Source organism: Carcharodon carcharias, chromosome 36 (genome assembly GCF_017639515.1).
Source record: "Carcharodon carcharias isolate sCarCar2 chromosome 36, sCarCar2.pri, whole genome shotgun sequence".
Taxonomy (NCBI): Eukaryota; Metazoa; Chordata; class Chondrichthyes; order Lamniformes; family Lamnidae; genus Carcharodon; species Carcharodon carcharias.
Window position 1 is genome coordinate 6,470,094 of NC_054502.1, and position 60,948 is coordinate 6,531,041.

Below are 60,948 nucleotides of genomic sequence, written 5' to 3' on the forward strand. Positions count from 1 at the left end.
GACAAGCTGAACTTTTTGTACTTGAGTCCTCAGTTCAGAGGAGCAATTGGAAATGACACTAGAAAATGGTGAATATTCCTCTTTCCACTATGTTCCTATTCCTTGCTGGAGTGCGAAGAAGTGTCTCATAATTAAAATGGGATTAGATAAAGTCAACATGGATTTATGAAAGGAAAGTCATGTTTGACAAACCTACTGGAGTTTTTTGAGAGGATGCATCTAACAGAATAGATAAGGGAGAACCAGTGGATGTGGTGTATTTGCATTTTCAGAAAGCTTTTGATAAAGTCCTACATAAGAGGTTAGTGTGCACAATTAAAGCACACGGGATTACGGGTAATATATTGGCATGGATTGAGAATTGGTTAGCGGACAGGAAGCAGAGAATAGGAATAAATGGGTCTTTTTCGAAGTGGCAGGCAATGACTGCGTGGGGTACCGCAGGGATCAGTGCTTGGGCCCCAGCTATTCACAATATATATCAATGATTTGGACGAGAGAACCAAATGTAATATTTCCAAGTTTGCAGACGACACAAAACTAGGTGGGAATGTGAGCGATGAAGAGGGTGTTAAGAGGCTTCAAGGCGATTTAGACAAGTTGGCTGAGTGGGAAAAGTACATGGCAGATGGAATATAACGTGGATGAGTGAAGTTATCCACTTCAATAGGAAAAACAGAATGACAGAGTATTATTTAAATGGTGATAGATTGGGAAATGCTGAAGTACAAAGGGACCTGGGTGTCCTTGTACACCAATCACTGAAAGCAAGCATGCAGATGCAGCAAGCAGTTAAGAAGACAAATGGTATGTTGGCCTTCATTTGTGAGAGGACTTGAGTACAGGAGCAAGGATGTCTTACTGCAGCTGTACAGGGCCTTGGTGAGACCACACCTGGAATTTGGTGTGCAGTTTTGGTCTCCTTACCTAAGAAAGGATATACTTGCCATAGAGGGAGTGCAGCGAAGGTTTACCAGACTGATTCCTGGGATGGCAGGATTGTAGTATGAGGAGAGATTGGGCTGACTGGGCCTGTATTCACTGGAGTTTAGAAGAATGAGAGCAGATCTCATTGAAACGTATAAAATTCTGACAGGGTTGGACAGACTGGATGCAGGGATGATGTTTCCTCTGGCTGGGGGGGGGTCAAGAACAAGAGGTCACAGTCTCAGGATACAGGGTAGGCCATTTAGGACTGAGATGAGGAGAAGCTTCTTCACTCAAGGGGACAGGGAGAGAGCGGGAGTACGGTGTTGAGATAGAGGATCAGCCATGATCATATTGAATGGCGGAGCAGGCTCGAAGGGCTGAATGACCTACTCTTGCTTCTATTTTCTATGTGGATTCTATTTTCTTTATTTGACAAAAAAAGGTCTTATCTTTGTGTCCAGTTGTTATCCTCTTGTGACACGACCTATTCATAGAAGGGTCAAAGGTCAAGGATACTTCGAATAAATCTTCTCCATAGATATGGCTTAGCATTTTTGGCTTATTTTGTCCCCCAACCCCCCCACCCCAGCCATTTCTTGTGTCCTTCTCTGGTTACCATACCCCAACCAACGAGCAAGTTACTGGACCCGTGTTCAGGCTTCTGTCCCAGAGACCCAAGGCTCTAACTCTCCTGGAGAGGCAGTGAAAGCAGGACCTTGACAGCAAGTGTAAGTTAGTGAGGTCAAGGGTGATGGCTGGGTAATAATGGCTTGTGATTATATAGCACCTGAGCCTCAGGATGTTTCAAAGCCATTGGAGTGTGGTCACTGTGGGAACATAGGAAATGTGGCAGCCAATTTGCGCACAGCAAGATCTCGGATCTCCCAAACAGCAATGTGATCATGCATGTTCAAATCTCGTTAATCTCTCACTAACCATTAATCAAACAGACTAGTAGAAAGGTTGAAAATGGTTAAGAAAAGAGCAGATTACAAAGAGGGAGAGAGGGAAAGAGAGGGAGGCTAGTGAGTGAGTGACAGAGACACAGAAAGGGGCACAGAGGGAGACAGAAAACAAGGTGAGACAGGGAGAGAGAGAGAGAGAAAGAGAGAGAGAGAGAGAAGGAGAGAAAGAGAGAGAGAAAGAGAGAGAAAGAGAGAGAAAGAGAGAGAGAGAAAGAGAGAGAGAGAAAGAGAGAGAGAGAAAGAGAGAGAGAGAAAGGGAGAAAGAGAAAGAGAGAGAGAGAAAGAAAGAGAGAAAGAAAGAGAGAAAGAAAGAGAGAAAGAAAGAGAGAAAGAAAGAGAGAAAGAAAGAGAGAAAGAAAGAGAGAAAGAAAGAGAGAGAGAGAAAGAGAGAGAGAGAAAGAGAGAGAGAGAAAGAGAGAGAGAGAGAGAAAGAGAAAGAGAGAAGGAGAGAGAGAGAAAGAGAAAGAGAGGAGAGAAAGAGAGAGAGAGAAAGAGAGAGAAAGAGAGAGAAAGAGAGAGAAAGAGAGAGAAGGAGAGAGAAGGAGAGAGAGAAAGAAAGAGAGAAAGAGAGAGAAAGAGAGAAGGAGAGAGAGAAAGAGAGAGAGAGTAAGAGAAAGGGAGAGAGAGAAAGAGAGAAGGAGAGAGAGAAAGAGAAAGAGAAGGAGAGAGAGAAAGAGAAAGAGAGAAGGAGAGAGAAAGAGAAAGAGAGAAGGAGAGAGAGAGAGAAAGAGAGAAGGAGAGAGAGAGAGAAAGAGAAAGAGAGAGAGAGAGAAAGAGAAAGAGAGAAGGAGAGAGAGAGAGAAAGAGAGAAGGAGAGAGAGAGAGAAAGAGAAAGAGAGAGAGAGAGAGAAAGAGAAAGAGAGAGAGAGAGAAAGAGAGAGAAAGAGGAGGCAGTGGCTGAGCAACAGGGACACAGATAGGGATTTTCCAGGCCTGTCATGAGAGAGAGGTGGGGGATGTGACGGGCCAGCCAAAAGTCCATTTTGGATTTCTGCTGGATTGGGAGATCCCAGTGGCCGGTGAGGTCAGAAAATCCCGGCCACATAAACGGGTATAGAGAGGGAGACAGGAAATGAGAGACAAAGGGAGAGAGAGGAGACAGGCAGAGAGAGAGGGAGTCCAGTGAGTGAGTGACAGGGGCAGAGAAAGGGGCACAGATAGGGAGACAGTAAACAGGGGGATAGAGAGAGGGAGGAGGAGGGAGAGAGAGAGAGAGAGAGGAGGAAAGAGGGTGAGGGAGAGAGAGAGAGACAAAGGGGGAGATAGGAGACAGAAAGAGAGAGAGAGAGAGAGAGGCCAGTGAGTGAGTGACAGGGGCAGAGAAAGGGGGAGATAGGATACCAGGAGTCAGAAAGAGAGAGAGAGAGATCGGAGGCAGAGAAAGAGAGAGGCAGCTGGACAGGATTCATTGACAGATTCACATTTCTGTTTTTAATATGAATTAATAGATAGGAGCCAGTTATAAAGTCACGAGTCTCTGAGCAACACACACAGAGTCACAACGGACGGACGAAGATGGCGAGGGTGACCGAGACAGAATCAAGCGTAAGATTCTCCCCTCCTCCCGCTCTGGGGCAGCACCAGCAGGATCCGGAACGCCGCGCTCTTCCACAGTCTGGAGAAAGACTCCCCTTTATCCCGGAGGTCGAGAGATGGCCCCTTCCGATCACACAGGAGGGGGAAGGAATGGGGTTGTGTGAGGGCAGTGGAGGCAGTGGGGAGGACGGGTGAGGTCACGGCGGGAGGTCAGCCGTGACTGCTGACAGAGCGCTCACCCAGCAGCCAGTACGTCCTCATCTTCCCTTTCCCCTGAAAGACAAGAGGGCGCAGTATCAGATACCCCCAACACCCTGCTGGGTTACGCTCTCAAACACAACAGGCCAGGCCCAGCGAGGCAAAGGGCCCTCGGTTCAATTTGCAGCCTGCATTTGCCCCTTAGTTAATTCCTTTGTTGGCGTGTGAGTGCTGCTGGTCAGGCCAGTGTTCGCTATTCAGCCCGAGCTGTACTCGAGAAGGTGACAAAAACTAAAATAGCTGGAAAAACTCAGCAGGTCCGACAGCATCTGCGGGGAGGAGCACAGTTAACATTTCGAGTCTGAATGACTCTTCAACAGAACTGAGGAAAGCTAGAAAAGAGGTGAAATATAAGCTGGTTTAAGGGGGGGTGGGACAGGTAGAGCTGGATAGAGGGCCAGTGATAAGTGGAGATAACCAAAAGGTGTCACAGACAAAAGGACAAAGAGGTGTTGAAGGTGGTGATATTATCTAAGGAATGTGCTAATTAAGGGTAGAAAGCAGGACGAGCAAGGTACAGATAGTCCTAGTGGGGGTGGGGTGAAGGGAAGGGATCGAAATAGGCTAAAAGGTAGAGATAAAAGAGTGGATGGAAATACATTTAAAAATAATAATGGAAATAGGTGGGAAAAGAAAAAATTATTAAAAATACATATAAATTATTAGAAAAAAGGGGGGATCGGAAAGTGGGTGGGTATGGAGGAGAGGGTTCTTGGTCTGAAGTTGTTGAACTCAATATTCAGTCCGGAAGGCTGTAAAGTGCCTAGTCGGAAGATGAGGTGCTGTTCCTCTAGTTTGTGTTGACCTTCACTGGAACAATGCAGCAGGCCAAGCATGGACATGTGGGCATGAGAGCAGGTGGTGTGTTGAAATGGCAAATGACAGGGAGGTCTGTGATGGGGACAGTGTAGAGGGAGTTTTACTCTGTACCTAACAATGTGCTGTACCTGTCCTGGGAGTGTTTGATGGGGACAGTGTAGAGGAAGCTTTACTCTGTATCTAACCCCGTGCTGTACCTGTCCTGGGAGTGTTTGATGGGGACAGTGTAGAGGGAGCTTTACTCTGTATCTAACCCCGTGCTGTACCTGTCCTGGGAGTGTTTGATGGGGACGGTGTAGAGGGAGCTTTACTCTGTATCTAACCCCGTGCTGTACCTGTCCTGGGAGTGTTTGATGGGGACAGTGTAGATTGAGATTTACACTGTATCTAACCCCGTGCTGTACCTGTCCTGGGAGTGTTTGATGGGGACAGTGTAGAGGGAGCTTTACTCTGTATCTAACCCCGTGCTGTACCTGTCCTGGGAGTGTTTGATGGGGACAGTGTAGAGGGAGATTTACTCTGTATCTAACCCCGTGCTGTACCTGTCCTGGGAGTGTTTGATGGGGATAGTGTAGAGGGAGTTTACTCTGTATCTAACCCCGTGCTGTACCTGTCCTGGGAGTGTTTGATGGGGACAGTGTAGAGCGAGCTTTACTCTGTATCTAACCCCGTGCTGTACCTGTCCTGGGAGTGTTTGATGGGGACAGTGTAGAGCGAGCTTTACTCTGTATCTAACCCCGTGCTGTACCTGTCCTGGGAGTGTTTGATGGGGACAGTGTAGAGGGAGCTTTACGCTGTATCTAACCCCGTGCTGTACCTGTCCTGGGAGTGTTTGATGGGGACAGTGTAGAGCGAGCTTTACTCTGTACCTATCCCCGTGCTGTACCTGTCCTGGGAGTGTTTGATGGGGACAGTGTAGAGCGAGCTTTACTCTGTATCTAACCCGGGCTGTATCTGTCCTGGGAGTGTTTGATGGGGACAGTGTAGACAGAGCTTTACTCTGTATCTAACCCCGTGCTGTACCTGTCCTGGGAGTGTTTGATGGGGACAGTGTAGAGGGAGCTTTACTCTGTATCTAACCCCGTGCTGTACCTGTCCTGGGAGTGTTTGATGGGGACAGTGTAGAGGGAGCTTTACTCTCTATCTAACCCCGTGCTGTACCTCTCCTGGGAGTATTTGATGGGGACAGTGTAGAGGGAGTTTTACTCTGTATCTAACCCCGTGCTGTACCTGTCCTGGGAGTGTTTGATGGGGACAGTGTAGAGAGAGTTTTACTCTGTATCTAACCCCGTGCTGTACCTGTCCTGGGAGTGTTTGATGAGGACAGTGTAGAGGGAGTTTACTCTGTATCTAACCCCGTGCTGTACCTGTCCTGGGAGTGTTTGATGGGGACAGTGTAGAGGGAGATTTACTCTGTATCTAACCCTGTGCTGTACCTGTCCTGGGAGTGTTTGATGGGGACAGTGTAGAGGGAGATTTACTCTGTATCTAACCCCGTGCTGTACCTGTCCTGGGAGAGTTTGATGGGGACGGTGTAGAAGGAGCTTTACTCTATGTCTAACCCCGTGCTGTACCTGTCCTGGGAGTGTTTGATGGGGACGGTGTAGAAGGAGCTTTACTCTGTATCTAACCCCGTGCTGTACCTGCCCTGGGAGTGTTTGATGGGGACGGTGTAGAGGGAGATGTACTCTATGTCTAACCCCGTGCTGTACCTGTCTATGCATGTATTAGGTACTGACACTGGTTGTGCATCGAGAAAAATGAACTACTCTCTAATGGGAAGGTGTAATAGGAGAGTGTAATGGAGAAGAGTGTAATGGAGAGAGCCTAATGGGGAGAGTGTATTGGGGAGAGTCTAACAGGGACAGTGTAATGAGGAGAGTGTAATGTAAAGCTATAATGGGGAGATGTAACAGGATAGGATAATGGGGAAACTGTCATGAGTGGTGTAATTGGCTGGTGTAACAATGAGTGTGTAAGTGAAAGAGTGTAACGGGGAAGTGTAACAGGGAGGGTGTAACGCGGAGAATGTAACATTATGTAATAGGGAGAGTGTAATGGGGTGGTGTAACGGGGAGAGTGTAATGGGGTGGTGTAATGAGGAGAGTGTAACGTTGTGGTGTAACAGGGAGGGTGTAATGGGGAGAGTGTAACGTTGTGGTGTAACTGCAAGGGTGTAACAGGGAGGGTGTAACGGGGAGAGTGTAACATTGTGGTGTAATGGAGAGTGTAATGGGGTGGTGTAACGGGGAGAGTGTAATTCCTGCTTGTCGATAATACCAGCCTGAGGCCGGTGTATTACCATGGAGAGGTCCTACAATGGTTTACCTTCATTTCAATATCTCCTCGCAAATCAAGCTCGAAGCATCTGAACTCCTCCAGCACAGTCTTCGTGGCTGATGACATGTGGATCTTCAGGGCTGGAGAGGAGGAAACAAGACAGTGTTAAAGGAGCTGCCTCCTTCTGGCGCTGCCCTCTCTGGCATTGCCCTCCTCGAGCACTGGTCCTGCCCATAACAGCCACTCCATCAAGGGTCCTTGCTTCACCCCAATCAGACGATGACCCAAACTCCTCTCTTTCCCTGGGTGGAATTTTACGCCAGCAGGATTTTACCTTCCTGCCGAAGCCAGTGAGGTTTAGAATGTCTCGCTGCATTTTACGGCCCCATCCCCATCCCCATCCCCACCAAAATGGGGCCGTAAAACTCTGCCCCCTGTCTCTGATCCATACTTACCTTCTGCCATACGCCCAGTTCTAACATCTCATCTTTCGGAGCGTCAGTGCTGAGGGAGCGCCACACTATTGGAGGGTCAGTACTGAGGGAGTGCTGCACAGTCGGAGGGTCAGTACTGAGGGAGTGCCGCACTATCGGAGGGTCAGTACTGAGGGAGTGCCGCACTGTCGGAGGGTCAGTACTGAGGGAGTGCGGCACTGTTGGAGGGTCAGTGCTGAGGGAGCGCCGCACTGTCGGAGGGTCAGTACTGAGGGTGTGCCGCACTGTCGGAGGGTCAGTACTGAGGGAGTGCCGCACTGTCGGAGGGTCAGTATTGAGGGAGCGCCGCACTATCGGAGGGTCAGTACTGAGGGAGCGCCGCACTTTCAGAGGGTCAGTACTGAGGGAGTGCGGCACTGTCAGAGGGTCAGTACTGAGGGAGTGCGGCACTGTCGGAGGGTCAGTGCTGAGGGAGCGCCGCACTGTCGGAGGGTCAGTACTGAGGGAGCACCGCACTGTCGGAGGGTCAGTACTGAGGGAGCGCCGCACTGTCAGAGGGTCAGTACTGAGGGAGCGCCGCACTGTCAGAGGGTCAGTACTGAGGGAGTGCTGCACTGTCGGAGGGTCAGTACTGAGGGAGCGCCGCACTGTCACAGGGTCAGTACTGAGGGAGTGCTGCACTGTCGGAGGGTCAGTACTGAGGGAGTGCAGCACTGTCGGAGGGTCAGTACTGAGGGAGCGCCGCACTGTCACAGGGTCAGTACTGAGGGAATGCTGCACTGTCAGAGGGTCAGTACTGAGGGAGTGCCGCACTGTCGGAGGGTCAGTACTGAGGGAGCGCCGCACTGTCGGAGGGTCAGTACTGAGGGAGCGCCGCACTGTCGGAGGGTCAGTACTGAGGGAGCGCCGCACTGTCGGAGGGTCAGTACTGAGGGAGCGCCGCACTGTCGGAGGGTCAGTACTGAGGGAGTGCGGCACTGTTGGAGGGTCAGCACTGAGGGAGCGCCGCACTGTCGGAGGGTCAGTACTGAGAGAGTGCCGCACTGTCGGAGGGTCAGTGCTGAGGGAGCACCGCACTGTCGGAGGGTCAGTACTGAGGGAGCACCGCACTGTCGGGAGTGCTGTGTTTTGGATGAGAACTCAATCTGAGACCCCCCTGGCCTCTTTGGTGGACATTAAAGATTTCCACAGCCACCATGTTGGAGAGCAAAGTGACGACCTGCCCTTTATCCCGGAGCTGCTATTTATCCCTGAACCATCAACACAAAAGTCGGTTACCTGGTCTTTACACCGGGGACCACACTTCACAAAGTGTTTCATTGCCTGCAAAGCGCTTTGGGACATGCTGGGGCGCTATGGAAATTCTGGTTGTCTTTCCCAGGAAACCAAACAATGGCAGCAGACGGGCTGGACAGTGGGAGTGGGCGGCGGGTGTTGGGGTGGGGGGGTGGGGGGTGGGGGTGGTGGGTGTTTGGTGTGTTCAACCCGTGTGCCGTACCTTCACCGTTGGACTCCATGCGAGAGGCCGTGTTCACCGTGTCCCCGAACAGGCAGTAACGGGGCATCTTTAAGCCGACCACGCCAGCACACACCGGCCCTGGGAACAGAAAGGAGGGGTTTGAGACTCGCCATCCTGGTCAGACACCCCCCCACCCCATAAAACCAATAGACAGGACTGTAAGGGGTCTCCACCTGCTCCCACGCCCTCCCACGGTGATACTGAGCCCCACACACCTGGGGGGGGGGGCGGGGGTGGAGATGACCAGAGCACTGCTCTGTCGCAGATCCAGTGTCCGTTCGCACTCATCGGAGTGAAGGGAAAGCTGCATGGTATGGGGCAAAGAGGCGCAGGAGCACTCCAAATCATAGAATGATCCTGCACTGAAGGAGGCCATTCAGCCCATCGTGCCTCTGCCAGCTCTTTGAAAGATCTATCCAATTAGTCCCACTGCCCCTCCCCTCCTCTGCTCTTTCCCCCCCTATCACCCTGCAAATGTTTCCCCCCTTCCAGTATTTATCCAATTCCCCTCCCCTTTTGAAAGTTCCTATTGAATCTGCTCCCACCGCCCTTTCAGGCAGCGCCTTCCAGATCACAACAACTCGCTGTGTCAAAAAAAACAAATCCTCCTCATCTCCCCCTCTGGTTCTTTCCCCGATTCTCTTCGATCTGTGTCCCCCTCTGGTTACTGACCCTCCTGCCCAGTGGAAACCGTTTCTCCTTATTTACTCTGTCTGAACCCCTCTGGGCTTCCCCAGAGTCGGGCTCCTCACCCGTGTGGATTCCAATTCTCAGCCTCAGTTGTTGGTCTGGCCGATGACGTGTTTTGAACGTTTTGACTGCTTCGAGCAGAGCCAAAGACATCCGGGCCACCTCTCGCGCGTGGAGTTTCCCATTACGCTCGGGTAAGCCTGAGACCACCATGTAGGCATCACCAATCGTCTCAACCTAGCAGCGGCAGAGAGAGAGAGAGCGAGATAGAGAGGGACTCACCATAGAGAGGGAGAGAGGGGAGAAAGAGGCTCATTGTAGAGAGAGACAGAAACTCACTGTATATAGAGAGAGAGAGAGAGAGAGACAGAAACTAACTGTATAGAGAGAGAAATAGACAGAAACTAACTGTATAGAGAGAGAGAGAGACAGAAACTCACCGTATAGAGAGAGAGAGATAGACAGAAACTCACCATATAGAGAGAGAGAGAGACAGAAACTCACTGTAGAGAGGGAGAGAGAGAGAGAGGGAGACAGAGACAGAAACTCACTGTAGAGAGACAGACAGACAGACAGAAACTTACTATAGAGAGGGAGAGAGAGAGACAGAAAGACATACAGAAACTCACCATAGAGAGACAGACAGACAGAAACTCACCATAGAGAGAGTGGGAGCGAGATAGAGAGGGACTCACAGTAGAGAGGGAGAGGGGGGAGAAAGAGGCTCATTGTAGAGAGAGATAGAGATACAGAAACTCACGGTAGAGAGGGAGGGAGAGAGAGAGGGAGAGAGACAGAAACTCACCGTAGAGAGGGGGAGAGAGAGACGGAGAGAGAGACAGAAAGACAGACAGAAACTAACCATAGTGAGAGATTCAGACACAAACTCACTGTAGAGAGGGAGAGAGAGACAGAAACTCACCGTAGAGAGGTAGAGAGAGACAGAAAGACAGACAGAAACTCACCGTAGAGAGGGAGAGAGAGACAGACAGGCAGACAGAAACTCACCGTAGAGAGGGAGAGGGGAGAGAGAAACTCACCATAGAGAAAGAGAGAGAGAGAGGGGGGAGAGAGAGACTCACTGTAGAGAGGGAGAGAGAGAAAAAAACTCACCCTAGAGAGAGAAAGAGAAAGCGAGAGACTCACTGTGGAGAGGAAGGGGAAGAGAGAGGGATGGAGAGAAGGGGTGGCAGCAAAAGGGAGGAAGAAAGGAGGGGAGCGAAGAGGAGAGAGGAAGGGGGAGAGAGTGAGTGGGAAAGAGAATGAGGGGGAAAGAGAGTAAGGGAAAGAGAGCGAGGGCGACAGAGTGAGGGGAGAGCAGGAAGGAGGACATTGAGGGAGCAAGGAGAGTGAAGGGAGAGGGAGTGAGGGGAGAGAGTGAAGGGAGAGAGAGTGAAGGGAGAGAGAGTGAAGGGAGAGAGAGTGAGGGGAGAGAGAGTGACACTGAGTGATTGAAGAGGAGAGAGCAAGGGAGGAGGATATTGAGGGAGCAAGGAGAGTGAGGGGAGAGAGAATGAGGGGAGAGAGCAAGGGAGAGAGAGAGAGTGAGACTGCGTGAGTGAAGAGGAGAGAGCAAGGGAGGGGGACAGTGAGGCAATGAGGAGAGCAAGGGAGAGAGTGAGGAAGAGACAGTGAGAGAGGGAGACAGAAAGAAGGGGTGAGACAGGGAGAGCAAGAGAGAGAAACGATGTAAAAAGGGATGGAGGAAAGGTTGGAGAGGAAATGGGAGGTGGGGCTGGAAGGGGGTTGGTCTCGTGATGAGGGGGTTTACCTTGTAAACATCAAAGTTGTCAATAATGGCATCAAAACAGGTATAGAGATCATTGAGCAATGTCACGACCTGCAGCAAATCAGAGGAAAGGTTACTGGCAGGTTAGCAGCTGATCTCCAAAACATCCAAAATGGTACAAGCAGGACTGCGGGTCACATTGTCAACAAGGGCCAAGGATCTGGGGGGTGGGGGTCGGAGACTGGGAGCTGGGGGCATGAAGGGGCACAGCCCAGAAGCTGGTCAGGGCACGGTCTGGGAATGGGGGTCCCGGCAGGAACAGGAGCTGGGATGGGGCCTCGGGCCACGACTGAGTGTTGCCAATTCCGATTAGGCACATCCCTGGAAGTCTCATCACAGGACCTCCCATCTCCAACTGCGCTGCCCCCATGCTCCCACCGTTGGTCGCCCTGCATTCCCATGTCCAATCAGAAAACAAACTGACTCTTCATGACCCCAGTTGGATGATTCTTGGCTGTCAGTCAAGCAGCCTTTCCGCCTCCCCCCACCCCCCCCCAATCCCCCACCACCCGCCACCACCCACTGCCCATCCCCTGGCCATGTCCAATAATGTCCAGAATGGTGCAGAGAGAATGAAAAGAAGCATTTCGATCGCTCCGATGATTTGTCCTTGCATCATGTTCTGGAAATTAATCTTACATCCCTGAAGACTCCAGGCCACTCTTAACCTCACCCACCGTTAATAGGGACAATTCACATGGACTGTTCTGGGGGTAAAAACCCAACTGGATTCCCTATCGCTCGAGTTCCAACCCCCATGTGCTTGACTCTTAGCTGCCCTCTGAAGTGGCCCTTGTGAGAGACAGCGTTGGAACAAATGGAGGAGCCAGAGGTTCAGGATGGCAGCCCCATCACCACTCTCAGGGGCAACGAGGAGTGGACAATCAATGAGGGGTGATCTTATTGAAACATACAAGATCCTGAGGGGACGTGACAGGGTAGATGTCGAGAAGATGTTTCCACTAGTGGGGGAATCTCGAACTGAGGACATAGTTACAGAATAAGGGGGCACTCATTTAGAACTGAGGTGCGAAGGAGCTTGTTCTCTCAGAGAGTAGTGAATGTCTGGAATTCTCTACCTCAGAGAGTTGTGGAGACTGGATCACTGGAAGTATTAAAAGAGGAGGTAGATAGATTTTTGAAATATCGGGGAGTTGAGGGCTATGAGGAGCTGGCGCAAAAGAGGAGCTGAGGCCTGGGGCAGATCAGCCATGATCTTATTGAATGGCGGGGGCAGGCTTGAGGGGCCGAATGGCCTACTCCCTCCCCCTGTTTCTTATGTTTTTACACCAGCCTCGGCAGTCAGCGCTCCCACGTCCTGGGAATGACAAGGACGGTTTGCTGGCCCCCCCCACCGATTTGGCGACTTGCTGGTTACCTGCATTGGGGTACTCTCTGCAGACATGGCTGTGAAGCCCACAATGTCGCTGAAGTAGATCGTGACGCTGTCGAAGGCCTCAGCTTGGACCGTCTCCCCTCTCTTCAGCTGCTCAGCCACAGAGCTGGGAAGAACAGAGGGTCAGGTTATCAGGTCATCATCCCACCAATGGCAGCCGTGCCTTAAGCCCTGGGATTCCCTCTGGAAACCTTTCCGCCCCTTTCTCTCTCTCTCTCTCTCTCTCTCTCCTCGAAGACTCTCCTTAAAACTGACCTCTTTGACTGAGCTTTGATCCTTGTATCTCCCTATGTGGCTGGTTCAATATTCATCCATTTTCCATTCCCGCATCGTCATCACCTCATCCAAAGCTGCCTGTGTCCTGCCTTGTGCCAAGTCCTGCCTACTCATCACCCACCCTGCGCTCGCTGACCTACACTGGCTCCTAGTCTTCGTTTTAAAATTCTCACACTGTTTCCAAATCCCTCCGTAGCCTCGCCCCCACCACCTACCACCACCCCCCACTCATCCTCCAGTCCTACGACCCTCCGAGATCTCTGCCCTCCTCCAACCCCGCCCTCTGTTGCGTCCCCCCTTTTTATTCGCCTGCCCATTGGCAGCTGTATCTTCGACGATGTGAGCCTGGCAGCGCCTGCTGTCCTCAGCTGCTCCGCAAGTGACGCTGGAATCTCCGGCAGCCTGACACACCCAACGCAGAGCGGCCACCAGGAACAATGCCGGGGGCGATGGAGGAGAACAGCCAAAATGTGACAAGTCTCCCCCGCTCAAGGGCTGCAAGCTGAGAAGAGGCCCGAATGTCCAGAATATCATTCTCGGTTTGATGGGCACCCCACGCAACTCCTTAAACATTCACTCCCTCCACCACACTCACACAGTGGCAGCAGTGCATACCATCTACAAGATGCACTGCAGCAACTCACACCTTCCCAGCCCGCGATCTCTACCATCTAGAAGGACGGGGGGCAGCAGACACATGGGGAACACCCACCACCTGGAAGTTCCCCTCCTAGCCCCTCACCATCCCGACTTGGAAATATATCGGCCGTTCCTTCACTGTCGCTGGGTCAAAATCCTGGAACTCCCTCCCTAACAGCATGGTGGGTGTACCTACACCACACGGACTGCAGCGGCTCAAGAAGGCAGCTCGCCCACCACCTCCTCAAGGGCAACTAGGGATGGGCAATAAATGCTGGGCCCAGCCAGCGAAGCCCATATCCTGAGAATGGTTAACAGGAGCCAAGCTGGTTGCTCAAGTCAAAGCCAAGACCCAGAGCTTTCGTTTGCTGAGGGAGTTTACTTGACTTTGTTCAGTCTCATAACTCCACTCCAACACCCAGTGTCCCAGCTGTCACCGATTTATATTAATTGAATTCAAATTCCACGTGCGGCTGTGGTGGAACTTGAACCTGTGCCCCCACAGCATTGGCCTGGACCTCTAGATTACTTGCCCAGTGACATTACCATCTCCCTCTGGATTGTCTCTTACTTTATGTGTTCAAAGAGCTTTGTTAAACAGTGCCCTTCACCTGCATATCAACGTACCGTTGACAGGAATGAATAAATGGGGAGGGGAGGGGGAGGTGCAGGGTACGTACTGTGGCAGGATCTGGTAGAGCAACGCCTCAGCTTTCCGTTTCTCGTCCAGGTAAGCCTGTGTCCGGTCCTCCACCAGCTCCTCCAGGTTGTTGGCGTACTGTTCCATTCTCGACAGGAGGTTGTCCAGAATGTTGGAGCTGTTCTCCCTGAGGCATCAGACGGAGGGACAGTCAGAGACAAACACGGGAAGGCAGGGGAGAGTCAGTCTGACCGGCGGTATGGCCGGAGCCATTATCCTCCGAGCCAAAGTTCTGTCCTGGAGCCACCGCTCTTCACTAGATCAAGCAATGTATTGGATGGCGGGACGTGATGGAGGGTTGCAGAGACAAAGTGAGGAAACGGTGCGATGGGGGCAGGAAATTAGACAGGGGATACAGAGAGACGGAAGCGGACACAACTGTGGCTGATCGAAGACAATGTGACAAGAGTGAGATTCTATGCTTAGGGGTCGAGGAAGACAAGTGGGAATATTTTCCAAATGGTGAAAACTAGGAGCCATGGAGGAGCGAGGAGGTTCATGAGTCCAGGAACACAGGTCATTTAAAAAGTCCAGTGGACAGGTGCAAAAACAACATGAAAAGGGGGAACGGATCAGTGTCCTTTATCACAGGGGCCTGGGATACAAAGGGTGGGGGGAAGCGATGCTTCAGACACACACAGCCTTGGTCAGTGCCCATCTGGAGTAACTGTGGGGTCTGCAAGCCCCTCCTCAGGGTAGAGTGGCTTTGAAGGAGGTGCTGCACAGATTCACCAGAACACGGCGGCTTAAAGGGTTAAACTATGAGGGCAGGTCAAACAGGCCCAGCCTTGTATTCCCTCGAGGGGTGATCTAATCGAGGGGTTTAATATGATTAAAGGATTCAATAGGGTCGATAGAGAGAAACTATTTCCTCCGGTGGGGGCGAGGAGTCCAGAACAAGGGGGCAGAACCTGCAAATGAGAGCCAGGCCAAGGAGACCCTCAGCACTGACCCTCCGACAGTGCAGCACTCCCTCAATACTGACCCTCCAACAGTGCGGTACTCCCTCAGTACTGACCCTCCGACAGTGCGGCGCTCCCTCAGTACTGACCCTCCGACAGTGCGGTACTCCCTCAGTACTGACCCTCCGACAGCGCGGCACTCCCTCAGTACTGACCCTCCGACAGTGCGGCACTCCCTCAGTACTGACCCTCCGACAGTGCGGCACTCCCTCAGTACTGACCCTCCGACAGTGCGGCGCTCCCTCAGTACTGACCCTCCGACAGTGCGGTGCTCCCTCAGTGCTGACCCTCCGACAGTGCGGCGCTCCCTCAGTGCTGACCCTCCGACAGTGCGGCGCTCCCTCAGTACTGACGCTCTGACAGTGCGGCCCTCCCTCAGTAAAGACCCTCCGACAGCGCGGCACTCCCTCAGCACCGACCCTCCGACAGTGCGGTGCTCCCTCAGCACTGACCCTCCGACAGTGCGGTACAGCCGCACTGGTATTGCCAGTGTCATCCACAAACCACTATTGAAAGTAAAGGTTGTTGGATTGAATTTGGCAATGGCCATCTCGGCGATTCCACAAACTGATTCAGGGTAAGACAGCCGGCTCTGCGAATTGCCCAGCCTCGTGGATCTGAAATGAAGGATGAATATCCAGGAGTGAGGGGCTTTGATACCCATGGAACGGTGCCTAAGGGCGGGACAGCAGGTAAGGGGATTGCAGCCAAGGAGACAGGGGAGCCGGTTAAGTGAGCCTCCTTTGCTTCCAGTTCCCGGACCCACCTGTTCAACTTGCGGAGGAGGATCTTGATCTGGTTGAAGTCGGGCCTCTCGAGGGTATCTTCAGCCCAGCATCGTTGCATGAGCAGGCTCACCTCCTCCACTTGACAGCTCAGGCCCGTGCTGGGGCGAAAGTGCGGCCACTGATCACTCTTCACCTTTTCAATAATTTCTGATGGAGTGGGCAACAGACCAAACAGCGTCACCGAGTGAGGCTGGAGCTCAAGTGTTCATCATTGCAAAGTACAGCCTTAACCCGTGGGTAAATCATTGCTCAGTATCTACCTCCATCGCCTCAAGTGATCAATTGGAGGCAGCCGTGGTCCAATGGGTTGCTCTCCCTCCCTCACCTCTTCAGCAGGAGCTCATGAGTTCAAGTCTGACTCCTGAGTCTTGACTTAATCCAGACTGACCATCATTCCCTAGGGAGTATCAGTGTGTGTGGGACCCGTACCCCAGAGAAGGTCAGTGTGTGTGGGACCCGTACCCCAGTGAGAGTCAGTGTGTGTGGAACCCGTACCCCAGTGAGAGTCAGTGTGTGTGGGATCCGTACCCCTGTGAGAGTCAGTGTGTGTGGGACCCATACCACAGTGAGAGTCAGTGTGCGTGGAACCCACACCCCAGTGAGAGTCAGTGTGTGTGGGACCTGTACCCCAGTGAGAGTCAGTGTGTGTGGGACCTGTACCCCAGTGAGAGTCAGTGTGTGTGGGACCTGTACCCCAGTGAGAGTCAGTGTGTGTGGGACCCATACCCCAGTGAGAGTCAGTGTGTGTGTGACCCATACCCCAGTGAGAGTCAGTGTGTGTGGAACACACACCCCAATAAGAGTCAGTGTGTGTGAGATCTGTACCCCAACAAAAGCCATTGTGTGTGGAACCCGTACCCCAGTGAGAGTCAGTGTGTGAGGGACCCGTACCCCAGTGAGAGTCAGTGTGTGTGGGACCCGTACCCCAGTGAGAGTCAATGTTTGTGGGACCCGCACCCCAGTGAGAGTCAGTGTGTGTGGGACCCGTACCCCAGTGAGTGTCAGTGTGTGTGAGACCTGTACCCCAACAAGAGTCAGTGTGTGTGGGACCCGTACCCCAGTGAGAGTCAATGTGTGTGGGACCCGTACCCCAGTGAGAGTCAGTGTGTGTGGGACCCGTACCCCAGTGAGAGTCAGTGTGTGTGGGACCCATTCCCCAGTGAGAGTCAGTGTGTGTGGGACCCATTCCCCAGTGAGAGTCAGTGTGTGTGGGACCCGTACCCCAGTGAGAGTCAGTGTGTGTGGGACGTGTACCGCAGTGAGAGTCAGTGTGTGTGGGACCCGTACCATCTCCGGGATTGTTGTTCACCAAGGGCTGTGAAGGGCCGATGTGCCGAGTACAGGAACATAACCGTAAAATAGGAAGAAAAGTAATTCCCAACTCAGCTCATTTCCAATCCCATTTTATACAACAATTTAAGAGCCATTTCAATTGCTTTGATAGGGTTGCATTCCCCCCGGTGAAACTCTATCTTCATCTCAACGGCTGCTGCTATCATTTCTAATTGAGCTGCAAAATGGGTTTTTCTATTTTAAATTGCTACTGCTTCTTGCTCTTCAAAGGGCAATGCGCCCTCTCCATCAAAGTGAAATGGCTGGTTTCCCAAGCAGCGCCCAGTGATGTTTATAAACCAGGGGAGTTAACGGCAGAAACAGCCCTGGGGATGAATATTAAACAAAAATGTTGTGACTCAAAATTTTGAGTTATAATTTCTGTGACTGTGGCTTCTCAGGCGTGGCCTAATTCGCCAGTCTGGAGTTGGCTGCCGCTTTGGGTGAGATTCTGAAGATACAGCACCTGGTGAAAGTGCTGTTGCCTCAGGTAGAGGGTAAGCAGGAGTTGCTGGCAATGGCAGAATCACAACAGCTGCTTCCCTCAGCCAGTCCCCTGTAAAGGAGATGGAAATGGGGAGGATTCCCCTTTTCTAAAGCATCTTTCGTTAGCTCAGGCCTCGCCTTTACAGCGAACGATGTGCCACCCCTGGGAGTGCGGCAGCCCATGTGGCGCACAGCAAGCTCCCACAAGCAGCCGTGAGATAATCCGTTGAAGTGATTGCTGGTTAACGGGGTGAATATTGGCTCCACTATATCGCATTCCTAAGCTTCGTTTCAATGCTAAGGGAGATTCTCGGTCACCACACAGTTAACACAGCCTTACCTTTGGGGCTGAGATCTTGGCCCTCAATGTAGAAGGGTCCATTCCGCAGTCCTATCTCTTGCAGGATGATCCCGAAGCTGTACACGTCCCCTTTCTGAGTCCCTGTCGAGGGATTCTCCACCCTCAGGATCTCTGGGGCTGTCCATAGTTTCTCTGTCACAGGAAACATGCAATGAGCTGACGAACAAAATCCCCTGAGATGGCTCCGTGCACGCTGAGCTGAGTGCGCTGGGAGGGACGGGTTAATCTAGACCGAGGGTTCACAAAGCTCTCCACCGCTGGGTGTTTCATTCACCTCATGTCTGGGTCTGTTGTAGACTCATCGGTTGCTGGGATTAATCAGCAACTTCAGAAGGTTGGATCCTGTGACTCGAGGATGGTAGAAGATTAGGGTTAGGGTAGAATCACACACACACTGACTCTCACTGGGGTACGGGTCCCACACACACTGACTCTCACTGGGGTATGGGTTCCACACACACTGAATCTCACTGGGGTACATGGCCCACACACACTGACTCTCACTGGGGTACGGGTCCCACACACACTGACTCTCACTGGGGTATGGGTTCCACACACACTGAATCTCACTGGGTTACGTGGCCCACACACACTGACTCTCACTGGGGTACGGGTCCCACACACACTGACTCTCACTGGGGTACAGGTCCCACTAACACTGACTCTCACTGGGGTACAGGTCCTACACAAACTGACACTCACTGGGGTACGGGTCCCACATACACTGACTCTCAGTGGGGTACAGGTCCCACATACACTGTCTCTCACTGGGATACGAGTCCCACACACACTGACTCTCACTGGGGTACGGGTCCCACACAAACTGACACTCACTGGGGTACGGGTCCTACACACACTGACTCTCACTGGGGTACGGGTCCCACACACACTGACTCTCACTGGGGTACAGGTTCCACACGCACTGACTCTCACTGGGGTACAGGTCCCACATACACTGACTCTCACTGGCGTACGGGTCCCACACACACTGACACTCACTGGGGTACGGGTCCTACACACACTGACTCTCACTGGGGTACAGGTCCCACATACACTGACTCTCACTGGGGTACAGGTTCCACACGCACTGACTCTCACTGGGGTACAGGTCCCACTAACACTGACTCTCACTGGGGTACGGGTCCCACACACACTGACACTCACTGGGGTACGGGTCCTACACACACTGACTCTCACTGGGGTACAGGTCCCACATACACTGACTCTCACTGGGGTACAGGTTCCACACACACTGACTCTCACTGGGGTACGGGTCCCACACACACTGACTCTCACTGGGGTACGAGTCCCACACACACTGACTCTCACTGGGGTACGGGTCCCACACAAACTGACACTCACTGGGATACAGGTTCCATACACACTGACTCTCACTGGGGTACGGGTTCCACACACACAGACTCTCACTGGGGTACAGGTTCCATACACACTGACTCTCACTGGGGTACAGGTTCCATACACACTGACACTCACTGGGGTACAGGTTCCATACTCACTGACTCTCAATGGCGTACGGATCCCATGCATACTGGCTCTCAATGGGGTATGGGTCCCACACACACTGACTCTCTCTGGGGTACAGGTTCCATACACACTGACACTCACTGGGGTACGGATCCCATACACACTGACTCTCTCTGGAGTACGTCTTCCACACACACTGATTCTCACTGGGGTGCGTGTCCCACACAGTGAATCTCTGGGTTATGGAGGATGGTTTATCATCTACACGTCCCTATGTTTTATCAGCACTCATCCCTTGCTAAAGGTGCTGACTCCTGCTGCGGGTTAACCTGACTGTGGTCAGTATTACAGCCCATTCCGACTCTGCCCTCAGCTGACCCACAGGGAACTCACCAGCCAGACTCACTGGACAGTGTTCAGCAGTGAGAATGTTGCCCTGCCTTCCCTCTAAGCAAAAGGGCTGAGGGCAATTAAAGAGCCAAACAACTTAATGCTGACTGAGGCTTGACACTGGAAAAGCTACTGGTCTGAATGGCTCAGTATCACACCCGACGAGAGTCTTTAATAACTCAGGCAGGAGGAGGCACATCAAGTGTGGAGCACTGAAGCAGACCATTTGGCCCAACTGCTTTATCCTGGCCCTTCATCTCATCCCATCACCACATCTTTCTAAATTTTCTCCCTCATATCTTTATCCAGGTTTGCCCCCTTCAATGCATCTCTGCTATTCATCTCGACCACTCCCTGTGGGACTGAGTCCCACATTACCCCTACTCCCTGTGGGAGCGAGTCCCACATTACCCCTACTCCCTGTGGGAGCGAGTCCCACATTCTCGCCACTCCCTGTGGGAGCGAGTCCCACATTCTCGCCACTCCCCATGGGAGCGAGTCCCACATTCTCCCGCAGTCCCCATGGGAGCGAGTCCCACATTCTCCCCACTCCCTGTGGGAGCGAGTCCCACATTCTCGCCACTCCCTGTGGGAGCGATTCCCACATTCTCCCCACTCCCCGCGGGAGCGAGTCCCACATTCCTCCCGCTCTCTGTGGGAGCGAGTCCCACATTCTCCCCACTCCCCATGGGAGCGAGTCCCACATTCCTCCTGCTCTCTGTGGGAGCGAGTCCCACATTCTCCCCACTCCCCGTGGGAGCGAGTCCCACAATCTCCCCACTCCCTGTGGGAGCAAGTCCCACATTCTCCCCACTCCCCGTGGGAGCGAGTCCCACATTCTCCCCACTCCCTGTGGGAGCGAGTCCCACATTCCTCCCGCTCTCTGGGTAAAGAAGTTCCTCCTGAATTCCCGACACACGTTTTATGCCCTCAGCTTGATGGCAATTAAAGAGTTAACGGTGACGCAATGGGTAATGATACCCCTTTACTCGCCTAGCCTGTGCACGCTGAATAATTGAGTATGATAGTTGAGTGACGCACTTGCATACATCAAATGCTGGTCCTCTGAATCGAGTGTTGATCTGAGGCTGGCCAGCCCATAATCAGTGATCTTCAGAACAAACCTACTGTCAACCACACAGTTGGAGGATTTGAGGTTTCCATGGCAACCGATGACGCTGTTGTGCAAGAATGCCATTCCCTGGGAAAAGATGAGAGATGGAGCAATCAGCTGTACGGAGAGGGCAGAGATGGCAATCTGCCCGAAACGTGCTGCCAAGCAGAGAAGAGACACAACCAATGTCTCCCCATCAGCAACCTAACTCAACACCCCAGGGCAGACCATCCTTTCACTATCACCTCTTCTTCCTCCTCCTCCCTCTCTCACTCTATGCTGTCACTCCTTCCGAGGTTACTTCTCTAACCTCTGTGCTCCTGTCTCTCCTTAGATGCCAATGCCAATGTAAAACGTACGACCGTTCCCACCCTCCACCTAACCATCCCTTCCCTGTCGCTCATTGACATTGGCTCCTATCCCGGCAATGCTCTGATTTTTAAATTCTCATCCTTGCTTCAAATCCCACAACAGCCTCACTTCCCCCCGCCCTCAATCTATGTAACCCCACACTATGCAACAACCCCCTGAGATCTTTGCCTTCCTTCAATTCTGGCCTTATGGCTGAACCATTGACAGCCTGAGGCCCTAAGCTCTGGAATTACCCTCCTAAACCTCTCCGCCTCTCTCCTCCCTTAAGACGCTCCTTAAAGCCGGCCTCTTTGACCGCGCTCTTCGTCACCCCATGTTGCTCAGAGTCTCACTTTGTTTGACAATCGCTCCCCTGGAGCATCTTCGGATATTTTATTACGCTGAAGGCGCTCGATAAATGCAAGTCGTTGTTGCATTCTCGCTGAAATCTGGAGTCGTCGGCACATCTCCAGCTCTATCCCATCCTCCCCTCAGGAGGCTTGCCCCTCCCCTCAATCTACCCTCTTCCTCCAATAGCCTGCAGATTTTGAAAAACCCAAATTTGTGGCCACGACGACGCCCTGTCACTATCTCCTGACTAGCCGCACCTTTTTCGGACATTGGTGACCTCCCTGCCCTCAGGGATCTGGACTTCCTCAATCCTAAAGGGAAAGCAGTGGTTTATTGTTGACCTTGCACCTAAGGACATATGGAAGAGGAGCACAAGTAGGCCATACTCTAACCTTCTCTGTCCTCATGGCTGAATGTCTACCTCAGCTCCTGCACTCTTCAACCGCTCTAAGCCTTCATATCCCTCATTACCCCAGTAACATGCAGATTTCCCTTTAGCTACATCGAACGCTTATGGAGGACAAATCGAGTGGGCCTCACCTTGACAATATCATTGATCAGCGAGTATCGAAACATCCAGTCCAGGGTAATGCTCTCATTTTCCAAAATGTCCTAAAAATAGATGATGAAGAGATGACTGTTTGGTGGTGGTGGTGTTACAGATCACACGGGGAGTCCGAGTTGCTGTGGCAACATGCACTTTTCACATGCCAGCGATGGTCTGGAACTGTGGATAGCGATTGTTGAGGCTCCCAGCTTTCTTTCCATCACTGGTGCACTGACCAGGAATCTCTCCCGCTCTTACCGCCTGCCACTGGCATGTTTGGAAGGATTTGCTGGCTGACACTCAACCTGTTTGGCCACATTATGATGGCCGCACCTTCCTTGCCCATCAAGTCCTGGGGCAGGACTCGAACCTGGAACCTCTGGTTCAGAGGCAGGGATGCTCCCCACTGCACCACAGGACCTCCTCGCTAACTGCTTAGCACCTTCTAAAGCCAGGTGAAGGCTTTGTGGTGGATTCCGCTTGCATACCTTCATCTGGTCAATGCCCTGACCATTGGAAAACCCCAATACAGAACAGCATAAACATAGAAATAAGGCAGGAGTGAGACACAGCGACAAGTGACCCTCACATGATTGGGGTGAAATGTGTATCTGGTGAGGGACACACTTTCTGTTAAATTGTGTTCGGGCGGAATCTTATGGTCCCGCCAGCAGTGGAGAAGTGTGGCAGGTGGGGGAACTGTTTGCAATGGGCAAGGAATAGTCTGTACCCAACCAGCCCGTGCTTGCAAAACTCAAAAGACACTTTAGATGTGATTCCGTGATCGGACAACATTTGCTAAATAATCCTCAGCGTGCTAAGAATTACACTGACGACCAGTTTAAGATTGTCAGTCGGGCTCGCAATGTGGTGCACTTACGTGTACTGGAAGCTACATATACTAATGCACGGGGCCCTGTTCTCTGCAGACAGAAAGAACACGTACACACATTGCGCCTGTTTCAGCTAAACAAAATAAGCAACAGCCATTCACTGGTTCATTCCCCAGGGCAATGCCATGACCAATCAGGGTCAAGCTGCCTGGTTTAAATTTCAAACAATGCTTGGCAGTTAACTGTCGGACACCACCAACTGGTGCATTCTCCATGGCAATGCCACTACCAATCAGAGTCCACTTGCCAACCAATCAGCACTCTTCACATACAGAACAAATTGTTGTTGTCTCCTTACAATGGAATCCCTGCAAAGTGACCTGGGGAGCGCAAGGAGAAAAACTTCGATATGTCTCTTTCCCGACATCGGGGACAACTGAGCGATTTTGCTCTTGGGACCTAAAGGGCAGGTTAAAGGCGGATCAGACTTCCCGATGCACAGTGTCGCGAGTCGTGCATGCTCGTTAAAAGGCCGGCTCACTGGAATTAGGCTCTCTCTCTAAACTAGGTTCCCTTGCTAGTGAAAATTAGAACATTCACTTTTATGACTGCCCGTAAGTGGCGGGCACCTGATGGGGTTAGACTTCTTCCATGATTAACGGCGAGTTGGTGCTGTATTGTCCTCTTTGGGGGGGGGGTGTCTGTAAATGCCAGCCTGTGCCTGAGAGCGGGTGGTGGCAGTGCAAGTTGCGTGGAGGATGTCCAAGGAAGGAGGGGGGGTTGGGAGAAGAGTTAGCGGGGAAGGCTGGAGCAGCGACCAGGCAAAGGTGGAAGGGACAGTGCAGGCTGTCTGGGTGGTCTTCAAATATGGCACCCGGACCTTCGACCCCATGAGGTAATGGCGGAGACGGCGACTACCTGCCCACCATTGCCATGAGAATCAGCAAACTCCTCGCGGGTGTATATTTAATGAGCTGACTGGCATAAGGCCCCATGTGGTCAGACCCCCAGCCCCCAAAGTGGGATCACTGTGACTTCAGCACCCACCACCGACTTAAGCTTCAGAGTGGAAGATCCTGCTCTTGGGCCCCATACCTGTAAGCTCCCACGAGGACAGTACTCTGTAATGATGCAGATGTTTGGCGGGTCGATGCTGGCTCCTATGAAGCGGGTCAGATGTTCGTTTTGTACGTCTCTCATCTGCAGAGTGAGGGAAAGGCAGAGAGTTAGAGGGAGACATTGCAGAGGATCAGCCCACACGAGGGGCCAGGCTTCAGACCTGGGCACCTGACTGTCCGCCACACTCATTAACCTTGAAGGATGTTGAGTTCAATCTGCCAATCACTCCACAGCATTGGTTAGACAATATGTGGAGTGACATAAAGGTCCGTATTTCCAAAAGCACATTCCGTCTGTATAGAATCCCAATGGACCCAAACCTCTTCCCATTCACTCCCACTGTACACAATCCCAACGGACCCAAACCCCTTCCCATTCACTCCCATTGTACACAATCCCAATGGACCCAAACCTCTTCCCATTCACTCCCACTGTACACAATCCCAACGGACCCAAACCCCTTCCCATTCACTCCCACTGTACACAATCCCAACGGACCCAAACCCCTTCCCATTCACTCCCATTGTACACAATCCCAATGCACCCAAACCCCTTCCCATTCACTCCCATTGTACACAATCTCAATGGACCCAAACCCCTTCCCATTCACTCCCATTGTACACAATCTCAATGGACCCAAACCCCTTCCCATTCACTCCCACTGTACACAATCCCAATGGACCCAAACCCCTTCCCATTCACTCCCATTGTACACAATCTCAATGGACCCAAACCCCTTCCCATTCACTCCCATTGTACACAATCTCAATGGACCCAAACCCCTTCCCATTCACTCCCACTGTACACAATCCCAATGGACCCAAACCCCTTCCCATTCACTCCCATTGTACACAATCCCAATGTACCCAAACCCCATCCCATTCACTCCCATTCTACACAATCTCAATGGACCCAAACCCCTTCCCGTTCACTCCCATTGTACACAATCCCAATGGACCCAAACCCCTTCCCATTCACTCCCACTGTACACAATCCCAATGGACCCAAACCCCTTCCCGTTCACTCCCATTGTACACAATCCCAATGGAACCAAATTGCTTCCCATTCACTCCCATTGTACACAATCCCAATGGACCCAAACCCTTTCCCATTCACTCCCATTGTACACAATCCCAATGGACCCAAACCCCTTCCTATTCACTCCCATTGTACACAATCCCAATGGACCCAAACCCTTTCCCATTCACTCCACCTGTACTCAATCCCAATGGAGCTGAACCCCTCTCCATTCACTCCCACTGTAAATGTAATATATGTTATAGATTTGCTGCACTATTATCTTGCACAAAGTCTATTGGCAACTTCCTAAATGCTTCACACTCACACGATCCAATGCCCCAACAGACATTGGACCTGAATACATCCGGTCCCCTCCTAAATCCAGTCCATCCTTTTATCCTCTACCCATGCCCAAACCCCCTCCGTTCATCACCGGATCTCCAGGTAGGAACCTGGAGTTTGGGAGCAGAGCACAGTCCGTGGACACCGTTTACCCGTGGGACCTGCAGTGTTTGAACTGGGCAGAGAACGAAGAGGAAAACAAAACACAACCAGAGAAGGAGGAGTAAGAGAGACGCAGGGGGGTGAAAGACGTAACATACGTGTTTGAGCTCAAAAAGCACAGTGCGAGTCAGCTCCACCCTCTTCCGGTTGATGTGTTTAATAGCCGTAATGTTACCCTGAGGGAAGAGAAACGAGCAAAGAGCAGATTAGGAGAAAGGTTTGGTTTGACACAGGCTGGTGAGCCCCTCACCACAGGGAGCAATGGTCATCCCATGTATGAATGTCCTTGTCCTGTGGGCACCATGGGGGCCGGTACATGGAAGCTACAGCACTGAAACTGGTCATTCGGCCCATCTGGTCTATAATGGTCCATATAAACCTCCCTCCCCACTGCATCTCAGCCCATCACCATATCCTTCTGTTCCTTCCCCTCTCATGTAAGTATCCAGCTTCTCCCCTTCAATGTATCGCTGCGATTCACCTCGGTCACTCCCTGTGGGAGCGAGTCCCACATCCTCCATGGTAAAGAGGTTTCCCCTGAATTCCCCATGGGATTTATTAGTGACTGTCTCGTATTGATGGCCCTCAAGTTCTGGTCTCCCCCTGCCCCCCACAAGGGGAAATGTCTTCTTTATGTCCACCCTATCGAAGCCTTTCAGAATTTTAAAGACCTCGATCAGGCCGCCCCACAGCCATCTCTTTTCCAGAGAAAAGAGCCCTGGCCTGTTCGGCCTTTCCTGGCAGTTATAAACTCTCAGTTTATCAAGTGCTGCACAATCGCAATGAACCCAACCCCTTCCCATTCACTCCCATTGTACACAATCCCAATGGACCCAACCCCTTCCCATTCACTCCCATTGAAAATAATCCCAATGGACCCAAACCCCTTCCCATTCACTCCCATTCTACACAATCCCAATGGATCCAAACCCCTTCCCATTCACTCCCATTGAAAATAATCCCAATGGACCCAAACCCCTTCCCATTCACTCCCATTGTACACAATCCCAATGGACCCAAACCCCTTCCCATTCACTCCCATTCTACACAATCCCAATGAACTCAAACCCCTTCCCATTCACTCCCATTGAAAATAATCCCAATGGACTCAAACCCCTTCCCATTCACTCCCATTGTACACAATTCCAATGGACCCAAACCTCTTCCCATTCATTCCCGTTGGACACAATCCCAATGGATCAAGCCCCTCCCAATTGGAATTACATACGTTGAACACCAACATGAAGTTAACATAAAGAGTGAGCTTATTTTGAGAGTGAGGTTTTGTACCCTTCCCTGGTTTATTTTACCTTGTAATATGCTGTCTTGGCGTACACCTGGTACTGCCCTTCATTTGTCACCAGAGATCCATAGTTCGAACCACGCTGGAGGAAAAAGCATATCGTCATCAGCAACTAGAATTTCCTTTATAGTGTCCTCTCTGTAGAATATTGTCCAACAAATTAATCAAAATGGGTCACCCATCACTGGGGGATTGGGCTGCATGTCACTGAGGGAATGGGTCATGTGTCACTGGGGGAATGGGCTGCAAGTCACTGGAGGATTGGGCTGCCTGTCACTAAGGGAATGGGTCACCTGTCAATGAGGGAATGGGTCATGTGTCCCTGGGGGAATGGGCTGCCTATCACTGGGGGATTGGGCTGCATGTCAATGAGGGAATGGTTTGCCTGTCACTGGAGGAATGGTCTGCCTGTCACTGAGGGAATGGGTCACGTGTCCCTGGGGAATGGGCTGCCTGTCACTAAGAGAATGGTCCGCCTGTCACTGAGGGACTGAGCCACCTGTCACTGACAGAATGGGCCGCCTGTCACTGAGGGAATGGACCACCTGTCATGGGGTCACTGGGAGAATGGGTCATCTGTCACTGAAAAATTGATTTGCTGTTCATGGTAGAATAGGATGGCTGAAAGGAAGTGTGAATATAGAATAAAACTCGTCTGCACTGTCCCCATTAAACACTCCCAGGGCAGATACAGCACGGGGTTAGGTACAGAGTAAAGCTCCCTCTACACTGTCCCCATCAAACACTCCCAGGACAGGTACAGCACGGGGTTAGATACAGAGTAATGGTCCCTCTACACCGTCCCCATCAAACACTCCCAGGACAGGTACAGCACGGGGTTAGATACAGTGTAAATCTCCCTCTACACCGTCCCCATCAAACACTCCCAGGACAGGTACAGCACGGGGTTAGATACAGAGTAAATCTCCCTCTACACTGTCCCCATCAAACACTCCCAGGACAGGTACAGCACGGGGTTAGGTACAGAGTAAAGCTCCCTCTACACTGTCCCCATCAAACACTCCCAAGGCAGCTACAGCACGGGGTTAGATACAGAGTAATGGTCCCTCTACACTGTCCCCATCAAACACTCCCAGGACAGGTACAGCACGGGGTTAGATACAGAGTAATGGTCCCTCTACACTGTCCCCATCAAACACTCCCAGGACAGGTACAGCACGGGGTTAGATACAGAGTAAAGCTTCCTCTACACTGCCCCCATCAAACACTCCCAGGACAGGTACAGCACGGGGTTAGATACAGAGTAAAGCTCACTCTACACTGTCCACATCAAACACTCCCAGGACAGGTACAGCACGGGGTTAGATACAGAGTAAAGCTCCCTCTACACTGTCCCCATCAAACACTCCCAGGACAGGTACAGCACGGGGTTAGATACAGAGTAAAGCTCACTCTACACTGTCCACATCAAACACTCCCAGGACAGGTACAGCACGGGGTTAGATACAGAGTAAAGCTCACTCTACACTGTCCCCATCAAACACTCCCAGGACAGGTACAGCACGGGGTTAGATACAGAGTAAAGCTCACTCTACACTGTCCCCATCAAACACTCCCAGGACAGGTACAGCACGGGGTTAGATACAGAGTAAATCTCCCTCTACACTGTCCCCATCAAACACTCCCAGGACAGGTACAGCACGGGGTTAGATACAGAGTAAAGCTCCCTCTACACTGTCCCCATCAAACACTCCCAGGACAGGTACAGCACGGGGTTAGATACGGAGTAAAGGACCCTCTACACTGTCCCCATCAAACACTCCCAGGACAGGTACAGCACGGGGTTAGATACAGAGTAAAGCTCCCTCTACACTGTCCCCATCAAACACTCCAAGGACAGGTACAGCACGGGGTTAGATACAGAGTAAAGCTGCCTCTACACTGTCCCCATCAAACACTCCCAGGACAGGTACAGCATGGGGTTAGATACAGAGTAAAGCTCCCTCTACACCGTCCCCATCAAACACTCCCAGGACAGGTACAGCACGGGGTTAGATACAGAGTAAAGCTTCCACAACGCTGTCCCCATCAAACACTCCCAGGACAGGTACAGCACGGGGTTAGATACAGAGTAAAGCTCCCTCTACACCGTCCCCATCAAACACCCCCAGCACAGGTACAGCACGAGGTTAGATACAGAGTAAAACTCCCTCTACACTGTCCCCATCAAACACTCCCAGGACAGGTACAGCACGGGGTTAGATACAGAGTAAAGCTCTCTGTACACTGTCCCCATCAAACACTCCCAGGACAGGTACAGCACGGGGTTAGATACAGAGTAAATCTCCCTCTACACTGTCCCCATCAAACACTCCCAGGACAGGTACAGCACGGGGTTAGATACAGAGTAAAGCTCTCTGTACACTGTCCCCATCAAACACTCCCAGGACAGGTACAGCACGGGGTTAGATACAGAGTAAAGCTCCCTCTACGCTGACCCCATCAAACACTCCCAGGACAGGTACAGCACGGGGTTAGATACAGAGTAAAGCTCCGTCTACATTATCCCAACAAATTGTGTCACCAACGTGCACCATATGACATTACACATGTTGGCCTGCCTTGGTGCAAAATTAGGGACTGGTGATTTGCATTTGTGTAGTGCCTACCGTGATATTAGGATGTCCTATACTAAGTCTCTCAGCTCACTGGGTTGATGGAGCTCAACTTTAGAATTAAGGAACTTGGGAAAGTGTTTCTTCTGCAGTAAGTGTCCCCTTCTCTAGCATGAGGTCCCACACACCAGAGAGAGGCCTGTCCTCTTACCAATGACAGGGTCAGCTTGCTGCCCATACTCCGCAGGTTCTTCTCTAGGTTACTGAGTTGAATGTCCTCCCAGCGTATACGCCACAGCTCACTCGCCAGCTCCTTCTCCAGCTTAAACTTCCTGTCAAAGGACATAAGAACACAAGAAATAGGAGCCGGGGTAGACCAGACAGCCTGCTCCACCATTCAGTAAGATCATGGTCAATCTTCAGCCTCAACTCTGTTCCCACCTGAACCTCATATCTCCTCATTCCTTGAGGGTCCAAAAATCTCTCAATCTCAACCTTGAATATACTCAAAGGCAGAACGTCCACAGCTGTCCGGGTTAGAGAATTCCAAAGGTTGAGTGACGAAATATCTCCTGCTCGCAGTCCGAGATGGCTGATCCCTTCTCCTGGGACAGTGATCCTGCATTCTAGACTGTCCAGCATCTACCCTGTCAACCCCTCTAAGAGTTCCAATGAGATCGCCTCTCATTCCTATAAACTGCAGATCAGTAAAGGTCCCATTCTACTCCATCTCTCCTCACAGGACAGTCTTCCCATCCCAGGGCCCAGTCTAGTGAAACTCCACTCTACCCTCTTCCGAGGCAAGTATACCTTTCCTTCAATAAGGAGACTGTGCACAGTACGCTAGCTGTGGTCTCACCAAAGCCCACACAATTACTGCTTGATCTCTTTCCAATAACAATTGCTTGCTGTGTCGGCATCTTAGCTTACTGGGATTTGTACACGAGGACACCCCAATCCCTTCGAATGGCAACATTTGCTAGCTTTTCACATTAAAAAAAAATCTGCTTTTATATCCTTCCTACCAGAGTGGATAGTGATGGAAGGGCATTCATCGATCAGAGGCTGAATCACAGAATGATTCAGCACTGAAAGAGACCATTCGGCCCATCATTGGCTGTCCAATTGCTAACCCCCTCCCTGAGAAATCTCAGCTATTTGCCAGCAGAATTCTAGATAAATTATCAATGGGCTTGGGTGCCAATCACTCCTGTATCGGTGCTGTAGATTCTATGTTGGACTCTGTAGTGCTGTGGCACAGCCGATGGTAAATGCTGAGTTGTTCACGTTTCAAAGGGAAACTTGAAACAACTACCACAACTTGTTTTGCAATTTGTGTAAATTTCGAGGTGCGTGCCTTGAATTCAGTAGTAATAAGACCACCAAGACTTATAGGTTTTCACAAAACTAGATTAAACATTTATTAACAAGATAAATGATTTTTAAGCACATACATAGATCTACAAATTACTACTATGATAACTTCTAAATCCCCTAATCAATCTAACTCCCAGTTACACTTTCATTAAAGCAACAGTAAGATACATCGATTCTAAAAGACCCAGGCAGGGTGACACACAATACCCTGAACAAGCCAAATTCAAAGTGAGTTTTCTTAACTTCAGTTCTTTGAAAACAGTAGCTTGAGGCATAGATGCTGAAGGTTTTTCACACTTGTTAGATGTTGAAAACTGCCTACCCTGACACACAGCCTTCACTCATTTATATATATTTTCCCCTTTGAATGCAAATTCCCATTGTTTCACTATAGCTTTGGACTTTACCTCTCTGATCATAAAAATTTATCATGGTACTAATTTACAGACACACAAACACACACAACACAACAATAAATTCCAATAACATTATTATATCTTCCTGACAGTAGAATAATCACACTGCCTCTCATGGAGAACACACCCCTGCCTGAACACCCTCTGAAGGTCTGTTACCTGTAGATCAGGAACGAGGTGATGGTTATGATGAGGAGAATCAGACTGACGACGATTGATAGGACCTCCAGCATCGTAAAAGCTCTTCCTGAAGAAGAGGAAATAAAATCGCTGTGAGGAATATCCCGAGACTTTGCACAGCAGGGTTAGGGTAATGGTCTGTTTTGTATAGGAAGGGGGCTTATGTAGCAGCTGGGTCTAGCAGTAGGGAAGAGACAATCAGCCAGAGTTACCCAGGAACACAGGAGCAAAATTGGCCATTCAGCCCCTTGAGCCTTGCTCCACCATTCAATTTCATCATGGCTGCTCTTCTACCTCAATGCCATTTGCCCTCAATACCCTCATACCTCTTGATATCTTTAATATCTAGAAATCTATCGATCTCTTGTCTTGAACATACTCAATGATTGACCCTCCACAGCCTTCTGGGGTAGAAAATTCCAAAGAGTCACCACCATCTGAGTGAAGAAATCCCTCCTTTTCTCAGTCCTAACTGGCCGACCTCTTAACATGAGGCTGTAGTCTTCTGGTTCTAGACCCCCACCTCCCCTCGCCACCAGAGCCAGGGGAAGCACCCTTCCTGCATCTACCTTGTCGAGCTCTGTAAGAATTTTGTGCACTTCAATGAGATCACCTTTCATTTTTCTAAACTCTAGAGAATACAGGCCCAGTCTCCTCAATCTCTCCTCATTCGACAATCCCGCCATCCCAGGAATTAGCCTGGTTAATCTCCATTGCGCTCCCTCTGTGCCAAGTATATCATTCCTTAGGCAAGGAGACCAAGACTGTGCACAATACTCCGGGCGTGGTCTAATAAAGGTTCTACACAACTGAAGCAAGACATCGTCACCCCTGTACTCAAATCCTCTTGCAACAAAGACCAACATACCATTTGCCTTCCGCATTGCTTGCTGCACCGGCATGCTTGTTTACAGTGACAGGTTCTTGCTCCGTGCCGCTATTCAGAGGATTTAGGTGGGGCTTTATGAGCAGAGGTAATGAGAACAAAGCAAAGAAGTAATTCCGACCCTTTCTAAAACGCTAGTTTGGTTTCAGCTGGAGTATTGTGTCCAATTCTGGGCCAAACACTTTAGGAAGGATGTCAAGGCCTTGGAGAGGGTGCAGAAGAGATTTACCAGAATGAAACCCTCTTCGTTAAGGGGAAATATTAAAGAGCTATGGGGAAAGAGCAGAGGGACTGGGGCTAATTGGATAACTCTACCAAACAAGCGAAACAGGCACAATGTGCTGAATGGCCTTCTTCAGTGCTGTGCTGTATGATTCTCCGATGGGGACAATGGGCAAGGACAGTACTGGGGTTAGGATGTGATTCTGCCTTGGATAGGAATGGGAGCAGGAGGAGGCCATTCAATGGGATCATGGCTGATCTTCAGCCATCAACTCTCCTCACCTCCCAATTCCCAGATCCCTCAATTCCCTCAGTGTCTAAAAATACCTCATTCTCAAGCCTTGAATGTAGTCAATGACTCACCGTCCACAGCTCTCTGGGGTACAGAATCCCAAAGATGCACAACCATCTGACTGCAGAGATTCCTCCTCGGTCTGAAAGGGCCAACCTCTCATCCCGAGACTGTGCCCTCAAAGCTCAATTCTCAAACTGGGATCTGAACTCACGCTCTCTGAATTATCAGCCCAGGAACTGCTACAGCTGCCGGATCAACCAACTCCATTGGACTGACTTTAAAGGGGGGGAGGCAGTCTCTGTGAAACCTTGAGCCTATCTCTCTCTTTCTCTCTCTCGCTGTCGAGAGACAGGAATGGGGTGCAAAGAAGGTATGAGTGCAGAGTTCCCTCCCCTCTTACTGACTGCTCTGTACTTGGCCGGAGACTGACCTTTCTGGCAGGTTGATTTCTCATTCTCAAATCCACAGTGAGGAACATCCTTTGGCACCATGTTCCCAGGCCAGTGAATCTCCACTCCAGCAACAGGCAGGATTCTCTTCACCGTCCCATTGTAATGAGACACCACCTGAAGAGCCAGGACACAGGGAGACGACTATTAAATGGCTGTCAGCCATGGCTCGGTGGGTTAAACTCTCGCCCCTGGGTCAGATGTTCATGGGCTCAAGTCCCATACCAGAGTCTTGTGCCCGTAATCGAGGCTGACACTCCCAGAACGGCACTGAGAGGTGTCGCACTGTCAGATGGTCAGCACTGAGGGATCGCCGCACTGTCGGAGAGTCAGCACTGAGGGAGTGCCGCACTGTTGGAGGGACAGTCCTGAGGGAGTGCTGCACTGTCGGAGGGTCAGTGCTGGGGGAACACCACACTGTCGGAGGGTCAGTACTGAGGGAGTGCTGCACTGTTGGAGGGTCAGTACTGAGGGAGCACCGCACTGTCGGAGGGTCAGTACTGAGGGAGCGCCGCATTGTTGGAGGGTCAGTGCTGAGGGAGTGCTGCATTGTCGGAGGGTCAGTACTGAGGGAGCGCCACACTGTGGGAGAGTCAGTGCTGAGGAAGTGCCACACTGTCGAAGGGTCAGTATCGAGGGAGCGCCGCACTGTCGGAAGGTCAGTACTGAGGGAGTGCCGCACTGTCAGAGGGTCAGTACTGAGGGAGCGCCGCACTGTCAGAGGGTCAGTACTGAGGGAGTGCCGCATTGTCGGAGGGTCAGTGCTGAGGGAGTGCTGCACTGTCGGAGGGTCAGTACTGAGGGAGTGCCGCACTGTCGGAGGGTCAGTACTGAGGGAGCGCTGCACTGTCGGAGGGTCAGTACTGAGGGAGTGCTGCACTGTCAGAGGGTCAGTACTGAGGGAGTGCTGCACTGTCGGAGGGTCAGTACTGAGGGAGTGCCGCACTGTCGGAGGGTCAGTGCTGAGGGAGCGCCGCACTGTCGGAGGGTCAGTACTGAGGGAGCGCCGCACTGTCGGAGGGTCAGTGCTGAGGGAGTGCCGCACTGTCGGAGGGTCAGTACTGAGGGAGTGCCACACTGTCGGAGGGTCAGTGCTGAGGGAGCGCCGCACTGTGGGAGGGTCAGTACTGAGGGAGTGCTGCACTGTTGGAAGGTCAGTACTGAGGGAGTGCTGCACTGTCAGAGGGTCAGTACTGAGGGAGTGCTGCACTGTCGGAGGGTCAGTACTGAGGGAGTGCCGCACTGTCAGAGGGTCAGTACTGAGGGAGCGCCGCACTGTGGGAGAGTCAGTGCTGAGGGAGCGCCGCACTGTGGGAGGGTCAGTACTGAGGGAGTGCTGCACTGTCGGAGGGTCAGTACTGAGGGAGTGCTGCACTGTCAGAGGGTCAGTACTGAGGGAGTGCTGCACTGTCGGAGGGTCAGTACTGAGGGAGTGCCGCACTGTCGGAGGGTCAGTACTGAGGGAGCGCCGCACTGTGGGAGAGTCAGTGCTGAGGAAGTGCCACACTGTCGGAGGGTCAGTATCGAGGGAGCGCCGCACTGTTGGAAGGTCAGTACTGAGGGAGTGCCGCATTGTCGGAGGGTCAGTGCTGAGGGAGTGCTGCACTGTCGGAGGGTCAGTACTGAGGGAGTGCTGCACTGTCGGAGGGTCAGTACTGAGGGAGTGCCGCATTGTCGGAGGGTCAGTACTGAGGGAGTGCTGCACTGTCGGAGGGTCAGTACTGAGGGAGTGCCGCATTGTCGGAGGGTCAGTGCTGAGGGAGTGCTGCACTGTCGGAGGGTCAGTACTGAGGGAGTGCTGCACTGTCGGAGGGTCAGTACTGAGGGAGTGCCGCATTGTCGGAGGGTCAGTGCTGAGGGAGTGCTGCACTGTCGGAGGGTCAGTACTGAGGGAGTGCTGCACTGTTGGAGGGTCAGTACTGAGGGAGTGCCACATGTCGGAGGGTCAGTACTGAGGGAGCGCTGCACTGTGGGAGAGTCAGTGCTGAGGAAGTGCCACACTGTCGGAGGGTCAGTATCGAGGGAGCGCCGCACTGTCGGAGGGTCAGTACTGAGGGAGTGCTGCACTTCGGAGGGTCAGTGCTGAGGGAGCGCCGCACTTTCGGAGGGTCGGTGCTGAGGGAGCACCGCACTGTCAGAGGGTCAGTACTGAAGGATCAGAAAATCGACATCCCCTTTAAAGTTGGTGAGAGTGTCAGCCAGCAAGCCACAACTGTCAGCTTACAGAGCCGTAAGGAAAAGGGCCGGGCATTTCCACATTCAGGCAGTAAGGGGGACTCTTTTTTATTCGTTCATGGGATGTGGGCGTCGCTGCCTAGCCCAGCATTTATGGCCCATCCCTAATTGCCCTTGTTCAGAGGGGCAGTTAAGAGTCAACCACATTGGCTGTGGGTCTGGAGTCACATGTAGGCCAGACTGGGTAAGGACAGCAGATTTCACTCCCTCAAGGGGCATTAGTGACCCAGATGGGTTTTTACAACAATCGATGATAGTTTCACGGTCATCATCAGACTTTTAATTCCAGATTTTTATTGAAATCAAATTTCACCATGCCGTGGTGGGATCCGAACCCAGGTCCCTGCCCGCCCAGTGACAATACCAGTACACCACCACCTCCCCGCACTGTAGCCTCCCATGGGGGAACTCTGAGGAGTAAGGATGGGAATTTCCTGACCTGGAATGTTCCGGAATCGGTATCGGTCATGTCCCACAGTGAGAAGTCATTCTCCCTGTCCCCATTTTCATCCATCTTCAGAGAGCCAGTCACTCCTACAGAAATTCAAATGGAAAATGGATGTTCCACCGACACAGAAATGTCACCTGTTTGAAGGCCCATTGTCCCTCCATCCTCCCTGTCCTAGCCCCACAGCCCCTCCATCCTCCCTGTCCTAGCCCCACTGCCCCCTTATACAACACTTCCCCAATACGTAAACACTGTCACCTAGAAGGAGAAGGGCAGCAGACACATGGGGAACACCCACCACCTGGAAGTTCCCCTCCAAGCCACTCACCACCCTGACTTGGAAATATACCAGCCGTTCCTTCACTGTCGCTGGAACTCGCTCTCTAACTGCACTGTGGGGTGTACCTACACCACAGGAACTGCAGCGATTCAAGAAGGCAGCTCACCACCACCTTCTCAAGGGCAACTAGCAGCGGACAAATGACTGACATTGTTACTTCAGTCTCTGTCCCTCAGGGAGATATCTGTACACTACCTGGTGTCTTTCAGTCCCTCTCACTCAGCAAGATATCTGAACTCTGACTGGTATCTCTCATTCCCTCACTCTCAGAGAGATATTTGTACACTGACTGGTGTCTCTCAGTCCCTCTCACTCAGGGATATACCTCTACACTGACTGATGTCTCTCAGTCCTCTCTCTCTCAGGGAGATATCTGTACACTGACTGGTGTCTCTCAGTCCTCTCTCTCTCAGGGAGATATCTGTATACTGACTGGTGTTTCACAGTCCCTGCTCTCTCAGGAAGATATCTGTACACTGACTGGTGTCCCTCAGTCTCTCTCTCTCAGGGAGATATCTGTACACTGACTGTGTCTCTCAGTCACCCTCTCTCAGGGGAGTATCTTTACATTGACTGCTGTCACTCAGTCACTATCTCTCTCTTGCGGGAAAGATCTGTACACTGACTGCTGTCTCTCAGTCCCTCTCTCTCTCAGCAGATGCCTGTACACTGATTGGTATCTCACAGTCCACTCTCTCTCAGAGAGATATCTGTACACTGACGTGTTTCTCAGTCTCTCTCTCTCTCTCTCAGAGAGATATCTGTACACTGACTGGTGTCTCTCAGTCTCTCTCTCTCTCAGGGAGATATCTGTACACTGACTGGTGTCTCTCAGTCCTCTCTCTCTCAGGGAGATATCTGTAACTGACTGATGTCTCTCAGTCACCCTCTCTCAGAGCGGTATCTTTACATTGACTGCTGTCACTCAGTCACTATCTCTCTCTTTCGGGAAAGATGTGTACACTCACTGCTGTCTTTCACTCACTCTCTCTCTCAGCAGATGCCTGTACACTGATTGGTATCTCACAGTCCCCTCTCTCTCAGAGAGATATCTGTACACTGACGTGTCTCTCAGTCTCTCTCTCTCTCTCTCTCAGGGAGATATCTGTACACTGACTGGTGTCTCTCAGTCTCTCTCTCTCTCAGGGAGATATCTGTACACTGACTGGTGTCTCTCAGTCCTCTCTCTCTCAGGGAGATATCAGTACACTGACTGATGTCTCTTATTCCCTCTCTCTCAGGGAGATGTCTGTATACTGACTGGTGTTTCTCAGTCCCTGCTCTCTCAGGAAGATATCTGTACACTGACTGGTGTCTCTCAGTCTCTCTCTCTCTCAGGGAGATATCTCTACACTGACAGTGTCTTTCAGTCCCCTCTCTCTCAGGGAGATATCTGTATACTGACTGGTGTTTCTCAGTCCCTGCTCTCTCAGGAAGATATCTGTACACTGACTGGTGTCTCTCAGTCTCTCTCTCTCTCAGGGAGATATCTCTACACTGACAGTGTCTTTCAGTCCCCTCTCTCTCAGGGAGATATCTGTACACTGACTGGTGTCTCTCAGTCCCTCTCTATCAGAGAGATATCTGTAACTGACTGATGTCTCTCAGTCACCCTCTCTCAGGGCGGTATCTTTACATTGACTGCTGTCACTCAGTCACTATCTCTCTCTTTCGGGAAAGATGTGTACACTCACTGCTGTCTTTCACTCTCTCTCTCAGCAGATGCCTGTACACTGATTGGTATCTCTCAGTCCCTCTCTCTCAGGGAGATATCTGTACACTGACTGGTGTCTCTCAGTCCCTCTCTCTCAGGGAGATGTCTGTACACTGACTGGTGTCTTTTAGTCCCTCTCTCAGGGAGATAGCTGTACACTGAGTGGTGTTTCTCAGTCCCTCTCTCTCTCAGAGAGATATCTGTACACTGACTGGTGTCTCTCAGTCCCTCTCTCTCAGGGAAATATCTGTACACTGACTGGTGTCTCTCAGTCCCTCTCTCTCAGGGAAATATCCGTACACTGGCTGGTGTCTCTCAATCCCCTCTCTCTCAGGGGAACTCTGTACACTGGGTGCTGGGGTTTGCACTACATTCTTTACCATGGAAGGTTCGGTTCCACATCTGCCGGGTAATGGTTACCCCATTCCTGGTACTCCCCCCAGCAGCGAGCGTCTCGTTCAGCGCATGGGCATACAGCATGACTCCGTCATAGAAAGCTCCAGCAATATAGTTCATCTGGAAGAGGGAGTGAGAAGAGGAGGTTATACTGAGGCTGCAGAACAGTTTGAAGAGGATGTCAGGAGTAATGCTATAGGGCAGGGGGAGAATAGGGTCCCTAACAAAATCCTGACAGAATCAGACATGGAAATTCTTTATCCTGATATGTTGCAACCACCGATATTGTGCACTTATGTATAGCACCACGGACAGTGTGGCATTCCCTCAGTACTGACCCTCTGACAGTGCAGCACTCCCTCAGTACTGACCCTCCGACAGTGCGGCACTCCCGCAGTACTGACCCTCTGACAGTGCGGCACTCCCTCAGTACGGACCCTCCGACAGTGCGGCACTCCCTCAGTACGGACCCTCCGACAGTGCGGCGCTCCCTCATTACTGACCCTCCGACAGTGCGGTGTTCCCTCAGTACTGACCCTCCGACAGTGCGGCACTCCCTCAGTACTGACCCTCCGACAGTGCGGTGTTCCCTCAGTACTGACCCTCCGACAGTGCAGCACTCCCTCAGTACTGACCCTCCGACAGTGTGGCACTCCCTCAGTACTGACCCTCCGACAGTGTGGTGCTCCATCAGTACTGACCCTTTGACAGTGCAGCATTCCCTCAGTACTGACCCTCCAACAGTGTGGCACTCCCTCAGTACTGACCCTCTGACAGTGCGGCTTTCCCTCAGTACTGACCCTCTGACAGTGCGGTGCTCCCTCAGTACTGACCCTCTGACAGTGCAGCACTCCCTCAGTACTGACCCTCTGACAGTGCGGCACTCCCTCAGTACTGACCCTCTGACAGTGCGGTGCTCCCTCAGTACTGACCCTCTGACAGTGCAGCACTCCCTCAGTACTGCACTGAAATCTCAGCCTGTGTTATGTGCTCACATCCCTGGACCGGGACTAGAGCCCACAACCACCTGGCGCTGAGGTGACAGTGGTATCTACAGAGCCATGGTGACTGGAATGGTACAGAGAGGAAGCTTCGCTAAATGTGCATCACCGCTCCCGGTTTCTGAATCAGCAGCAACTCACCAGGGTATCCTCGATGGTGAAATTGAAATAACGGAAGGCATATTCTTTTAAATCTTGCACGAACTGGTTATATTCAGGGTTGTCTGGCTCCCTGTATGTTATAACCATCACCGCCTGTGATAGAGAGATAGGGGAATATTTCAAGGACTGAGCTCCATGCGCTAGAGTAATGAGCATCTTGGCAAGCTGGCTGAGTCAGACACAAATCATTCTGACACAAGAATAAATCAATATGGATCAAAGATAATCAATCATTACAATTTAACACTGGAGAAATCCAATGCGGAATTCAGGAGAAACTTCTTTACCCAGAGAGTGGGGAGAGCGTGGGACTCGCTCCCGCGGGGAGTGGGGAGAATGTGGGACTCGCTCCCACGGGGAGTGGGGAGAATGTGGGACTCGCTCCCACGGGGAGTGGGGAGAATGTGGGACTCGCTCCCGCGGGGAGTGGGGAGAATGTGGGACTCGCTCCCGCGGGGAGTGGGGAGAATGTGGGACTCGCTCCCACAGGGAGTGGGGAGAATGTGGGACTCGCTCTCACAGGGAGTGGGGAGAATGTGGGACACGCTCCCGCGGGGAGTGGGGAGAATGTGGGACTCGCTCCCGCGGGGAGTGGGGAGAATGTGGGACTCGCTCCCACAGAGAGCAGGAGGAATGTGGGACTCGCTCCCGCGGGGAGTGGGGAGAATGTGGGACTCGCTCCCGCGGGGAGTGGGGAGAATGTGGGACTCGCTCCCACAGAGAGCAGGAGGAATGTGGGACTCGCTCCCGCGGGGAGTGGGGAGAATGTGGGACTCGCTCCCGCGGGGAGTGGGGAGAATGTGGGACTCGCTCCCACGGGGAGTGGGGAGAATGTGGGACTCGCTCCCACGGGGAGCGGGGAGAATGTGGGACTCGCTCCCACGGGGAGCGGGGAGAATGTGGGACTCGCTCCCACGGGGAGTGGGGAGAATGTGGGACTCTGTCCCACGGGGAGTGGGGAGAATGTGGGACTCGCTCCCGCGGGGAGTGGGGGAGAATGTGGGACTCGCTCCCACGGGGAGTGGGGGAGAATGTGGGACTCGCTCCCACGGGGAGTGGGGAGAATGTGGGACTCGCTCCCGCGGGGAGAATGTGGGACTCGCTCCCACGGGGAGTGGGGAGAATGTGGGACTCGCTCCCGCGGGGAGAATGTGGGACTCGCTCCCGCGGGGAGTGGGGAGAATGTGGGACTCGCTCCCACGGGGAGTGGGGAGAATGTGGGACTCGCTCTCACAGGGAGTGGGGAGAATGTGGGACTCGCTCTCACAGGGAGTGGGGAGAATGTGGGACTCGCTCTCACAGGGAGTGGGGAGAATGTGGGACTCGCTCTCACAGGGAGTGGGGAGAATGTGGGACTCGCTCCCACAGGGAGTGGGGAGAATGTGGGACTCGCTCCCACGGGGAGTGGGGAGAATGTGGGACTCGCTCCCACGGGGAGTGGGGAGAATGTGGGACTCGCTCCCACGGGGAGTGGGGAGAATGTGGGACTCGCTCCCACGGGGAGTGGGGAGAATGTGGGACTCGCTCTCACAGGGAGTGGGGAGAATGTGGGACTCGCTCCCACGGGGAGTGGGGAGAATGTGGGACTCGCTCCCACGGGGAGTGGGGAGAATGTGGGACTCGCTCCCGCGGGGAGTGGGGAGAATGTGGGACTCGCTCCCGCGGGGAGCGGGGAGAATGTGGGACTCGCTCCCACGGGGAGTGGGGAGAATGTGGGACTCGCTCCCACGGGGAGTGGGGAGAATGTGGGACTCGCTCCCACAGGGAGTGGGGAGAATGTGGGACTCGCTCCCACGGGGAGTGGGGAGAATGTGGGACTCGCTCCCACGGGGAGTGGGGAGAATGTGGGACTCGCTCCCACGGGGAGTGGGGAGAATGTGGGACTCGCTCCCACAGGGGAGTGGGGAGAATGTGGGACTTGCTCCCACGGGGAGTGGGGAGAATGTGGGACTCGCTCCCACGGGGAGTGGGGAGAATGTGGGACTCGGTCCCACGGGGAGTGGGGAGAATGTGGGACTCGCTCCCACGGGGAGTGGGGAGAATGTGGGACTCGCTCCCACTGGGAGTGGGGAGAATGTGGGACTCGCTCCCACGGGGAGTGGGGAGAATGTGGGACTCGCTCCCGCGGGGAGTGGGGAGAATGTGGGACTCGCTCCTGCGGGGAGTGGGGAGAATGTGGGACTCGCTCCCACGGGGAGTGGGGAGAATGTGGGACTCGCTCCTGCGGGGAGTGGGGAGAATGTGGGACTCGCTCCCACGGGGAGTGGGGAGAATGTGGGACTCACTCCCACGGGGAGTGGTGGAGGTGAATCGCAGAGATGGGTTGAAGGGAGGGGGAAGCTGGATAAACACGTGAGGGAGAGAGGAATAGAAGGAGATGTTGATGATGGGGGAGAGAATGAAAGGGGGGTTGTGGGTGGGGGGAGGCTCGTGTGGAGCAGAAACACCAGCACGGGGCAGAGGGGAGGAGTGGCCTGGCTCTGTGCTGGGAATGCAACGTGTTTCAACGTGTATCTGCGTAACCCCATACCATCCTGTAAAAATTGACAAACAAACCCAATGCAAATTCTTCAGAAATCCTATGTAAAGTGTATGTAATTCAACGTAAACTGTGTGTGAAGCTATACGGTGATACGTAAGTTCTCTAATTCGATATAACGAGTGGGGAAGCACTGAGGGATTCAGGAACAGGGTGAACTCGGTGCTAAGTCGGGGATTTGATGTAAGTGGGTATTTGGCGCAGGGGGAGGTGCTCTCTCAATTCTATTGTTATACCCCCCCAACACCCCCAACCCAGGCGCTGCTGAGTGACCAGGTAAATAAATAAAGTTTGGACGGACAGGGTGAGGGAGGGGGTTGGCTGCAGTTCCAGACAACCACGTCTGCAGTAAGCGTCTGCGGTTTGAGCTGGGACTCCCAGCCGCAGGTAACTGCAGGGCAGCAAGAGGAAGGAAGGGGGAGACCTGCTCCAGGAGCCAGCCACCCCCATCCCCCCCCACCCCGCACCCCTTTGGGGATCGGACAGAGCTCGCCACTGGGGAGGATCCAGCTGTCGTGGTCCACACGGGAACCAACCACGTAGGTGGGACCCGGAACGCTGTTGCGCTGAAAGAGTTTGACGAGCGAGGGTCCAGATTAAAACACAGGACATCAAAATAAAAAAATAACAAGGTGAAAGCAAAATACCCACCGAGGCTGGAAAGCTGAAGCAAAAACAGAAAACGCTGGAAAAACTCAGCAGGTCCTGACAGCGTCTGCGGAGAGAAAGACGAGAGTTCACCCCTCCCAGTCCGTGTGCTGCTGGACCATCAAAGATGATACTCTCTGGGTTGTTATCCCTCAGGGGGATCAAGGGATACGGTTTGGGGAGACGGTGGCATCGTGGCAACATCACTGGACTAGTAACCCAGAGGCCCAGCGCAAACGCTCTGGGGACGCAGGTTCAAATCCCACCACGGCAGCCGGTGGAGCTTAAGCAGGATTTAATAAAACCTGGAACTGAAAAGCTAGTCTCAGTCACGGTGACCGTGAAAGATCGGGACCACGAACGCCCTTTCGGGAACTAGGTCCTGCTGTCCTTCCCCCGGCTTGTGACTCCAGACCCACGGCAAGACGGCTGACTCTTAATAACAGCCAAGCAAGCCAAGGGGGCGATTAGGGGTGGGCCACGAATGCTGGCCTGGCCAGAGGTGCCCGCCTCCCCTGTGAACGCATGAAAAGGACAGGTGGAGAGCGGGTGGGAACGTGCAGTGAAGGCTGATAGTCAGCCCACGATGGTGTGGAATGGTGGACCAGGCCCAAGGGGCCGGATGGTCTACCCTTGCTCCCGTTGCTTGTGATCTGGTGTTCTTAATTCTACCTGAATTTGGCGCGATTCTGAGCGATTCTACCTCGTCTCTGTGGAATGTCTGAGACCCGCACGTGTCAACCCGAGACTCGTGGGCTCCGTGAAGTCTTGCCGTGAACCAGTTGTGGCAAGTGGGATTCCTCCGGGACCCTCCGCCAGTCTTACGTGGGTCATGGGCGTCAATCCAAGATGGAGGGTTGGCCGTTTCACCGGGGCTGGTGTGGGTTCCCCCCCCCCGCCCCCACCCCCCTACTCACCACCCCCACCCCGCACCCACTCACCCACCCACCACCTCCCCCCCACCGCCCCCCCCCACCCCCACACCAACCCCGCTGCCCGCCAGACCGCCCAACAGCACCCCCCCCTCCCCGCCCCACCCACCCCTCAATCAGCGACGGTGGCCCACAGCAGCCTCACCGCATAGGCCTCCCTGGCGTCCTCGTCGTCCGGGTCCTGCCGTCTCCACGGCAACGGCGGCGCCTGCCCGCCTGCCCCCCGCAGGCTTTCCCCGAACACGTCCAAGTGGAAGAAGGCGTACTGGCCGCCGGTCATGCCCGCCCGCCTGGCGTGGAGAATCAGCTGGCGGAACGTGTTGGGGGAGCAGCAGATGTAGATGACTGTCCGAGGGGAAGGGAGGGAGGGCGCAGAGGGAGAGCGGGAGAGGCGGAGGGCGAGAAGGCAAAGACACGGAGTGAGAATCTGGGCAACTGTTATTATCCACCGACGCCACCCCCCCTCCCACCCCCCCAACAACCCCCACCCCTCCCTCCCCTCCCCCTTACCCTGCGACCGTGCCCCCTGTCGTGTTCTGGACTCTCCAGCCCGGGGGGGGGGGGGGGGGGTGGTGGAGTTAATAACCTCGCAGCCTCAGCCCCTGTTCATGCCTCGAACAGGAATTCTGGGTGGTGGGCTGGGTTTCACAGGCACCGGGCACCACCCACCCTGCCCTCACGCACACACACAAACACACACACGCCCCACTGCAGAAGGGTTGGTAAGATATTCAGCCACGAGAGGCATCGCTGGTCTCACCCACACTTCTCTCTCTCTTTTTTTTCTACACAAACCTCACTGCCGGATTATTTCTGTCCTCCTTCCAAGCGAGCCCGGTGGTTGGGGGGTTCGGTGGGGGTTGGGGGTCGCTTGAGACAGCCAGCCGGAATACTGCGCACAGGGTCTAACGAAGGATGTAAATGCGTCGGAAGCCGTTCAGAGAAGGTTTACCAGGCTAATACCTGGAATGGGTGGGTTGTCTAATGGGTTAAGGTTGGACAGGTTAGGCTCGTATCCGCTGGAGTTTAGGAGAGTGAGAGGCGACTCGATTGAAACACATAAGATCCCGAGGGGGTCTTGACAGGGTGGGTGTGGACAGGATGTTTCCTCTTGTGGGAGAATCTAGAACTAGGGGGTCACTGTTTAAAAATAAGGGGTCGCCCATTTAGGATGGAGATGAGGAGAAATTTTTCTCTCCTGAGGGTCGTGAGCTTCTGGAACCTTCTTCCTCAAAAGGCGGTGGAAGCAGAGTCTTTGGATACCTTTAAGGCAGAGGCTGGTAAACGAGGGGGGGTGAGAGGTTATCAGGAAAGGGCAGGAACGTGGGGTTCGAGGTGACAGTCAGATCAGCCGTGATCTCATTGAATGGGGGAGCAGGCTCGAGGGGCCGAGCGGCCTACTCCTGCTCCTGGTTTGCATGTTCGTTTCTCCCCACCCCCCCACCTCAAACGTCCTCAGGATAGAGTTGGCAGGCGCAAGGGGGCGGAGGGAGCCCATAGTTAAGAAAGCAGGCTCAGCTATGGTTCCCCCTGTGGTCGACTAGGCCTCTTCGCACTGTCTAGGCTCCCACGTGAAGACCGGCTGGACTAAGACCCGACCCGTGCTCCGCATGTGAAACTTGGGCTCCTTTGGGAGAGAAGGTGTGGAAGATGGCAGCGGTGGGGTGGGAGCAGTGAGGAGGGTCGGGGGTGGGGTGGGGGGGGGTCTGCCAGCAGGTTCCCTCCCTCAGTGAAAGGGCCAAGGTAACGGGACTCCCCTCTGCCCACATCCCCCAACCCGGTGGACCTTTTCAGTGCTGTGATAATCTGGTCTGTCACTCAGCTTCCGAAAATTAAATCACTGGGTGAGTGTTTAATTTCCTCCTGATGTTTGCTGCCCACACAGATTGTTCAGTGTTTGTTTGAGAGATCCTATTTTTATTTTTTTATGTTTCAAGTTGTTTAACGGTGTGGGTGTCATTGTTCAAACATGACAACTCGGCACACTGCAAGACCACATACTCTGCTGAAGTGTGTGACACCCTGCCTGCTCCGGCGTGAATAGCACGGTCAGAGGCTGGGAATCCTGCGGAGAGTAACTCACCTCCTGACTCCCCAAAGCTTGTCCACCATCTACAAGGCACAAGTCAGGAGTGCGATGGAATACTCCCCACTTGCCTGGATGAGTGCAGCTCCCACAGTGCTCAAGAAGCTCGACACCATCCAGAACAAAGCAGCCTCGCTGGATTGGCACCCCATCCACAAACATTCACTCCCTCCACCACCGACGCACAGTAGCAGCAGTGTGTGTACCATCTACAAGATGCACTGCAGCAACTCACCAAGGCTCCTTAGACAGCACCTTCCAAACCCACGACTTCTACCATCTAGAAGGACAAGGGCAGCAGACACATGGGGAACACCACAGCCTGGAAGTTCCCCTCCAAGCCACACACTATCCTGACTTGGAAATATATCGGCCGTCCCTTCACTGTCACTGGGTCCAAATCCTGGAACTCCCTCCCTAACAGCACGGTGGGTGTACCTACAACCACTGGGACTGCAGCGGCTCAAGAAGGCAGCTCACCCACCACCTTCTCAAGGGGGCAATTAGGGATGGGGTAATAAATGTTGGCCTAGCCAGCGACACCCACATCCTGTGAATGAATAAAATAAAGATGTGGTTCAGTGCAGCTTTCAGAAGCCCTGCACAATGTCATGATGCAACATCTCTCTTCACAGCTGCAAAGTGGATCTTTCAGGAGGCACTGGGAATAATTTCCTGCCTGGCTCACAGCTTCTTCCTGAAATTTCCTGGCAACAGTTAAGGGGAGGGGACCCGGATGAAACTTATTTCTCAGTCCATGGGGCGGAGGTGTTGAGACTAATTTGGGTCAGTAGGGACCAGAGATTGCATGTACTGGTCCTGAGGTTCCCACATTCCCACAGTCCCTTTCCCATCCCACTAGGCCGTTTATGGATAGAGAGCACACTCCCACACCAGGAATCCAGCTCGATATATAAACGCTCATCGCTGGAGGTTGGGGATGGGAGACCAGCTGATGTCCCACAGACGTAAGGGTCTGCTGCAGAAACCCCTTTCAGAATGTGGTTACGATTGTCCAGTCATTCTTGAGGCACTGACTGGCCCTGAGATACAGCCACACTGCATCCAATCCACGTGGGTCAGCGAGTGACAGCAGGGTATCGATAGGCAACAGCGTCCAACTCTGTCCTCACTCCCACGTGTACCAGGGAGAGTCACCCGACAGTGGCTGACTACCTCGGATTGACAAGGGCAGGGTCCCAGGCCCACTCCAGGGATTTAGGCACATACTTCAGGGCAACACTCCCAGTGCCTGTACTGAGGGGACACCACACTGTCGGAGGGTCAGTACTGAGGGAGTGCCGCACTGTCGGAGGGTCAGTACTGAGGGAGCGCTGCACTGTCGGAGGGTCAGTACTGAGGGAGTGCCGCACTGTCGGAGGGTCAGTACTGAGGGAGTGCCGCACTGTCGGAGGGTCAGTACTGAGGGAGTGTCGCACTGTCGGAGGGTCAGTACTGAGGGAGTGTCGCACTGTCGGAGGGTCAGTACTGAGGGAGTGCCGCACTGTCGGAGGGTCAGTACTGAGGGAGTGTCGCACTGTCGGAGGGTCAGTACTGAGGGAGTGTCGCACTGTCGGAGGGTCAGTACTGAGGGAGCGCCGCACTGTCGGAGGGTCAGTGCTGAGGGAGTGCCGCACTGTCGGAGGGTCAGTACTGAGGGAGTGCTGCACTGTCGGAGGGTCAGTACTGAGGGAGCGCCGCACTGTCGGGGGTGCTGTCTTTCAGATTAATCTTTAAACCGAGGCATCGGCCGCTAATGGTGGAGAGATGGATATGGAGGGATGCTCAAGAGGACAGGGTTGGAGGAGGGCAGTGATCTTCGAGGGTTGTCAAGCTGGCTGGGAGTTCTGGAAAATTCCTCTCCGATCCCCTCGGGCGGACAAGCCTGTCGTCCATAATCCTTGCTAGTTCCATGCTCAGATTCCAGGGACCTTGGCATCGAATCACTGCTGCCACAACATCCTGACTGAGGTGGGAGCCTCCAGCGCTGGACACAGAATGGCAATGGAGCCCTTCCCAGTGCTCAGGGTAACTGCAGCAGTGTTACCTTGTGTATATATTCCCTATCACCTGAGTGTAGGACTGAGTGATCCAGTGACCCAGTGTTCATACACACCACAGCGCCCCTTCACTCTGAACATACTCCCACTTATCATGCACGTCAACCCCGCCGCCCCCCCCCCCAGATCAGAATTTACAATGACTTTTGCGGCAAGAGATAAAATAAAATTTAGAGGATTTCATTTCACTTTGAGAGGGGCTGTGCAGATTGATGAATCGCTGCTATAATACAGAACCTGCAGATTAACAGAGAGCCTTTCCACCGATTTATTTCATCCCATTTACAGAATGCAAGTGAATAAGTTAACAACCCGATGAATCTTTTTTTTAAACATATCAAAATGAGGGGCTGCTTTCAGAATGAGTTGAGGTAAATTGCTTGACGTTGATTTAATGAGGGACTTCAAACGGCTCCTCGTGATTTCCGATTTAGGAGAACGGTTACTGCTTTAGTTCACATCCATTACCCTCTTCTGTCCAATTAAAACTAGCCTTTCATAAAAGGAGGGAGATGTGAGTGAGCATCAATTGATCGCCCCCTCTCTCTGTCTCTCCGATAAAAAAACGGCTATTAAACACAGCAAGAAACGGCATTTAGGAACCGTCAAATGTTGTTTAAAATGAGGTAGGGCTATCAATTATGAGACAGTCACTAATAAACCCAATGGGGGATTCAGGAGAAACGTCTTTACCTAGAGAGAGGGGGGAGAATGTGGGGCTTGCCCCCCACGGGGAGTGGGGAGAATGTGGGACGACTCACTCCCGCGGGGAGTGGGGAGAACGTGGGACTCGCTCCCGCGGGGAGCAGGGAGAATGTGGGACTCGCTCCCGCGGGGAGTGGGGAGAACGTGGGACTCGCTCCCGCGGGGAGTGGGGAGAATGTGGGACTCGCTTCCGCGGGGAGTGGGGGAGAATGTGGGACTCGCTCCCACGGGGAGTGGGGAGAATGTGGGACTCGCTCCCACGGGGAGTGGGGAGAATGTGGGACTCGCTCCCACGGGGAGTGGGGAGAATGTGGGACTCGCTCCCACGGGGAGTGGGGGAGAACGTGGGACTCGCTCCCACGGGGAGTGGGGGAGAATGTGGGACTCGCTCCCGCGGGGAGCAGGGAGAATGTGGGACTCGCTCCCGCGGGGAGTGGGGAGAACGTGGGACTCGCTCCCGCGGGGAGCAGGGAGAATGTGGGACTCGCTCCCGCGGGGAGTGGGGAGAATGTGGGACTCGCTCCCACGGGGAGTGGGGAGAATGTGGGACTCGCTCCCACGGGGAGTGGGGAGAATGTGGGACTCGCTCCCACGGGGAGTGGGGAGAATGTGGGACTCGCTCCCACGGGGAGTGGGGAGAATGTGGGACTCGCTCCCACGGGGAGTGGGGAGAATGTGGGACTCGCTCCCACGGGGAGTGGGGAGAATGTGGGACTCGCTCCCACGGGGAGTGGGGGAGAATGTGGGACTCGCTCCCACGGGGAGTGGGGAGAATGTGGGACTCGATCCCACGGGGAGTGGGGAGAATGTGGGACTCGCTCCCACGGGGAGTGGGGAGAACGTGGGACTCGCTCCCGCGGGGAGCAGGGAGAATGTGGGACTCGCTCCCACGGGGAGTGGTCGAGGTGAATCGTGGAGATGGATTGAAGTGGTGAAACTGGATAAACACACGAGGGAGACAGGAATAAAGAAGATGGTGATGGGGTGGAGATGAAGAAGGGGGTGGGAGGAAGCCCCTGTGGAGCAGAAACACCAGCACGGAGCAGAGGGGCCGAATGGCCTGTTTCTGTGCTGGAAATTCGAGAATTCCGGTCCCAGATCCTGATTTGAGAAGCAAGGTCATTAATGCATTTGATATTTAAAAAAAAAAATACATCCATATTTCTGAAATCCCCATATGAGAACCATGATCTGGTTGAGGGTGAAAAGCAGAGGGGATAGGGGGAATGAAAATTACCCAGGAGCTGTGATCCGGGAGGCGTTGCCTGAGAGGGCGGTGGGAGCAGATTCAATAGGAGCTTTCCGAAAGGGGTGAATCAGATAAATGCTTGAAGGGGAAAGATCTGGGGAGGGGGCAGAGGAGAGTGGGGCCAGTTGCGTCGCCCTTCCTCAAGAGCCGGCACAGGGCGCGACGGGCTGAATGGCCTTCTTTTGCACCGATCGCTTCCCGTGTTACGGAAATGAAAGGTAGATTTTAGCACTTACTCCGCCCTTTCTGCCTGATCTCCTGAATCAGGAAGGTGTAGTCAATGGATCCGCTCTCCTTGAAGGGGATGTCGACCACCGTCAGGTTCTTGAATTTGGGCATCTCCTGATAGAGGCCTTCCACCGCAAAGTAGCAGGGTCTGTCATCCGTCTTTTCATCGTTGTACATGATCAGGGCTCTCTTGGTCCAGTTGAAGCGTTGGTGGATGAGGGCCACGTACTCCCCCAGCTTGCCGTGAGAGGGGCCGGTCCTCGTCATCAGCGGGTAGTTGTGGGACCGGGAGGAGAAGCCGTAAGCAGGTGCCCCTGCGGTCAACATGGGCACCTTCCAGTGCCCGGTGAAGCGAGCCACCGGTGCCGCCGTGTACACACACCCGGGCCCAACGAACACATCGGGGTTGTTGGCAAACTTGAGGTCCACGGCCACCAAGGGGGCGATGGACTCCGAGCAGGTGCCGTGCCCATCTTCACAGTTCCCGAACACGTAGCGCAGCTGGTACCTGGCCAGCAGGCTGGGGTCCTTGTTGATGTTGTCCCTGGCGAGACGGACTGCCGGCCCCACCCGCTGCCAAGCCCACGGGTAGGCCGTGTTGTTCTGGGGCAGGACCACCGCAATGGTCAGCGGCTCCGGGCCGGAGCTACTCGCCAAGCGGAGGAGGCCACAGAGAGCCCAGACAAACCAGCCCTGCTTCATGGTCCTGCCAGCTCCCTCCACCTACCGCCCGGAGCAACTCCCTCACCTACCGCCCGGAGCAACTCCCTCACCTACCGCCCGGAGCAACTCCCTCACCTACCGCCCAGAGAAACTCCCTCCACCTACTGCCCAGAGAAACTCCCTCCACCTACCGCCCAGAGCAACTCCCTCCACCTACCGCCCGGAGCAACTCCCTCCACCTACCGCCCAGAGAAACTCCCTCCACCTACCGCCCGGAGCAACTCCCTCCACCTACCGCCCAGAGAAACTCCCTCCACCTACCGCCCAGAGAAACTCCCTCCACCTACCGCCCAGAGAAACTCCCTCCACCTACCGCCCAGAGAAACTCCCTCCACCTACCGCCCGGAGCAACTCCCTCACCTACCGCCCAGAGCAACTCCCTCCACCTACCGCCCAGAGAAACTCCCTCCACCTACCACCCGGAGCAACTCCCTCCACCTACCGCCCAGAGAAACTCCCTCCACCTACCACCCGGAGCAACTCCCTCCACCTACCGTCCGGAGCAACTCCCTCCACCTACCACCCGGAGCAACTCCCTCCACCTACCGTCCGGAGCAACTCCCTCCACCTACCACCCGGAGCAACTCCCTCACCTACCACCCAGAGCAACTCCCTTCACCTACCGCCCGGAGCAACTCCCTCCACCTACCACCCGGAGCAACTCCCTCACCTACCACCCAGAGCAACTCCCTCACCTACCACCCAGAGCAACTCCCTCACCTACCACCCAGAGCAACTCCCTCACCTACCGCCCAGAGCAACTCCCTCCACCTACCGCCCGGAGCAACTCCTTCCACCTACCGCCCAGAGAAACTCCCTCCACCTACCGCCCGGAGCAACGCCCTCCACCTACCGCCCGGAGCAACTCCCTCACCTACCGCCCAGAGCAACTCCCTCCACCTACCGCCCAGATCAACTCCCTCCACCTACCGCCTGGAGCAACTCCCTCCACCTACCGCCCGGAGCAACTCCCTCCACCGACCGCCCAGAGAAACTCCCTCCACCTACCGCCCAGAGAAACTCCCTCCACCTACTGCCCGGAGCAACTCCCTCCACCTACCGCCCAGAGAAACTCCCTCCACCTACCGCCCAGAGCAACTCCCTCCACCTAGCGCCCAGAGAAACTCCCTCCACCTACCGCCCGGAGCGACTCCCTCCACCTACCACCCAGAGAAACTCCCTCCACCTACCGCCCAGAGCAACTCCCTCACCTACCGCCCAGAGCAACTCCCTCCACCTACCGCCCAGAGAAACTCCCTCACCTACCGCCCAGAGAAACTCCCTCCCCTTACGCCCAGAGCAACTCCCTCACCTACCGCCCAGAGAAACTCCCTCCACCTACCCCCCAGAGAAACTCTCTCCACCTACCCCCCAGAGCAACTCCCTCCACCTACCGCCCAGAGCAACTCCCTCCACCTACCGCCCAGAGGAACTCCCTCCACCTACCGCCCAGAGCAACTCCCTCACCTACCGCCCAGAGCAACTCCGTCACCTACCGCCCAGAGCAACTCCCTCCACCTACTGCCCAGAGCAACTCCCTGCACCTACCGCCCAGAGCAACTCCCTCACCTACCGCCCAGAGCAACTCCCTCCACCTACCGCCCAGAGCAACTCCGTCACCTACCGCCCAGAGCAACTCCCTCCACCTACCGCCCGGAGCAACTCCCTCACCTACCGCCCAGAGCAACTCCCTCCACCTACTGCCCAGAGCAACTCCCTGCACCTACCGCCCAGAGCAACTCCCTCCACCTACCGCCCGGAGCAACTCCCTCACCTACCGCCCAGAGCAACTCCCTCCACCTACTGCCCAGAGCAACTCCCTGCACCTACTGCCCAGAGCAACTCCCTCACCTACCGCCCAGAGCAACTCCCTCCACCTACTGCCCAGAGCAACTCCCTGCACCTACTGCCCAGAGCAACTCCCTCACCTACCGCCCAGAGCGACTCCCTCACCTACTGCCCAGAGCGACTCCCTCCACCTACCGCCCAGAGCAACTCCCTCCACCTACCCCCCAGAGCAACTCCCTCCAACTACCACCCAGAGAAACTCCCTCCACCTACCCCCCAGAGCAACTCCAAGCCAGACTGAAGCCAGCCTGGGTCAATGTGTCCTCAAGGACAGTGCTCATCCGAATCAGTTCATCACACACACTCCGCCTCTCTCATCTCACACACACTCTCCCTTTACTCTCCCACTGTCCCTCCCTCCTCTCTGTCGCCTCTCCTCTCACACAGCCTCTCCCCCTTTGCTTTCCTCCCCCTCTCCTCTCACACTCTCCCTCTCTCGTATACTTCCCCACTCTCCCGTTGCACACTCTCCCCCTCTACTCTCCACTTTCTCCCCCTCTCCTGGCTTCACAATTTCCCTCTCCCCTAACCTCAAATACACTTTTCCTGTGTCACCTCACTCACACTCTCCCCCTCTCCTCTCGTCTCACTCACACTCTCCCCCTCTCCTCTCGTCTCACTCACACTCTCCCCCTCTCCTCTCGTCTCACTCACACTCTCCCCCTCTCCTCTCGTCTCACTCACACTCTCCCCCTCTCACACACTCTCCCCCTCTCCCCTCGTCTCACTCACACTCTACCGCTCTCCTCTCGGATGCTCTCTCCTCCTCCTCTCCCACTCTCTCTCTCTCTCTCTCTGTCTCTCCTTTCCGAACAAACTGATTTTCTTTTTCAAAGAAGGATACACAATGAGTTGCTGATTAGGGGGCTGCGATCAGGAAAGCAGTCTGCCCCCGGAACGCTGCTCCCTCTCTGTTTAAATCCATGGTGCTTGCCACTCTTTTGCCAGTCCACCATCCAAATGTCCTGAAGCCCACCCACCACTCCCACCCCCCCACCCAAAAACCCCGTTCGAAGCTGTTTATCTCTCTCTCCCGACGAGCTGCTGGTCCTGTGCAGATCCTCCCCCTGGATTACTGCAGGAATGACTGTGGAATTTCAACATACAGATTTCAGCAGATTTCCTCTCTGCTTCACTACCCCCCCCCACCATCCCCCCCCACCCACCCCGAGTAATATTAGGTGCAGTGTCGGTGAAATAGCTTGACTGTGATTGAGGGAATCGGACGTATAGAATGAAATGGTGGGGGGAAAGAGAGAGAGAGAGAGAGAGAGAGCGCGAGGGAATGTCTGAGTGACAGCATGTGGACCTTAAACAGGACCGAATGCTTTAACCCTCTCACTGCCAAATACAGACCCTTCTCTCCAGACACACACACACACACACACACACACATGCTCTGGCAGCGAGGAATACTGCTCCTGAACTGTTGGGAGTACATGATACAGGAAAGTCAGCTCTTTGCAGGGCTGAGGGTTAACCCTTAAAGTGCTGCCTCCCGCTTACTCGACAAATCGCATTCCTATAGCACCTTCTCTGCCAGGAGGGTCAGTAACAGGAGGACACGGGTTTGAAGTCATTGGCAAAAGAGCCGGGGGGGAGATAAGAATGTGAGAAATAGGAGCAGGAGGAGGCCATTCAGCCTAATCCACTGTTCATCCAGACCATAGTCGATCTTCTGCTTCAACACCATTTTCCTGCCCTATCACCGTATCACAGAATCACGGAGTGCAGAAGAGGCCCTTCGGCCCATCGAGTCTGCACTGACCCTTGAGAAACACCTGACCTACCTACCTAATCCCATTTACCAGCACTTGGCCCATAGCCTTGAATGTTATGATGTGCCAAGTGCTCATCCAGGTACTTTTTAAAGGATGTGAGGCAACCCACCTCCACCACCCTCCCAGGCAGTGCATTCCAGACCCTCACCACCCTCTGGGTAAAAAAGTTTTTCCTCACATCCCCCCTAAACCTCCTGCCCCTCACCTTGAACTTATGTCCCCTTGATATTTTTAATATGTAGAAATCTATCGATCTCAGTCTTCAACATACTCGATGACTAAGCCTCCACAGCCCTCTGGGGTAGAGAATGCCAGAGATTCGCCACCACCTGAGTGAAGAAACTCCTCCTCACCTCAATCCTAAATATCCTGACACTTATTCTGGACCCCCATCCCCCAAGCCAGGGAAACATCCTAACTGCATCTGCCCTGTCAAACCCATACATACAAATTTTGTATGTTTGAATGTGATCACCTCTCATTCTTGTAAACTCCAGAGAATGAGGGCCCAGTCTATTTAATCTTTCCTCATAGGACAATGCCTCCATCCCAGGAATTAATTTAGTGAGCCTTCCTGGCACTCCTTCTATGGCAAGTATATCTTTCCTTAGGTAAGGAGACCAAAACTGCACACATTACTCCAGGTGCGGTCTCACCAAGGCTCTATACAATCGCAGTAAGACATCTTTTCTCCTGCACTCAAACCCTCTTGTAATAAAGGCCAACATGTTAATTGCCTTCGTAGTTGCTTGCTGTACCTGCACGTTAGCTGCAGAGGTGAGCAGAAATGTTTTACACTCAGTAAAGATATGACAATCTGGACTGTACTGCCTGAAAGGGCAGAGGAAGCAGATTCTATTGTGGCTTTCAAAAGGGAATTGGATAAATGCTTGAAGGGGAAATGTTGAAGGGCTTGGGAGATGAGGGCAGGGGTAGTGGGGACTAATTGGATAGCTCTTTCAAAGAGCCAGCACATACTGGATGGGCCAAATAGCCTCCTTAGGAAGGCAGATGACATGTTGGCTTTTATTGAAAGGGGATTGGAGTACAGGTATAGAGGACCCATGCTACAGTTGTACTGGGTTTTGATGAGATAAAAACAAAACACTGCAGATGCTGGAAATCCAAAACAAAACGTGAAGCAGCATTTCACCTGTATTTCCCCCAACTTAGTCTACTGCATTCGTTGCTGCCAATGCGGTTTCCTCTACACTGGAGAGACCAAATGCAGACTGGGTGACCGCTTTGCAGAACACCTTCGGTCTGTCCGCAAGCATGACCCAGACCTCCCTGTCGCTTGCCATTTCAACACTCCACCCTGCTCTCATGCCCACATGTCCGTCTTTGGCTTGCTGCATTGTTTCAGTGAAGCCCAACGCAAACTGGAGGAACAGCACCTCATCTTCCGACTAGGCACTTTACAGCCTTCCGGACTGAATATTGAGTTCAACAACTTTAGATCTTGAACTCTCTACTCCAACCCCACCCCCTTTCTGATTTTCCCCCTCCTTTTTGTTTCTTCCAATAATTTATATAGATTTTTCCTTTCCCATGTATTTCCATTATATTTAAATCTATACCTTTTATGCCCTTTTAGTCTTATTTCACCCCACCCCCACTAGAGCTATCTGTACCTTGCGTGTCCTGCTATCCATTCTTTTAGATAATATCACCACCTTCAACACCTCTTTGTTCTTTTGTCTGTGACATCTTTTGGTTATCTGCTCCTATCACTGCTTGCTTGTCCCTACAACCTCCGCGCCCCCCCCCACCACCGCCCCAACTTAAACCAGCTTATATTTCACCCCTCTCCTATTTTTACTTAGTTCCGTTGAAGGGTCATGAGGACTCGAAACGTCAACTTTGTTCTTCTCCCGCCGATGCTGCCAGACCTGCTGAGTTTTTCCAGGTATTTCTGTTTTTGTTTTGGGTTTTGATGAGACCACATCTGGAACACTGTGCGCAGTTTTGGTCTCCACATTTAAGGAAGGATATACTTGCATTGGAGGTGGTCTCAGGGAGGAGGGGGCTGTCCTATGATGAGAGGCTGAGTAAATTGGGTCTATTTTCTCTGGAGACTAGAAGAATGAGAGGTGATCTCACTGAAACCTACAAGATTCTGTAGGGATAAAAACAAAAAAACTGCGGATGCTGGAAATCCAAAACAAAAACAGAATTACTATCACTGCTTGTTTGTCCCTACAACCACACCCCCCCCCCCACCTCTTTGTCTCTCTATCTCTCCGCCCCCCACACACACACCTTAAACCAGCTTATATTTCAACTCTTTCTTGGACTCGAACGCAAGTTCTGTCGAAGGGTCATGAGGACTCGAAACGTCAACTCTTTTCTTCTCCGCCGATGCTGCCAGACCTGCTGAGTTTTTCCAGGTAATTCTGTTTTTGTTTAAGATTCTGTAGGGGTTTGACAGGGTGGACGCTGAGAGACTGTTCCCCCTGGTTGGGGAATCTAAAACACGGGGGCACAGTCTCAGGATAAGGTCATTTCGGACTGAGATGAGGAGAAATTCCTTCACTCAAAGGGTTGTGAATCTTTGGAATTCTCTACCCCAGAGGGTTGTGGATGCTCCATCGCTGAATACATTTAAGGCTGGGGACGGACAGATTTTTGGGTCTCTCAGGGAATTAAGGGATGTGGGGAGGGCGGAGAAAATGGAGTTGAAGCTCGAGATCAGCCACGATCGTAGTGAACGGTGGGGCAGGATTGACAGGTCTACTCCTGCTCCTATTTCTGGTGTTCTGTGCTGTATCAGTCAATGGATCTATTCTATAATTTACCACAGGCTGTTAACTAATCAACCAGGCCACATGTACTAATGTGGCAGCTTGAGAAGCCGCCGCTGCTTCACTCACTGGGGAAGGAGTGACTGGACTTTTATTCAAGGCTCTTTCATCAGGCTTTGGGGTGATGACTGAGTTGGAGTTCTGGACTGTTCCCCCCCCCAACCCTTTCCAGGGGAAGGGGGGTTGTTGAGTGGAAGGGGTAACGCCACTCCCGCACCCATTACGGTGGAGCTGTTTTAACACAGCCACAAGGGCCTGCAGTCTGTTTCCCTGCCCGTGGGGAAAGTACATGGTTTCCACTTGGCAAGCTATCCGGCCACCGGAGGCATCCCCAGCCCAGGTTACATTCGTTTCCCCAACGCCTCCCCTTTCGAACGCTATCAGCTGATTAATCATCCCTATCCGCACCCCCCCCACCCACCCCACACCCAACTTCTCCAGCCCAGAGGAACTGAGGCCAATCGCAGCAGCCCCAAACCTTGGCCTGGCTGAGATCGAGATGACAGCTTTGGGAGGTTTAATCACGTTTCATCAGCTGCAAAGTCTTGTTGCTCAACTTGCAAGTGAGGCCCAGGCCCAGGGGCACATCCGACTAATCTGCACTGAGGTGGTGGCGACAGTGAGGTGCAGCTTCTAACATAAAACAGTAACACTGAGGCAAGGACCACTCGACTCGAGGACTGTGTCGAGACGGTGTGGAGTATTCTGTGGCCAACTCCACAAAGGAAGGATGTCCAGGCCTCGGAGAGACTTACTGGAATAGTACCAGGGAGGAAAGGCTTCAGTGACGTGGAGAAACCAGAAAAGCTGGGGTTTACACTCCCTGGAGCAGAGATCTTGGAGAACTAGCGCCTGTACGACGGGCTGAATGGACCCTTTCTGTGCTGCATCACTCGGTGAATCGGAGGTGCCATCAGCTGAGGGATGCTGCCATCTGGTGGGCCACTCTAGTACTGTCTGTTCTCACCGCCGAAACACAGTCTTCACAGCTTTCGGCTGCAACTCAGCCGGTTTTACAGCTGTCAGCCCTCCGGGGGGGTTACCTTTATTGCAAGGGGGATTGGAGCATTGGAATAAAGAACTCTCGCTAGAGTTGTACAGGGGTTTTGGTGAGACCATACCTGGAGTAGTGTGCGCAGTTCTGGTCTCCACATTTAAGGAAGAATGGACTTACACTGGAGGCCGTACAGTGAAGATTCGCTAAATTGGTCCACGAGATATGAGCATTGTCCCATGTTGAGAGGCTGAACAAATTTTCCAGGAATGAAAGATTAATTCCCAGGGCACTGCTATGAGTAATATCCCGACAGCGAAATCCTTTGCCTTTGAATAAAATTATTTTCTTCCCCCCCCACCCCCGCCAATTTATTTCAACACATTTGCGTATCAGACCAGAACCAGGGGGGACACAGTTTAAGAATAAGCGGCCTCCCTTTTCAGATGGAGACGAGGAGAATTTTTTTTCTCCCGGGGGTTGTTTGCCTGTGGAATTCTCTTCCCCAGAAAGCAGTGGGAGGCTGGGTCGTTGAATTCACTCAAGGCAGAGTTACAGACTTTTGATAGACGAGGGTTCTGGGGTCAGGACAGCAAAGCGAAGTTGAGACCACGACCAGATCAGCCATGATCTTATCCCTGCCAGAGCAGGGATCGAAGGGCCGAATGGCCTACTCCTGCCCCCTAAGTCCTATGTTCAGCTGGGAGATTGGAAACCGGAAGGCGCAGATTTAAGGTAAGCGGCAAAAGAAGCAGTGGTGACAATGAGGGAAAACTCCTCCACACAACCGAGTGGGTTAGGATCTGACACGCGCTGCCTTAGAGTGTGGCGGAGGCAGATTCAGTCAAGGCATTCACGAGGGAATTGTATTGAAAAGGAGGAACACGCGGGGCCACGGGTAGAAAGCGGGCGAGCGGGCACGAGGTGAATTTCTCCGTTGGAGTGCCGGCAGAGACAGGGTAAGGTCTCCTTCTGTGCTGTCGCCACTCTGTGACCCTGTGGACATGAGGGTCGAAAGGGCTGTTGCTTCGACTGACGGTCATGGGGGCATCTAACCAGGTGGAGAGACTGGCCGCCCTCCAACTGGCCGTGGGGTAGGCAGACGCAGTCCCGGCGGACATCTTGGGCGGCCAATGGCGCGGGTGCGGAGGCCGAGAAGTCGAAGGCAGGTAGCGTAACGAAAACGGGGAGGGGTACGTCCGAGCAGGCCCTGCCCTGTTCCCACGGGGTGGTCAGTCTCCCATATTCCACCCACTCCAAAACGTGGGCATAAAAGGGTTGCCGGGAAGCGCGGATAAAAAAGATTTTGCCGCTGCCAGGAACGGTTCCGCCGACGGCTTCCTGTCTTTGAAATCAACCATCGAGTTTTGCCGTCAATTCTCTCACCACCACCACCCACCCCGCCCCAACAGGTTCAGATGCACAGGCTCCAGCCCACCTCATCCGGGTTGCCGCCACGGCCATTCGGCCACAGGAGGCAGCATCACCGTTATCTTGCCCTGATTCTCACATATTTACCACGCTTCCCAGCTGCAGCGGCTGGATAGTGATCGGGCGCGGCAAGATCCGTTTAAGTCCCCAACCACCGACCCCCACCCCCCCACCCCACCCCACCCCACCCCAGGCACATTTGGAAGCTGACCGCTGCCAGTTAACTGCCCCTTTAGGTCCTTTAGAACAGGCCAGGCACTGAACCTCCTGAAATTCAAAAGCAAGAAAGTGACGCTGAACCTTTACGAATCACTGGTCAGACCTCATCCAGAGTGTTCTGTCTGCCCTCGTTACAGGGCAGCTCCACACTTCAGGAGAGATCTCAAGGCCTTGCTGAGTCTGCAGAGGGATAAATGACTTCAGTTATGTGGAAAGATGGGGAAAAGCCAAAATACTTTTTTTTTCATTTTATTCATTCACAGGACGTGGGCTTTGCTGCCTGAGCCCAGCATTTTACACCCATTCCCTAATTGCCCCCTTGAGAAGGTGGTGGGTGAGCTGCCTTCTTGAACCTCTGCAGTCCCTGTGGTGTAGGTACACCCACCGTGCTGTTAGGGAGGGAGTTCCAGGGTTTTGACCCAGCGACAGTGAAGGAATGGCAGATATACAGCAAAGTATATTCGAGAGCTACGTTCCCGTGAAATCTCGCAAACGGCGAAATTGCAAAGGAGGAACGTGCTTTTGAATGGGCCTCAATTTTTATCCATTCACGGCATGCGGGCATCGCTGGCTTGGTCAGCATTTATTGCTCATCCCTTGGCTGGGTCAGCATTTATTGCCCATCCCTAATTGCCCCCTTGAGAAGGTGGTGGGTGAGCTGCCTTCTTGAACCGCTGCAGTCCCTGTGGTGTAGGTACACCCACTGTGCTGTTAGGGAGGGAGTTCCAGGGTTTTGACCCAGCGACAGTGAAGGAACGGCCAATATAGTCCCAAGTCCGGATGGTGAGTGGCTCAGAGGGGAACTTCCAGGTGGTGGTGTTCCCCAT

The 60,948-nt window shown here is 53.2% G+C and overlaps 1 protein-coding gene across 1 annotated transcript; it reads right to left on the reverse strand.

Annotated features, from left to right (window-relative positions):
• Window positions 1-3,352: 3,352 nt before the first annotated feature.
• LOC121272847 (atrial natriuretic peptide receptor 1-like) lies at window positions 3,353-51,567 on the reverse strand. The gene is made up of 22 exons (XM_041179661.1): window positions 50,330-51,567; window positions 44,139-44,338; window positions 39,854-39,967; window positions 38,696-38,831; window positions 36,253-36,347; window positions 33,560-33,695; window positions 31,706-31,793; window positions 29,965-30,085; window positions 27,185-27,259; window positions 25,973-26,050; window positions 24,327-24,431; window positions 22,392-22,463; window positions 21,077-21,236; window positions 18,140-18,292; window positions 15,960-16,128; window positions 14,212-14,358; window positions 12,599-12,722; window positions 11,203-11,271; window positions 9,494-9,668; window positions 8,721-8,819; window positions 6,837-6,928; window positions 3,353-3,704 (listed from the first exon to the last, which is right to left on the reverse strand). The coding sequence occupies exons 1-22, from the start codon at window positions 51,021-51,023 to the stop codon at window positions 3,642-3,644; spliced, it is 3,165 nt and encodes a 1,054-aa protein (XP_041035595.1). The 5' UTR covers window positions 51,024-51,567; the 3' UTR covers window positions 3,353-3,641.
• Window positions 51,568-60,948: the final 9,381 nt, after the last annotated feature.

What these genes read in the sequence shown, in the direction of transcription:
- LOC121272847 (XM_041179661.1), bottom strand. Translation starts at nt 51,023, where the DNA reads ATGAAGCAGGGCTGGTTTGTCTGGGCTCTCTGTGGCCTCCTCCGCTTG. An exon ending in CCAGCATTTGATGTATGCAA is followed by an intron (nt 18,293 to 21,076) that starts GTGCGTCACTCA and finishes TTCCTGTGACAG; the next exon opens with AGAAACTATGGACAGCCCCA. An exon ending in CCAAGATCTCAGCCCCAAAG is followed by an intron (nt 16,129 to 18,139) that starts GTAAGGCTGTGT and finishes CCACTCCATCAG; the next exon opens with AAATTATTGAAAAGGTGAAG.